The sequence below is a fragment of the Thermobia domestica genome, chromosome 4 (assembly GCF_964235325.1).
Source record: "Thermobia domestica chromosome 4, izTheDome1.hap1.1, whole genome shotgun sequence".
NCBI classification, from domain to species: Eukaryota; Metazoa; Arthropoda; class Insecta; order Zygentoma; family Lepismatidae; genus Thermobia; species Thermobia domestica.
Genome location: NC_137457.1, coordinates 76988972 through 77061060, shown reverse-complemented (window position 1 = coordinate 77061060; position 72089 = coordinate 76988972).

Below are 72089 nucleotides of genomic sequence, written 5' to 3'. Positions count from 1 at the left end.
TTACGAAAACAAAAAAATCACTAAATCTAGTTACAAAAATCACTAAATTTAGTAAAAATAAAATTACAAAAACACTTTTATGATTTTACCATAAAAGTTAACTAAATTCTACATAATTACATAATAGTTACAAATTAGTATATTGATAGTTACAAATTAGGATATTGATAATGGAATCTTATGCTAACCTCGTTCTCAATAGGAAACAATGACATCTTAAACTCTGTCCACTGATCATAATTCAAGCTGAATAGACAACCGTTAATACCAAAAACAACTTGAACTTCGGTCTGCACATTTTTAACAATTACACTGAAGTTATTAGTAAGTATAAATTTCTTTTGAGGATCCATTCTATTCACTCCATTTTTTTTACTTCTGACGACATATTTTTGATCATTCTTATTATTTTTTGGATTTACATACAGAACTCAACAGTAGGATAATTATCTTTTAAACCAGTGTATTTGATTTTTATTCCATCTTTAACGATCTCATCAATCATTTTATCTGTTAAGTGTTTTGTAAATCTAGGTGGAAGAAATATCTTAAACTCTTCACATTCAACTAAAATGCTCTTTCCAAACTTAGTTTTAATCTTTTCCATTTTCACAATCTTATATTCTGTATTTAATTCTAATCTCTTAATCCAATAACCTGTTTTTGTTCAAGACTTCCAAGTTTATTTAAAAGTTCAATATGACTCGCCATCGTATTTATTATATATAATTTTTTTCTAATAATCTCGAATTTCGTTAAGTATGTCATTGATTCTGTTAACAATATCTCTTACATTTTCATCTGTTAATTCACCATTCATGAGCTTAATTACATTAAGCTCATCTTTAAACAACCCAATTCGATTCACCATATTTTTATAATATTCTTTCTTTGAAGCTATATTAAATCGTGTTGATAGACCAGTGATAACAGCAGAAGCCGAAGCAAATGCAGTTGTAATAATTGAATACACTGTAACAGGAATAAATACATTGATGAACCCTGTAGAAGCTGATAATAGAATTGATAACGTAATAAGAGTAGTATAAACACATTTTATTCTCTTAAACTTCCTTTTGTTTTTCATTAATAATTTCTCAAGATTTAATATAGTATCTTCAATTAAGACAACTAAATTCTCACGTGGAATGTTATCTGGAATAGTCATTTTATTAAATAAGTTTTTATGATATCATAAAAACACTTACAAACTAAACAAATCTAATAAAGATATAATTGGTTTATATCTTCTCAATTATTTTTTCTTTCTCAACGTCATACTCTAAATTGTTCTTACCAATCATAACAACACAGCAAATCGTTTTATCTGGTACATCGCTTTCAAAATTTACAGTCAGTTTCAAATTAGTTCTATCACTTGCAGTTACTGATTTATGCTTGCTTGTGTTAATTACGAACATCGGCCTATTTTCTAAAAACTCTTTAGGATAATAAAACATCTCAGTATTTCCAATTGTAGCTCGCTTATATACCGTATACATTTCATAAACTTTCAAATACTTATGTTTTGCAAAATCTAAGTTTAAAGATTCTAATGGGAAAGATTCATTTCTAGAATTACGAAAATGAATATTCTGAACTTTACAATGATCAAAATAGCTTGAATCTCTTTCTTGATTATCATTTCTATCAGTTTGGAAAAAGGCAATTACAAAATTAGGCATATCAAATTCACTTGAGTTAAACTGTGTGGTTAAATCGAATTCTAAATATTTGCCTGTAACTGATTTCTGTAAACATTGATACGTGTTAAATGAAATAGGAATCTTACCTTCTTTTAACATATTAGATCTTAACAAGGTGGCATAGTTAGGTTCATAATTAACAATAGGCATTCTTAATTCCATATTTGTAATCTTAATTTTACCTGGATGCGGTTGATCATTCTCATATGTCCCATCCTGCTTTTTTGTTTTCCAAATAGCAAATGCATTATCATCAGAACCACTTCTTTTAAATGTATATTTCAATCCTCCTTTCCACATAATATCTTTAAAATCTGAACAAAATCCTGGCAAATGTCTGAGCAAAAACATTATTTCTTCATCTGTTCTTGCCCACGTAATTCCTTCCCATCCACATTCATCATAGTGATTTGCCTCTGGATTTGAAATCGTACATGTGTTTACAGCTGTTGAAGTTAAACCAGGATAATCTATAATATCTAATATCTGTCCATGCTTACTAACTTGAATTTGAGAAAACAATTGTGGGAAGAAATTATTAATAAGTCTAATATTTTGACCAGTAGTATATTCTCCATCAGCATCTCTACCTCTAATTTCATAAGTTACATAAATATCAGCATAATAAGGATGTATGAAGCCATCACCCACGTCAATATCAAATTCAATAGACCTGTTTGGCTTATTTAAATTCTCGATTGTTTTTTGATTAGTTTAAAGGATTGCAATTCATATGATTCTATCTTATCCATATTTATTATAAAAAATATTTGTTATCGTTTTATGAATTAAGTCCATAAAATAAACCCATAAAACTTAAATATAAATTCTCCAAATATCCTTATTCCTATTCACCTGACTAATAGTTTCTGAAAAACTATACCCATCTGTAAACATTTTTAACACTAATGCATAAATGTCCACAAATTACCTCGTTAAAATGTTGTATACGGCTGCTATTGTACTCTATATTATGTACAATATATATATTTTACGAGTGTTTTTGGCGGATTACCTCCAAATGAATCAAACACATACTTTCTATTTCCTTTTTTCCAATAACAAATCCAATGCGTTCCTATATTTTTAGACGTATCAAAATTAACAATACCACACTCATTCTTCCTTGGATGTTTAGGCAATTCATCATTCATAAATACACCTCTAAAGTTTCTTATCTTAAGTTTTTTAACACGTTGTATTAGGTCTAAATTACTTAAAGGTTTAATTTCTTCTTTTTCTTTACTGTTTTGGAGTTTACGTTTTTTGAAAGCCTACCACCTTGTTTTTCTTCCATTGCTAAGTTATGTCGCTTTTGTTCCTCTAATTCCATTTTATTCTTTTTTGCATCATCTACAGTCTTAGCAATAGCAGCCGCACCTCCAGCAACAGAACCTAGAGCACCTATTAAAGCTAAAATCGTTGGAATAGTAAATATAAAACCACCATAATGAACTTTATTATCATTTGGCTTCATTTCTTTGTTGATATTCTTAAGTTGTGGTATAGAAAGAGATAGAGACATACATTGTCCTTTACTTGGTTTTGCTTCCTTTTGTTTAAGTTGTTTGTTAGTTAAAATGTGATCTATATTTAATTGTTTAAGTTCCTGATTAGAAATCGTAAATGTAAAACCTTTTAGCTGCATATTTATTATATAATTAAAAGCTTTTTATGAAAAATTTCCATATAAAGTACATATAAACCTAAATCTAAAAAATACTTATAAACCTAATCTTACTTTCATTACTTATAAACCTAAACCAAATCTTACTTTTGTATTTATCACTAAAGCAGTTCCAAGAGCAGGTAGTTTTTCAGTTATTAAATTAGCATCTTTAGCAAAAACTCTTTCCCAAGCTTTATTTTCTAATTCCTTATCTGCAATATGTCTTGATTCTGTATCTTTATTATCCCTATAGTATATATCATGTTCTTTACAAGCTTCGTCTAATGCATTTATACCTTTATCACCTCTTTCTAGTCTTTCTTGAAGTTTTGTACCCGGACCACAATATTGAAATCCTGGAATATGCAACTCAAATGGAAGTTTATTAATCAAATCATTTACTAATCCATTCCATACTTTTCAATATTCCAAAATTTTGGTGGTAGCGTATTCAATATCTTTATCAAATAACCTATACCTTTTGGATCATTAGGTATAAATTGTATAAGTTTAGAATTAATCATATCCATAATACCTACTTTCTCATTATAAAAGTTATCATTTCCAGATTTTTCTTCCCCATCAATAACAATCAAGCGATCAATCAGTTTTCTCACATCATCCATCCATATGTATTCTTTTGATAATTCGTTGTATACCTTTATTCCTTCTCCAGATTTTGGTGTCTTTTTTGAAGGTGTTGTTGGTTTTATATATTCATCCCAAATAGGCTTGATAATTTCTTTATATTTTTTACCTTTACTAGATTTTTGTTTTCTTGTATTCGGATCATTATTATGAAATGCAACACTAGAATCAAGTACTATTTGTTTATATTTTTCTAGATCATCATCATTATAATTTGTTGGATTATGTTTTGTCAATTATTCCCATAAACCGTCTGTTCCTGTGTAATGTCGATTATTAATAACTAAATCATCACCATGAATTTTAACTTCCGCATTTCCTATCATATGTATAATTTTCCCATCCTCCTCATATGGTTGTATTCCAAAACTTTTATCATCTCTAGTTGCATAATATCTTGAGGCAATCTTACCAAAATGAGTTGTTGCTAAAGATTCTATTCCTTCTACTTTATATTTAATTTGTTTATTCATGTGTTTTATTTCTTCTGTTATAGGCGTATCACTTTCATTTATAGAACTATCATACATAGGTGGTGTTTCTAATAAGCTTGAATCCACTCTCGCACTTTTATACACAACTCAAACTAACTCTTGAATTAGATTTTTATTTTCTTATGCTACTTTTGATATATCTTGCCATAAATCTTTAATTGCATCAATAACAGGCTGATCTTGCTCTTTAAATTTTTCATACTTACTTCGATTACTTTGTTTAATTTCCTTAAATCTTTTAATAAGTTCTTCTTTTAACTTAATATACTTCTTAGCTTTATTAACATCCATTTATTATATAAAAAAATAAAAACATAACATAACATAACATAACATAACATAACATAACATATACGTTTTGTTTACACTTTTAGAAATTCTTTAATTTTATTTCTATATTTACCATTATTCACCTTCCTACTCATATCTATTGTTAAGAAACCATGTTCTTCACTCCAACATTTATTACATAATGATTGTAATTTTTTAAACGACATATCAGATGCAACAAATTCATCATATATATGTTTTAAATTTACATTGTCCTGTCTAAATATACAAAGAAAGTTTAAGTTGTCCCTAATTAATTGTTTTGGCACTTTAGAATATGTTTGTCCAAGATAGAAACAGTTGAAACCCTTATGACGACCTCGAGTAAAATATTCTCTAACGTGGTTTTGTTCCTCTAAAATGAAATCATCAAATACTACCACAGAATAGTCCTCACATTCATCTAATGGAATAATCTCTTCATTGTTTCCCTTTATTATTGCTACTGTATCTTTAATATTACGTTCTATATCTCGAAAAAGTTGTATTAAGTGTTGGTATTTAGGTTGATTTAAACTTTTAGAATAGATATAATCATTTGCATATTTTAACCATTTAGGTGCTAACAAAAAAATATCAATCATTAACGTTGTTTTACCACATCCACTAGGCCCAACTATTAAACATCTTATATCATCAGGCAACAACTCACCATTCCTCTTTCTCTTCGCTGTTTCTTCTGCTAACCTTACTTTAAAATCCCAATTATCCATATTAGTTATTTATTATATAATAAATAAAAGTATTTAATTTAAATGGTTATTCATCTGTATTAAACCTGTATTTGCATTACCCATTTGAAAACGATTTAGAAGTAGCTGTTGCTGGATTTTACACAACATACTAAACTCCAAACATTACAGAAAAGAACAATAAATTAACGTTTTGCACTGAAGAACCTGAAGTTACAAGACAAGCCATAGTTCAACCTTGTCAATATAGTTTAAAAGAATTAGAAGAATATATTAAATCAAACCTTCCATTCTACACTGATGAATTTAAAGATACTTTTGAAATTACAGAAGACAGGAAAAGAAATAGAGTTAAAATATTTAGTGAGGTTTGTGATATAACCTTAGATACCATTAATACTGTATTAGGTTTTAGTGAGAAAAAGTTAGCTAATAATATAGAAGATGTTGGAGATAAGCCACCAAAGTTTCATCCGTTTGATACTATAAATATCCACTGTGATTTAGCAGAAGGTATGATTTTAAAACACAATGACACAACACACAAAAAACGGACTTAATTGCGACATTTAGAACAAATGCAGAGTTTAGAGAACCAATTATATTTGAACCTAATGAAACGATATTTTTCCCAATACATCACAATAAATTTAATAGTTTGAAAGTTTCAATTAAAGATGAGAATGGTGATTTGATTGATTTTGGTGGAGCTCGTATAACTGTTTTACTTGCTGTTAAATAATTTGAATTGTTATATAATAAATATGGACATCTTTGGTAATACTAAAAGGAGGACTACAAACCTCAATCATGTAAGTGAAGTTTTTACATCAAATATAACATGGGTTGATTCCAAAAACAAAAGACTTGTTAATGTAAGTGATGCAATTGACCAACATGATGTAGTAACTTTACAACAGCTAGATTTAATAAATAGTAATGTTATTAGTCAATTGGAAGGTGATAGAAACAAATTTCAAGATGTATTAAAAACATTACAAGACACATATATAAAGAAAGAAGATTTTCAAAAGGTTAGGATGGATACTACTAAATTGATTATGCAGAAGGAAACTATAATCTTAATATGTCGATTGAGAGCTAAAAATGTTAAGGAACCAATCTTTAGAATATTTAATCTCTCTAATGGTTACAAATTTCTCTATAATGGGAAAATAATGCATATGGAATTAAGTTTGGATAAATACTTTTTAGAGATATATTTAGGTGATACTTTGATTGAAAATTTACCTGTAAACATTAAAAAGCATGATATAATTACGTTTCAAGGAAATAGGAATTCAGCTATGGAAGAAGGGCAACCATTGCAAGTTATTATGTATATAGAAAGAGAGCTTAAATGATTTTCTATAAAATAAATAGGATGTATTGTGTTAAGTGTAAGAAATCAACGGATACAGAGAAAGATACCATTAGAATAGAACAGACAAAGAATGGAAGATATGTTAAGAAAGGTATATGTGTTGTTTGTGATACTAATAAATCCCAATTCATTAAAAACTCGATTGACTATATGAAGGTGAAGGTATTAGAGAAGATATTATAGAAGAAATTCATAAACCATCTAGAAAAAAAAATCCTAGGTTAAGTGTTATTGTTAAAGGTATAGATGATTTATGGCAAGCAGATCTTGTGGAAATGGATAGCGGTGTGTTAAAAGGTGTTTCAAAATTAAATAAAGGGTATAAGTATTTGCTAACGATTATAGATGTGTTTTCAAAATATGCGTTTGCTGTTCCTGTTAAAGATAAGAGTGGTAAGAATGTTACAGAAGCATTTGAATCAGTTTTAAAAGTAAGAAAACCTAGTAACTTACAAACTGATCAAGGTAAAGAGTTTTACAATAAAGAATTTGAATATTTGTTGAGAAAAAAACAATATCAATCATTACTCAACATATAGTGGTAAAAAAGCTTCTGTTGTTGAAAGATTTAACAAAACACTTAAACAAAATATGTGGAAGAGATTTACTGTTCAAGGTAATTATAAGTGGTTAAAAATATTGCAAGGTTCGGTTGATGAATATAATTACAAAGTACATAGAACAATTGGCATGAAACCTGTAGAAGTGAATAAGAAAAATGAACATGTGGTATTGAAAAAAGTGTATAAGAAAGAATATAAGTCTGTTAAGTTAAAGTATAAGATTGGTGATTATGTTCGTATAAGTAAAATTAAAGGTTTGTTTGAAAAAGGTTATACACCAAATTGGTCAACAGAAGTTTGTTATTAATGAGGTTATACCATCTAATCCACCAACATATAAAATTAAAGATTTAAACAATGAAGAAGTTAGAGGAAGATTTTGTGAACCAGAATTATTGAAAACTAAATATAAGGATGAGTATTTGGTTGAAAAAAATATTGAGAAAGAAAGGTAATAAAGTGTTTGTTAAATGGTTAGGGTTTGATGATTCACATAATAGTTGGATAGATAAGAGTAATGTAATATTATAAATGTTATATTTTATGATTATTTCATAAAATGTATAAATTGTTTATTAAATGGTTAGGGTCTATTAAATGGTTAGGGTTTTAATAATTTGCATAATAATTAAATAAATAAAAGTAATGTAATATTATAAATGTTATATTTTATGATTATTTCATAAAAGGTATAAATTGTTTATTAAATGGTTAGGGTTTATTAAATGGTTAGGGTTTAATAATTGCATAATAATTAAATAAATAAAAGTAATATAATATTATAAATGTTATTTCATTAAAGGTATAAATTGTTTATTAAATGGTTAGGGTTTAATAAATGGTTAGGGTTTTAATAATTTGCATAATAATTAAATAAATAAAAGTAATATAATATTATAAATGTTATATTTTATGATTATTTCATAAAAGGTATAAATTGTTTATTAAATGGTTAGGGTTTATTAAATGGTTAGCGTTTAATAATTGCATAATAATTAAATAAATAAAAGTAATATAATATTATAAATGTTATATTTTATAGTTATTTCATTAAAGGTAAATAGGATAAGGTAAATGATAATTATGATGATGAGTGAGTTTATTAAAATGATTCAGTTTTTGTCATATTAATAATGACTTTGATGCGGTGATCCCATAAAAGCCCTATACTAACACAACACACTAATATATGTAGACAATGGCAGGAGTGTACAAGTATTAGCAGTTGTGTTAGGAAAAATATGTATGCTAATGTTGGTATATATAACATGAAAAAAATATTATGAAAATGAACTTAAAAATTTGGTAAATATATAAATAAACGATACAGTATTTTTTCATATAAGATGAGTATAAATAATGTTAATTTTACTGGTGAGGAGATGAAGGAGATGTAAATTACAAAACTAAAACTAATATGTAAAGTCAAGAAAATCCGTAACTATAGTTCTTTAAATAAGAGTGAATTAATCAAAAAAATCGAACAATAGCAAAATGAACCAGATGAATTGAAAGTTATATACACAATGAAAGTTGATGAATTAAAAAACCATTGTAAATGGAAAGGAATAAAAGGTTATTCTAAATTAAGAAAGGCTTAACTTATTGACCGTATTAAAAAAATATGAAGATGAACAAAACAGTTCACAAATTAGAAACATATTTCCATTTAAACAAGATGTTTTTGAAGAATCGAAACCACAACGAATACCAATTAAAGTAGAAACAAAGGAAACAGCAATAAAGAAACGATTACAAACTATCACAATTGAAAACATAGGAGGATATAAAGATCCAGTGAAGTTTTTAAATATAAGTGGGAAAGTAGTTATTAACAAAATCAAGGAAGAATTAAATCACCACCCATTAAAAGTCAACCTTGTATTCATTTGTGATTATATTAAAGATAAAGAAGTACAAGATCGCAATTTTAAAACTATGAATGAAAGAATATTACAATCAACTGACTTAGATGAATACATAACCCATGCTATACAAAAACTATGTAGAGAGATGGAGGAATTTCAAGGTAGAGGATCAGGATTGACATTACATCAAATTAAACATTTAGAAATCAGACTAAATAAATATGTACCATTACGAGCTTCTTCATATATTGACCTTCCTAAACCAATTAAAGATAAGAAAGCAGTAATCAATATTAAAAATCAAGATAATAAATGTTTCTTATATTCAATTGCAAGTTATTTAAAACCTATTGATAGATGTTCTCGATATCAACGACCTTCACACTATACAGAAATTGTGAATGAGTTACAAGGTAAACATTGTAATGGTATTGAATTTCCTGTATAATTAAAAGATATAGTAAAGTTTGAAAAGAGAAGTAACATATCCATTAACGTGTATAGTTATGATGATGAATATAATATATACCCACTTCAAATCACAAAAAATAAGCAGGACAAACACGTTAATTTATTATATTTAAAAGATGAAAATAATAGTCATTTTTGTTGGATAAAGGATTTATCGAGATTAATAAGAAGTCAAGTAAAAAACATAAGAAAAAATTGTACTTTTGTGATAGATGTTTGGTAAGACATTTTAGAAATGAGGAGCAATTACAACAACATGAGCATGAATCTGTTAGAATAGAACTTCCAAAACCATATGACAATCAAATACAGTTCCAAAATTATAATAGATCATTAAGAGTACCATTTGCGATATATGCCGATTTTGAATGTTTGTTATGTAAAATGGAAGTAGACCATAATTGCTCTAAAACTGTGAAGTATCAAAAGCATTTACCAATGAGTTTCTGTTATTATATTAAATACTCAAATGGTGTGTATATAAGTCCTTTTAGTTATATTGGTTTAGATGCTGCAAAGGTGTTTGCGGAGAAGTTAAAACAAGAAGCAATAGAAATAAAGAAAATATATAACAAAAAAGTTGAAATGAATAACCTAACTAAAGATGAGAACGAGATATATAATAATTCTAATAGTTGTCATATATGTGAGAGAAACTTGAATGATTTACCACCAGCAATTGAAAAACAAATAAATATGTTAAATAAGAAAATACAATTCGCTAAAGATAATGAAAGCATGATTGAAAAGTTAGAACAATGGAAATATGAATTAGGAAAATGTTTAAAGGATATAAATAAAAATAAAGCAAAAGTAAGAGATCATGATCACTTAACTGGGAAGTTTAGAGGTGCAGCTCACAGTTATTGTAACTTAAGCTATCGAAATCCTAATTTTATTCCAGTATTTATTCACAACTTAAGAGGTTATGATACTCACTTGTTTGTTAAAGAACTTGCTTATGATAAGAATGAAATAAAACTAATTGCAAATAATGAGGAAAAATATATAACATACTCAAAATATGTGAAGGTTGATAAAAAGAATGGAATTAATTTACGATTTCTAGATTCATTTAGGTTTATGTCAAAGAGTTTAGCAGAACTAGCAAATAACCTTACAAAAGAACAATATAGAGAAACGTCAAAGTATTTCCCTAATGATTTATTAGATTTAGTAATTAAAAAAGGTGTGTACCCATATGATTATATTGACTCAATTGAAAGATTAGAAGAAACAGAACTACCCTCAAAAGAAATGTTCTTTAATAAACTTACTAAAACCCACATCAGTGATGAAGATTATGAGCATGCGAAAAATGTTTGGAAGTCATTCAATATTAAAGGTCTAGGTGAATATACAGAACGTTATAACAAGACAGATGTATTAATATTAGCTGATGTATTTCAAAGTTTTAGAGATGTGTGTTTAAAAGCATATGGTTTAGATCCTGCTTGGTATTTCACTGCTCCTGGTTTATCGTGGGATTCAATGTTAAAGATGACTAAGATCAAACTAGAAATGTTAACTGACTATGACAAAATATTAATGATAGAAAAAGGTATAAGGGGTGGAATTTCACAATGTAGTAAGATATATATAAAAGCAAATAATAAGTATATGAAAAATTATAACAAAGATGAACCTTCAAAGTATTTAGCTTATCTAGATGCAAATAATTTATATGGATGGGCTATGAGTCAATACATGCCTTACAAAGACTTTAAATGGGTCCAACCTTACATAAACGTAATGAATATTCCAGATGATTCAGAAACTGGCTACATATTAGAAGTTGATTTAGAATATCCAGAATACTTACATGATAAACATACAGATCTGCCATTAGCTCCGGAAAATATGTGTCCACCAGCATCGAAATTTTCAAAATTATTAGCAACGCTTTACAATAATGAAATATATGTTATTCACTACAGAAACTTAAAATTGTATATGTCACTTGGGATGATATTAAAGAAAATTCATAGAGTATTAGAGTTCAAGCAATCAAACTGGTTAAAGGAATATATTGATCTAAATACAAATATGAGAACAAAAGCTAAGAATGATTTCGAGAAAGATTTTTACAAGTTAATGAATAATAGCGTATTTGGTAAAACAATGGAAAACATTAGAAAGAGGCCATCTATTACCTTAGAATGTGATCCAGTCAGGGTGGAAAAGTTAATAGCGAAACCGAACTTCGATTATAGAACAATATTTACTGAAGATTTGTGTGCGATACATATGAGAAAAGAAAAATTGACCTTCAAGAAACCTATATATGTTGGTATGAGTGTGCTAGATTTGTCAAAACTATTAATGTATGACTTCCATTACAACATTATGAAACCAAAATATGATATTGATATAGGGTTATGTTATATGGATACTGATAGTTTTATATATGAAATTGAGACAGATGACTTCTACAAAGACTTAAGGGAAATGGTTGATTTATTTGATACAAGTGAATATGGAAAGGATAATCAATATGGAATACCATTAGTAAACAAAAAAGTATTAGGAAAGATGAAGGATGAAAACAATGGTAAAATAATGACAGAATTTATTGGGTTAAGATCAAAGATGTATGCATTTAAAGTTGAAAATAAAGAGAAGAAAAAAGCAAAAGGAATAACAAAATGTGTAGTAGCAAAAGAGTTACAATTTGATGATTATAAGCAAACTCTATTCAATGATGTGAAAACATACAAAAATATAAATGTAATTCGAAGTTGTAAGCATGATGTATATACTATAGCTGAAAATAAATTAGCATTAGATTCGAATGATGACAAAAGATATATATTAGAGGGTTGTATAAGTACATTAGCTTGGGGGCATTATAAGATATAGTTAAAATGTATTTATGTGTAGTTTAGTTTTAGGTCATATTTAATTAACTTTTATGTATAGTTTAGTTTTAGGTGAAATTTAATTAACTTTTATGTGTAGTTTAGTTTTAGGTCATATTTAATTAACTTTTATGTGTGGTGTAGTTTAGTTTTAGGTCATATTTAATTAACTTTTATGTGTAGTTTAGTTTTAGGTCATATATAATTAACTTTTATGTGTAGTTTAGTTTTAGGTCATATATAATTAACTTTTATGTATAGTCTTGTTTTAGGTAAAATTTAGTTAACTTTTATGTGTGGTGTAGTTGATAGGTGTTAGTGAGTAATTATGTATAGTTTAGTTTTAGGTAAAATTTATATTTTTAAGTCATAAAAGTTATTTTGGTAATTTTATCCTTAGACATAGGTAACTAGTAACGTGTTAGAAAAAAATATAAGAAAATAGAAACTATTTACCGTTTGAATTTTGAAAATCGGTTAATATTTGATGAAGTTACAGCAAACTCGAAATTTCGGGAATTTTTTACGGGTTTATTTTTGAGTTTTCGGGAAAATGTTATTCTTTAAAAAAGTGTTAGAATTTTATTTTAATTATGGTAGTACTTTTATTTTTTCGATTTGTTGAAATTTTGTAGAGATATTGAAAAAGGGAAACAAATCCTGAGTGTTATGCAACCATTTATGCATTTTAGAAAATTGGCTATGTTATTAGTATACATTTGCCGTTTGAATTTTTGAAATCGGTTAATTAGGGGCCGAGCTATTGAATATTAACGTTATTTGGGGGTGTAACTAATCAGTGTTGCCATTTTATTTTTTAACAATTATCATATTTATTAGTAATGGGGTGAATTCATCCCGATATGTTTTAAAGCGATATCTTGAAAAATTAAAATCCTGGAACATTCCGAAAAAAATATTGAGTTGGCAACCCTGACTTTTTTCTTTTTTGTCTTGCAACTTAGGATTTAGTTCTGATATTCTGGTATTGCTGAGTGTTAATGGGAAGGAAAGAAAGAAAGACACTCGAGAGATACTTTGTCACTGATTCGATGACGTCATGTATGATGTATTCTCCCCGAAGGAGACTACGTCAATTACAGCGCCATCTCGACTGCTAGCTAGAAGTTGTGTTGAAGGAAGAGGCTGATGTGTATATATGTATGTTGATGTGAGGAGAAGGAAAGAGAATTGGATTGGAAGGTCCTGTAATGGTACTGGAATCGTTCAAAATGAATCAGTGACAGATCACCTATTCCAGTAAATGCTATGTTATTATACATTCCTTCTCATCAACTTTTTAAAGTTAATTTTTGACGGATTTTAATGTTTCAAGTGTCAAATGAAAGCTTAGAAACTGGAGAATAAGATGAAGTAAATATATTTTGTGGAGGATTCCATTGTAATATTTTAGATGTAAGTTTTAGATGTAAATTGTTTATAGTTAAATGCTATAAAGTTCTATTTGATTCTTATGTAAATCCTTTTGTAACTAGATTTAATGATTTTTTGTAACTTTTGTATCTAGATTTGGTGATTTTTTTAATTTTTGTAACTAGATTTAGTGATTTTTTGTAATTTTGTAACTAGATTTAGTGATTTTTGTAACCAGATTTAGTGATTTTTTGAAGTCAAAACCGGTTATAACCAGATTTAGTGATTTTTGTAACCAGATTTAGTGATTTTTTAAAGTCAAAACCGGTTATAACCAGATTTTTGTAACCAGATTTGATGATTTTTTTGTTTTTGTAACTAGCTTTAGTGATTTTTTGTAACCAGATTTAGTGATTTTTTATAACTAGATTTAGTGATAGAATGCATTAGAAGTTATTATGAGTAAGATAGAAGTTATTTGAGATGTGATAGAAGTTATTTGGGATAGGGAGTGCGCTGCAAATTATTAGGGGGGTAGATTAGAAGTTATTAGAGATTATAGGGTGACATATAGTTAAAATGGGCTAATATTGAATTTGTCTGCAGAATCCCCATTATCTATCTACTCACTTTGTATTCACATAAAAGTTCCTTCACAATATTTTCTCGGTGTACAATCCAATGTTCGACTTGATACTCGCTCTCTGGGATATGACCATATCGAAGGATTGAGCAAATAGCGACGCTTCATTCTCTATAATTTACGGAGTATTTTTATTATGTGTACCTGTATAAAGATAAACATTCACGCGAACAATAGCCTTTTAAATATCCCACCACAATACAACACTTTCATCTGTTATACAGTTTTTTTTTTCAAATACTTAGCTCAAAGCTGCCCGGAGAAAATGTCATTTAAATGATGGTAGAATTTTGGATTCGTCTGAAAAGACGATCTATTGCTACTTTTCTTTTGACCAGCCGTGGTGTTCAATAAAAACCACGGTGTTCAATAAAAACCCTCAAAGGGGTGTTCATATTTTAACTGATACAACTGAAGTAAAAAGTTAATAGATAATAAAGTGGGAGATGAAGAGACGACATGCATTTTTCTTATATGTGGGAGTTAGTTTTGAGTATTATAGTAACGCGACTGAATATCAATATATCATGCATCTAGGATTGCATTGTTGGCTCAGAGATTAGCTGACTATGATCTGTATTGCACTCTGTAATGAGTTCCGGCTGATTTTGTAAAGTTTACATTGGGAAAGTATTCCTGGATTTCGGTCGTGGAAGGAAATGATTGGTTACATGCCACTTAAGCAACTACAACATTCATTTCTGCTAGGTTCCGTGCACTCTTCATAAACAAAACTGACCGTTGATTAGAACAAAGCAAAAATGCTCCACATATAATAGGGTTAACCATGTTGAGATTCGAAGACAATGATAAATTTTGCCACTTGGTCGCATCCATTCTTTCGTAAATGGTTGATGCGATAATGTAGTGATACCCATTCAAAATACACGTCTCACCAGCTACAAATATTAACAAATAACCGCAAGGAACATATGTGTAGTTTATGCCTCTTTGTTTATACTTAGTAGATCATTTATCTTGATACCCTTTGATAAATTTAAGCTAATGGACCAATATTCTTAAATGTATAAAGCTCAGACGTACTCTAAGAAAATAACAGATCAATAATGTTACACAAAAATTAACTTTTTTAAATTGCATTTTGTGAAATGAATACAAATTTCAAATGCGCATATCAAACTTTAACTTACACTATTTCATGTATTAATGTCTCACTAGTGACGCAGACGTAGCAATCCATGTCGAAACTACTGAACTGTCTATAACTATGATCATAATAGGATTAATAACAAATGCACACGAATAGATATACATTGTACCTAATGAGTGACTTTATTTCTAAGCCTCCATTTCTAAAAATATCATAAATAACAACCTCTTCCATTTCAATAACTGATTCCTTAATATACATTTTAGATCCCAATACAATCTTCAGCAATTTCACATTGCAAAATGCTTTGGAGACTGCTACGTTTTCAACATTGCAGAAGTTACTTAGCTCTAAAAGTGATTGTAATTATACGTAACGATATGTATTTTTTATGACACTATGATGAAAGGTAAACAAGAACAAAACATTTCAACAAGTTACATATATACAGGATCCCGCTATATTTCTATGGTGTGCATATAAGAATGTAAATTTAAAGTGAAAACAAAATTAACATTTTCACTTCACTATTTTGTAACGTTTCACTATTTTGTAGATTATTAATAAAGTTATTATTAAAGGATTTTATTATTAGATTATTATTAAAGCTTATATTTTCTATATACTGATTTGTAATAGAACAACATTGCATACTTACATGTACATTCAACTGTAGAAAGTAGGAAATTAAACACATATAAGTATTTCGATTCTGTAGGTCGATAATATGTAATAAGTAATGTTTAATTTGTAAATAAATAGTTTCCAATATTATGTAATTTCTACATAATATTTCACGCAAATCATACTCATTGCCGGTGCATACACAGAAGGATTGTTTTCACATATTTAAATGTAGACTGTGACATATAATTACGAAAAAACTGTCTTAGAAGATAATGTTTGTCTAATATTAATGTTTCTACATTAAATTAAGAGGAGGGATTTTCTGCTAAGTCCTAAGTATTGGTAGAACAAACAGAAACAAATTGATGTAAGTAAATTTATTCATTTCTAGTGACGAGATAAGCCATCTCTCATTACTTTTCGTTTTAATTCTGAACTTCCGCATCAGGATTGCAATCTCAAAGACTGGCTACTTTCAGATTAAGCAGCCATGTTACTATAACAAAAAAAAACACAACGAACAAGACTATTATCTTATATAATTTAGACTTCAATACTTTAGAAGATATTGCAAGTAATACGTTTTAAACACAGCAGCAACAAATGATAAACGTATTCGTTCGGCATCTAAGTTATTAGTGAAAATCTCTTGGTATGCAATATTGATATTCTACATTTGAATCCTTCTATGCATTTAGAATGAAGAATTATTTTTTTATTTTATTTAGCTTACTCCAGAACAACGTGTAACGATAATAAAGTACAACAAATTTATATACTGCGTCAAACATGGTGCGATATATATCTAAACATGTAGCATGTCAAATTTTGAAAACTAATAATGATACGAATATAAGTCGGTAAAGATAATAATTTCCACAATTTTAATCCCAAAATTAGTAATTCTATGTTAATTTCATAGTGAGACATAAACTGATTGCGGACTTCATGCAGAACGTTGAAGAATAGAAATAAATAGCTGGCAAATATAGAAGCGTAAGTACATCTGCTACAAAGGTAGTAGATATTCATAATTGATTATTAGTATTAAGGTGATTAAATTTCTGTTAACCTTTTGTCACATATAAAATATATAGGGGAACAAGACCTCCTCAAATACTGCAAAGATTTCAAACTTTTACATTAACTAACTCGATTAGGATTTTGTCTAGATCAAAGTAAGCATTTATCGTCACTATTTTATATATTCAGTAAATTCTTTTATTTACAATCCTAATATACCTTCTGATTTTTTGATCCTCATTTCGTATTACATTTATTTCTGAAGAACATTTTCGACAGTGGTAAGGTATTTGGACTCTGTGCCTGGGAGTTGAATGCACGTGCATAAATGGCAGGGAAGTTCTAAGCCTATGTGCTCGGTTTACAGACAAATCTCAGGTTGTAGAGAGATTTATATGTGGTGCCCCTGTGACTTCTACGAAGACTGAAGTTATAAAAGATGTAATTGTTAGAGAAATCAAGAAATTTGGTTTACTTTTTAAAGCAAATTGATGGTGCTTCAAATTTTATTTGAAAGTATAAGGGAGTCCACTCTTTTAAAATAAAATTGTCCCTATATAATATTTCTGCATTGTAGATTATATTTACTTTAATTCGGTAAGAGTTTGCGAATCCACTCCACCCGTTAAGAAAGTCGGAAATGCTGTTGGTTATATTTTTGTTGTTTCATGCCAGTAATAAAATACTGGCCATCTTGGAGCCAGTTGAAGTTGTAATGGGTCAGTTCAGGATTGGTTCAGTCAGCCTTTTTGCCTTCTGACGCTAAAGTGGCTGTGATCTGTAGGCACTTCACCACTATATGTCACCGTCATTTTTGAAACATATATATATAATGAAGGTAAAGACTACAGGTGTTTAACAGGTGGATTATTGCTTCTGTTTAGGCAACCTTCAACAGCATGTTTTTTGCAAGTATACTCACATTTGTTGGAATCCCATAGAAAAATTAAGGAATTTCATAATACTAGCGGTACAAATTGCAATATATTTTGTCTCTAAACACCGTGCAAGAACTTGTTATTATAAAAGTAAATGATATTTTTGATCTGTCAGCCAAAAATGATCAAGTCTGCAGGAGAAGTTGGTTTTGTTGTCGACAGTGATGTTCATCAAGCTAAAATGTTGCGTGTTTCTGAGAAATACCGGAAGACAGTTGTGGAAAATGTTAGGTTGAGTTTTAGCGATGATTTTCACGTGTGTTTGGTGACACAAACTGCAAGCGTGATAACGTATGCGAATAAAAAGTCATTTATTTTAACCTTAAATTATATATGGTTAAACTGCAAGCGAACAGTGGTGATTAGTGTTGTCTTTGTCAGTTGTCTTTTGCGAATAATGTGAAGCAATTATGTTTTTGATATAAATGTGTTTTTATGGACTTATATTAATTAGAGGGATGGTTGAAAATCGAATTCTGCTTCTAGAGGTCGTACGCGCTAGGTTTGTAAGAGTCACAATAGTTGAAAGCTTACGGTGAGTGAGTATTAGTAATGTTACTCGAAAAGTACGCTACGCAATTATCAAGAGGGTCATAGATTACATTCATTTAGCTAGGTATATTTGCTCTTAAATACGTATAAACATTAAGAGTGTATATGGCAAAATATATAATAGAAGCCTATTATACAGAGGTTGAGAAACCCCCGAGGAAAAATCTACACTCTTTCAATTAGAATCCTTGGAAAATCCCTGCTTATAGGTGATTAAATACAAATTAAATGAAAGTTTAAAGTCAAAGTTTTTCGAGAAAGTTTAAAATATAAGACGTGAATTGAAATCCAAGGCCATCAGACCGTCGCTTTAAACAATAATCTCTCATATGTATACGTGGCTGATGGCGTTATTATTGTCTATTCTATAAACTGCAATAGAGTACACGGATGTATATTGCAACTCAGAGTTCGGTCGCAATATCACCTTATAGGATGGACAAGTTTGAGATACAGAAACAAATGAATGAAACCTCCAAAGTTTCAATTAGTGAATGACCTACGCCAGTTCCTCGAAATATTGCAAATGAAAACAAAAATTAAATATGCCATTAGCAGCATTCAGTCAAATATCGAAGATTCTGCCCTAAAATCCAAAGCCATGTTGTAAAATATTCCAAGATCGTTTATATTAGAAGTAACTAAATCTTAAGGCAAAAATGAAGATATTTTTATGTAGATAATGACAAAGAAGGTGCAACGAGTCGTCGCGTTCAACTCTTTTAAGTTTCAAATTGTGTCTTTTGTCTTGCAAATAAATCATGCCCCTTAAACGATGACGTCCCTTGGCAAATACGCTTCGAAACCTAAACGTTCCATCACACTCCCTGATGTCTTACGAGCAAAATGCGATTCACAACAATATCTCGATCACTTTTTGGTTCGTTAGAGATTAATCAAGTTTCTTGCATCTTATGTCATAATATATAAATGAATATTCTATTAAAATACAAAAAATATAGCTCACAATCGTTGTTGCTTCTCAGCATTGTAAGACTCAAAGTATTGTTAGTTATATAATAGCGTTAATCGATATTAATAAACAGTTGTAATTATATGAAAAATAATAAATAATGACAAACAAACTGTATATCTACTTTATAGTTCTTGTAAATCCCAGCAAAATGGAAAACAATATTTCTAGAAATTTTAGTCACGTGAAAAGGATGGAAATTAGTAGAATAAATCTGAGGGGCATAGTGAATATTGTAGTTTTGTGTCGCAGGTGTTAGTCAGGACTGGATTAACTTATCTGGGGGTCCCTAGCTAGAAACAAATATGTGGCCCCTGTTGACTTCACTTAATAAATTTCTGTCAACGTACAGTTACATTCTCTAGTTAAAAATTCGAGAGGTTGAAAAATTTCGTATCCGATTCTCTGAAACCTATCGTCTATTTATGTTCATCCCGAGAGTTGCCTAAAGTCATGTTAATTATTTATTTTCTTCACTCATACTGTGATTTCGTATTTTTTTTACAGATGCGGTAGAGGGAAGTCTGCATTTATTTTTTCGATTGTACTGATTTGATTGCACTTACCAACTGGTCAATATTTGTTCTCATTTCATTCTTCCTTGTACGATTTTGTAAGATTACTACATCGAAATTGTCGAACAGTGTCGAACAGTCTTTCAGAAAATAGCTGACTGTTTTTTTTATTAAAATGCTGGACTTTTTACATGTAAATTTGAAAACATTTTACCTTATAATTGTGTTGATGATGTTGAATCTGCATTAGTTCTTGAATCAGAATTGTAGTTGCCCCGGCCAGCATTTTTTGGTCGAAGTAATGCAAGACAAGTATTTGAAAAATTCTTTATAATTCATGTTCATGAAACTACGTACATTTTAGTTCAATGATCGATCCCGTAACTGACTATATTAACGAGCTTTTTTTCTTACATTAAGCAATGACTAAAGAAAACACTCTTTACTCGATGCATTAACGTACTGCTAAAATCGCAAAATAAATTTGAAAGCTGGAAATTTCAATTCTATTGTTACTTCTGAATAATACTTATCACTACTTTTCAGCAACAGTTAAATTTTCATTCTACACTAAGAACTCATATAAGATATGAGACACATAATGAGTTATTAGGCCTAAGCTATATGCTATATGCCTATGCTTATATAACTACTTACATAACTTTCGTCATTTATAGTTTCGTCTGTCATTGATTATTTTCTGAAAGATAAAAGGCAGTTACAGAGTACAAATTCAACCAAACTCATTGATCTGAATCAGAATTGACAAGGTGTAAATCTTGACGTTGCACTTATATGAAATAAATATGATGTGCAGGCTTTTAGTTCCCGAGTTAAATGAGATCAAATTTAAAGTTTGGACTTCGACATATTTTAGAGAATCAATTTTAATACAGAGTTGATTAAAAACCAATGAAGGACAGTTTTCTAACGCAATTGAGAAACATACTAATTTTTCAAGCAAAATATTGAACAAATGCAAATAAGATTAAATGTCAGACTATTCAAAAATAATTGAAATGATGTCTCGACATTGAAAAATCGCAAATTGTCGGGCATGCTCGGCAAACGCCGAAAGGATGGCAACCCTAATTTCACTGAAATTATCTGTGAAGAAATATAAATTTTCTATTTCGCTATCTTACCAATACTTTTCACTTACTAATATTGATATGATTGAAATGCCAGAAAGAGATGGGGTACTCTATCTCCCAGATTAGATTCAATTTCAGATCTCGGATACAAATTCAAAAAAGTTTTAGACTGTGATTCTGATCAGGCAATAAACCTCACAAGTTGGCAATTTTTCTTACATAGTAGGCATATGCGCGTTCGGCACAAGACGCCGATTTGATTCCAGGCGGGGGGACGTGTGGTTCTATAGCAACGTTAATCAGTAGGTCCACGTCTCATATAGCCTAGCTGGAGAAAGAGACGCTCAACTGAAATCAACAACATTCCGAGTGGAAACTGAAGGGATTAGGACATAACGATAAGGCGGAAGTTCGCGTCAGATGATTCAGTGCTCATAAGGCTTGCTCAAATCCGAACCAATCAAACAATCAAGGTGCAGAGGCAAATGAGATGTGCATGTACGTTCCGTTCCGCACGACAAAAGATTACGATAAACTACTTATTTTTTTCCAGGGCACGAGAGCGATAGTGAATATTGAGAAAAGCATTATATTATCAAACATTATATAAAATGCATGTTTTAGATAAATGCTATTCTAAAAAGTTAATTTCAGAGACAGATTAAACGTTTATGGATAAGATGTTTATCTCACAAGCAGACTTACGAAAGTGAAACTCACCGATTTGAATAAATTTTGTAGAGATGTAAAACGTCGAAAAATAATCGACATGTATTTTTTATTTCGGCATTAGTGCGGGTTTAAGAGTAGAAACAAACTTTGAACGTTAGAGGTGATCTTGAAGCAGAGACAGAAAACAATTATTTAATGTAGAAAGAAAACATACTGCCATGGTAATTTCAGGACAGCTGATTCAGAATCTCACGTCAAAATTAGAAAATGCAAAACTGTGGATCCAATATGGTGATTACAATTACAAAAGGCTTCTGGTTTGAAATGATCTGCAGTTAGCCAAGAGCAATTAAATACTACCGCAGGCAAGCGTTACTGCGAAACACCTTTCTCTACTTATTTTAAGGAGATTGATTAAAGTTCATATCTATCCCTCTCATATTCGGGGCGCTTGTTTATAGTGAGTCTCCTTGCTTGTCAATATGTCCGAGTTTCATATATCCTCAGTTGTTATAATTATAAACTTATTGAAACACGTTTTACAGTAATGATATTCCGTAAAAAGATGTGTGATGCATAAACATAGTTTACAAACGCACACCTTATTACAACAATAACTGCGCACAAATTGCAAAATGATGCACAATCTTTGAAATCAAATATTATGGGATTGTCAAACGTAGGAGGTTTTTATTACAAATAACCGCTTTCGTATCACAGACACCTAATAATATTTGCAAGTGTGGTAGAAAAACCTATTTATGAATCAAAGATTGGATCTTAATTATATTATTACGGAGATGTTAATTTATGTTATATAGAAGGACAATGCCAGAAAAATGTTTTTCCAGGAACTAAAGAAGAGTACATCAAGATGCTATATCTTGCAGGAATGGTTTCTACTTTAGGATACTCTTTTGAGGTTTAACTCGGAACTTAAATATAATATAAATCACTTAAATACACACCTCAGTAGTGAGAGGCGATGGGACTCACTTTCAATAAGCATCACAAACAGTGAGAGGTGAGGAGCCTCAATTTAAATAAGCACCCCGAATAGTGATAAGTGCAAAAACTCACTTTAATCAAACATTAAGGTTTCAAATCGGTTTGCAACCTTCTCGCAATAACTCCTGCCACCTATCATTATTCTTGGCTAACTGCAAACAATTTCGAAACAGAAGACGTTTGTTAATTATAATCAACATTTTGGATCCGCAATTTTGAATTTTCTAATTTTGACATCCGATTTTGAATCAGCTGTTCTAAAACCTCCCTTGATTCTTTAATATTAAATGATTGTTTTCTGTCTATGTTTCAAAATCTTCCCTAACGTTCAAAGGGTCATCGGGAGACCTTAAACCCGCACCATTGCCGAAATTAGAAAAAATACGTGACGATTATTTTTCGATGTTGTACAAATCTGCAAAGTTTCATTCAAATCGGTGAGTTACACTTCCTTTTTAGAGACGGATTCAGTATTACAATAATGATGGCCAAGAGAATTATTTTTCACAGTGACCAGGACTATTAAAAAATATTTTTAATTCTAGAAATTACATACAAACTTTGGAAACAAAGTTGTCAGTCATTTCTAATGTGCAATATTTGTACTGAGTGCTCTTGTTTCAATGTAATTAAGTTGTTGCTTAAAGTGTCAAATGTGGAATACATTTAAATTCATGTAATCAATACAGGAGTAACATCAAAAGTACTGTTCATCTATCCGAAAAGCAATTCCAAATGTCCCATATTGAACGTCTAAGTACTTAGCAAGAAAATGCAACAATTAGTTACGCGTTAAAATTCTCAGCATATCCTATTCCTATTTATGTTTCTATATTAACATTTTTCTTTCAAAACAGCTCAAATCTTATACTTTTCCTATCTATCGACAAAAGTGATATAAAAAGAGTCTTACGGTCGTGAGAATGTTACTACGGGATCGTCACGCAGAAATACGGGAAAAGGAAAAAAGGAACTGTCTGAATGGCGGGAGAGTAAATTGAAAAGGAAATTGATATTTCCTTCTGAGCGTTTATTACTTATGCAAGTATATGGGGGGCACCTGACACCCGGTAGCTGAAAAATCGCATTTTTTTCCAGGGTCTCCAGAGATCAAGGACTCAATTTTCCACTGTCTCACGATACGCTATGACCCACGCACCGTCCACCCACGATCTTTTACGACCTCCATGTTAGGGGTGTATTTGTTCCCTTTTATGAGCACTTTTTAAGGGGGTGTACTCGTTCTCTTTTATGAGCACATTTTAAGGGGTGAACTCGTTCCCTTTTATGACCACTTTTTCCACCCCCTATTTTAACATAACATAGATTACATAAGACTACGAACATATATAAGAGCATATAACACATAGCACTATTTTAACATAGTAGATAACACATAAGATTACGAACACATAGAAGAGCAGAAGACTACGTAACATAGCAAGCGTGTACTCGTACCCTTTTATGAGCATATTTTCCAACCCCTATTTGAACATAGCAGATAACACATAAGATTACGAACACATAGAAGAGGAGATAACACATAGCACAATTTAACATAGAAGAGCAGAAGACCACATAACATAGCAAGGATGTATTCGTCTCAATCCCTTAGCATAAAACTATGTAACATAAGAGAGCTAATACAAGAGTATGGATTATTTTCCAACCCTTATTTTAACATAGCAGAGAATAAATAATATTCATTCCCTTTAATGATCACTTTTTCAACCCTTATTTAAACGTAGCAGATAACACATAAGACTCGTACCCTTTTATGAGTATATTTTCCAACTCCTATTTGAACATAGCAGATAACACATAAGACTACGAAAAATTTAGCATAGCAGATAATACATAACATAACAAGGGTATACTCATTGTTTTTTATGAGCATATTTTCCAATCCCTATTTGAACATAGCAGATAACACATAAGACTACGAAACATATAGCATAGAAGATAATACATAACATAACAATGGAATACTCATTGTCTTTTATGAGCATATTTTCCAACCCCTATTTTAACATAGCAGTTAACACATAAGATTACGAACACATAGAAGAGCAGATAACACATAAGACTACGTAACACACAGCAGATCAGATAACACATAACATAACAACGGTATACTCGTTCTCTTTTATGATCACTTTTTCAACCCCTATTTGAACATAGCAGTGGCTTATTTTCCAAAACCCTTTTTTAACATAGTCCATTTTTAGGGAGGGATTCATACCCTTTTATGAGCATTTTTATAACCCCTATTTTAGAGGAAAATGACTACCTATGTAACATCGCAGGGATGTACTCATTTTCATTTTATGAGCATATGGATGAAACTCGGCATATGGGGGATTTCGACCATGCTGATTACGAATATCATACTTATTTTTACCTGGGTCTTATGGTACATGTGGGATACGCCCTTCCTTTGATAATTTTAACCGATTTGGATGAAACTCGGCATATAGGGGTTTTCGGACATGCTGATTACGAATATCATATTTATTTTTACCTGGGTCTTCTAGTTTGTGGGATACGCCCTTTGTATGACACTTAAAACCAAATCACTCGTAAACGAAGCAACATATTGAGGTGGTGTTTCCACATTTAGCGATTGGTCATCAACTACTACAAGTTCCGAAAATAATGACCATCGAGGTCAAAGGTCAAAATACTTAAAACCTATTAGCTCGGAAACGGATCCACATATTGAGGTGGTTTTTCCACATTTAGTAATTGGACATCAGCTACTACAAGTACCATAATAATGACCATCGAGGTCACAGGTCAAAATACTTAAAACCTAATAACTCAAAAATGGATCCACATATTGAGGTGGTGTTTCCACATTTAGTAATTGGTCATCAGATACCACAAGTTCCAAAATAATGATCATCGAGGTCAAAGGTCAAAAACTCGAAAATGGATCCACATAAAGAGGAGGTGTTTCCACATTTAGTAATTGGTCATCCACTATTACAAGTTCCAAAAATAATGACCATGGAGGTCAAAGGTCAAATTACTTAAAACCTATTATTTCGGAAAGGGATCCACATATTGAGGTGGTGTTTCCACATTTAGTAATTGGTCATCAACTAGGCCTACTACAAGTTAAAAAAAATAATGACCATCGAGGTCAAAGGTCAAAACACTTAAAACCTAAAAACTCGAAAATGGATCCACATATTGAGGTGGTGTTTCCAGATTTAGTAATTGGTCATCAGATACCACAAGTTCCAAACAATGACCATCGAGGTCTAAGGTCAAAAACTTGAAAATGGATCCACATAAAGAGTTGGTGTTTCCACATTTAGTAATTGGTCATCAACTACTACAAGTTCCGAAAGTAATGACCATCGAGGTCAAATGTCAAAATACTTAAAACCTAATAACTCGAAAACGGAGCCAAATATTGAGGTGGTTTGTCCACATTTAGTAATTGGTCATCAACTAGGCCTACTACAAGTTCCAAAAATAATGACCATCGAGGTCAAAGGTCAAAATACTTAAAACCTAATAACTCGAAACCGAGCCACATATTGAGGTGGTGTTTTCACATTTAGTAATTGATCATCAGGTACCACATGTCCTAAAATAATGACCACCGAGGTCAAAGGTCAAAATACTTAAAACCTAATAACTCGAAAACCGAGCCAAATACTCAGGTGCTGTTTCCACATTTAGTAATTGGTCATCAGGTACCACATGTCCCAAAATAATGACCAGCGAGATCAAAGGTCAATATACTTAAAACCTAATAACTCGAAAACCAAGCCACATATTGAGGTGCTGTTGCCACATTCAGTAATTGGTCATCAACTACTACAAGTTCCAAAAATAATGACCACCGAGGTCAAAGGTCAAAATACTTAAAATCTAATAACTCGAAAATAGTTCCACATACCCAGGTGCTGTTTCCACATTTAGTAATTGGTCATCAGGTACCACATGCCCGAAAATAATGACCATCGAGGTCAAAGGTCAAAATACTTAAAAACTAATAACTCGAAAACCGAGCCACATGTTGAGGTGCTGTTTTCTCATTTAGTAATTGGTCATCAGGTACTACATGTCCCAAAATAATGACCACCGAGGTCAAAGGTCAAAATACTTAAAACCTAATAACTCGAAAATGGTTTCATATACTCAGGTGCTGTTTGCACATTTAATAATTGGTCATCAGTTACTACATGTCCCCAATTAATGATCACCGAGGTCAAAGGTCAATATACTTAAAACCTAATAACTCGAAAATGGATTCACATATTGAGGTGCAGTTTACAAACCTAGTAATAGGACATCAACTAGTACATGTTAAAAAAGTACTGACTTTTGAGGTCAAAGGTTAAATATTTAAGCCTAATATCTCGTAAACGGAGCCAGCAAGAGATTTATGTGACCTATTCAATTTTTTGTTCCAATCAGAAAAAGTGAAGAATGAATAAATTTTAGTTACTTATTTGCTATTGTACTAACGAGAAAAAATAAAAAAAACGCCATTTTTAACTAGCTCCTCAGAATTTCTGTACACTTTTGGGTTATTCAAAATAATCGAAAAAAATAATTTGGATGGACTAACAAAAAAGAAAGCAAAGATATGCCATTCTAGCTAGCTGAGAATTTAAAGAAACAAAGAGAACCTACTCAATTTTCTATCAACGAGAAATGTCATTTCAACTACCTCAGAATTTATGCGCCTTTTTGTGCTAAGGTGCCAAAAAAAATGGAGCACCAGCGACAGAAAAGAAACCGAAGGAGGAATAAATTTGGGTGACCTAATCAGTTTTGTACTAAGCAGAAGAAAACGAAGAAGGTAAAATGTAGCTCAGTATTTATGTACATTTTTGTACTACTAAAATAAACGAAGGAATAAATTTGGGTGTTCTACAGAAGAAATCGGGGAAGGACCATTTTATTTAATTTTGTAGTACTCAAAATATACAAAGATATAAATTTGTATGACCCATTCAGTTTTGTACTAAGCAGAAAATTTGTTGGCATTTTTAGAAAGACCATTTTATTTTTTTTATTCAGATTTTCCGGCTACTTTTTGTGCTCTACAAATAAACGGAGGAAAAGCAAAGAGAGAAAAATTTTAACTAGCTTAGAATTTATGTGCCTTATGTAACGAAGAAACAAATTTGAAGGAGGTTCATTTTAACTAATCCTGCTGCGAGTAGATCAATTAGTACATAGTAGAATAAAAATAAAACAATACGGCATTATTGCGACTTTCATTTTCGAATACATACGGATTAAGCCACTATGCCAAAAAAATACTACTCTCTCCTTATGCTTATTTGGAGCAAACTTAAGAGGACCAAGCATTAAAAACCCGCTAGTAGGGCGTCGATTCAGTAAACTCGTAATGCTTTAGAAAACAAAATCCATATTGGAGTTTACCTTTTATACAACAAACAAGCTTCTTAGCCCCATTCCAGAAATTAGAAAACAAATACTTTCTTCTACGGTCTTCAGCATGCATTTTAGACCAAGGGCAGCAAGATTAATATTAAATAACACTTCTGCTGGATAGAAATTCGATTCTCTCGATCTTCTATTTTATTCGGCAAATTTACTTGGTAATTATCCACATCTTAGAATTTATCAGGTTACATCAAGTAAAAGAAACGAATAGATAATTTTGAGACAGTTCCATATGGGTAAATACAGTATTAGTAGAAACTATAGTTTTTAATTAAGTAGAGATAAAGAGAGAGTGTGTGAAAATTGGATAATTATATTTTAAATTATTATTATTATTATTTTAGAGGTCAAAAGGAAGAATAAATGAATTTGATTAGCACATGTACAAACAAGATATGCCAATTTAATACACTTTTTTATTATTACATTATCGTGTGCTGTTTAAAGAAATGCAGTGAAATGCACTACTCAAATAAACCACTGTAACAAACAGAGTATTTTGTACTATTTAGTACCACCGAAATATATATAATATTTAGTTTTGTACCAAGCAGAAATTTGTTGGGTTCTTTACTTTTGTATTAATGACTATAAACTTTAAAACATACTTGGTTGTGTGCATTACTGTTTTAAATTTTATAGTATAAGTACAAATTGTTTGATATTATTTTACAATGGCCGAAGTTTTTCATTTTTCTGTGGTACAACGTAATGGTCGCCCCGCTTATTCTAGGTCTACAGTTAGATATTTTCGGTTGGAAAATAGTATACAGCCATGTTTTGTTGAACACAACGCCCACTATAATGATGTGGTAGACAATTATTCGATGGATAGATAATAGTCGCTATAACATATGGTATATGGTAGAATTTGTTAAGCATTTATCGCAGGTAGATATTAAGATTTTTTGTCGTTGGTTACTCGTTTAACTGCGCACAGTTCTCTTTTCCAATCAGCTACCTTTTTTGTAATGAAAACTAAGGGTAATCGTTATACTGTGACAGCTTTCTTTCGCTATGGGGGAACACAGGACACTTTGGATGAGCTACTACAGTTTTGGAATTATGGGTGCGAGTTCAGGCCAAGTATTCAGATTGCAGATTTACTTGGTTGCTTTACACGATGTGGTAAAACTGGCCTTTTTGCGGTATCTCCTGATAATTATCTGTTAGACCTCGCAGTATTTGAATACTTAGTGAAAAAGAATAACAAATGGTTTTTCTCACAATAAAGCTATACATACAAAATAATACATTATGGCAAAAAAATACTACTTTCACCTTATGCTTAGTTGGAGTAGACTTCGATAACAATAACGATAAATTGTATAAGAATTTCCAGTTTATAGCGGTATTACACAATACTTATAATAGCCTGTAATAGTGCAGTTTATTTTTCGAGTGAGAGTAGGTTTTAAGGGGTATTGTAGTGTACATTTTCTAGTCTACCAGCAATAATGATATCTGAGAGAGTTATTAGGTAAAGATAACAATTTGTTAGTGGCGAACCAATTACACCACCATTCTGCGAACACATTTATACGATCCAATTTCTCAGATTTAAGGCTAAATTAAATGGGCAAGAGGTGTACAGTATTTGGGAGATATAACTAAGAACAGCTACAAACAGAATATTACACAAGAATTTGCAGGTATTTTAATTTTGGTATGCAAGGAGAAGCCAATTAACACTATTTGTAACTACGATGATTCCTTGGGTGTAGATTGTCTTAGATGGAATACAAGTAATTCTTCCATTAAAATTTACAACTATCTAATTGATTTTGTTCATTGTTCAGATAAGCGTTTACAGGGTATTACGAGATTAGAAGCAATTATCTTTAACTACTATACTGATGAGTGGACCCAATACAAGACTGTTTAGAGCTAATTTTACACACCAAAGAATAGTTTACAGATGCATATTGGGGTTGCCCAATAAAATAGTAGATCGAGAGAATCGAATTTCTATCCAGCAGAAGTGTTATTTAATATTAATCTTGCTGCCCTTGGTCTAAATTGCATGTTGAAGACCGTAGAAGAAAGTATTTGTTTTCTAATTTCTGGAGTGGGGCTAAGAAGCTTGTTTGTTGTATAAAAGGTATACTCCAATATGGATTTTGTTTCGTAAAGCATAACGAGTTTACTGAATCGACGCCCTACTAGCGGGTTTTTAATGCTTGGTCCTCTTAAGTTTGCTCCAAATAAGCATAAGGAGAGAGTAGTATTTTTTTTGCATAATGGCTTAATCCGTATGTATTGTTAAAATGAAGGTCGCAATAATGCCGTATTGTTTTATTTTTATTTTACTATGTACTAATTGATCTACTCGCAGCAGGATTACTTAAAATGAACCACCTTCAAATTTGTTTCTTCGTTACAAAAGGCACATAAATTCTAAGCTAGTTAAAATTTTTCTCTCTTTGCTTTTCCTCCGTTTATTTGTAGAGCACAAAATGTAGGCGGAAAATCTGAATACAAAAGATAAAATGGTCCTTCTAAAAATGCCAACAAATTTTCTGCTTAGTACAAAACTGAATGGGTCACACAAATTTATATCTTTGTATATTTTGAGTACTGCAAAATTAAATAAAATGGCCCTTCCCCGTTTTCTTCTGTAGAACACCCAAATTTATTCCTTCGTTTATTTTAGTAGTACTAAAATGTACATAAGTACCGAGCTATTTAAATTTTACATTCTTCGCTTTTTTTCTGCTTAGTGCAAAACTGATTAGGTCACCCAAATGTATTCCTCCTTCGGTTTCCTTTTTGTCGTTGGTGCTCCATTTTTTTTGTTGGTACATGAAAAAATAGGCAATCAAAATTTTATTCGTTCTTCACTTCTTATTTTGCTTGGTACAAAAATGAATAGGTCACACACGTTTATCTATTCGTTCGTTTAAATAGTACAACATTGTCTAGAAATTGATTGCTTTGTTTATTTGTGTAGCTCTTTTCTGTTTGGTACAAATTCTAAGTCGGTTAAAAATAGTCTCGTTGGCACAAAAAGAAATAGTACACCCCGAATAAATGGCAGAAAAAAGTATAGAATGCTGATCATTCTTCATCTTTTTTCTGCTTAGTACAAACTGAATAGGTCACCCAAATTTATTCCTGCTTCGGTTTCTTTTTTGTCGCTGGTGCTCCATTTTTTGTTGGTACATAACAAAATAGTCCATCCAAATTTTATTCGTTCTTCGCTTCTTTTTCTTATTTTGCTAGGCACAAAACTAAATATTCTACCCAAATTTATTCCTTCATTTATTTGATTAATTGCCCTTCACTTTTTCCAGTTGGTACATAAGGAAATAATCCAATCAAATTTTTCTGGTTCGAACAAAACTAAACACTCCATCCAAATTTGAGTATTACAAAATGAAATGAAATTCTGAGTTAGTTAGAAAATAGTCCTTCTTGCTACAAAATTGGAAATCTCACTCAAGAGACCTTCGTTTGTTTAAATACTACACTTCTGAGCCGATAAAATTTATCCGATTGTTTGTTTATTTAAATAGTACAAAATGATTTAAAATACGCCGTTATTTTTCATTGGTGCAAAATTGAATAGGTCACCCAAATTCACCCCTTCGTTTGTTTAAATATTATAACATGGTCTAGAAAAAATGGCATTTCTCTTTGGTACAATATTCCGTCGTTTATTTAATTAGTCAAGAAGAGTTAAAATAAACCTTAGCACAAAAAGGCACATAAATTCTGAGGTAGCTGAAATGGCATTTCTCGTTGATAGAAAATTTAGTAGGTTCCCTTTGTTTCTATAAATTCTCAGCTAGCTAAAATGACATATCTTTGCTTTCTTTTTCGTTAGTCCATCAAAATTATTTTTTTCGTTTATTTTGAATAACCCAAATATGTACAGAAATTCTGAGGAGCTAGTTAAAAATGGCGTTTTGTGATTTTTTTCTCGTTAGTACAATAGCAAAACAGTCACTAAAATTTATTCATTCTTCACTTTTTCTGCTTGGAACAAAAGATTGAATAGGTCACATAAATCTCTTGCTGGCTCCGTTTACGAGATATTAAGGCTTAAATATTTGACCTTTGACCTCGAAAGTCAGTAATTTTTTAACATGTACTACTTGATGACCTATTACTAGGTTTGTAAACCGCACCTCAATATGTGAATCCATTTTCGAGTTATTAGGCTTTAAGTATTTTGAACTTTGACCTCGGTGGTCATTATTTTGAGACATGTGGTACCTGATGACCAATTACTAAATGTGAAAACATTACCTCAATATATGGCTCGGTTTTCGAGTTATTAGGTTTTCAGTACTTTGACCTTTGACCTCAATGATCATTATTTTGGAACTTGTAGTACTTGATGACCAATTAATAAATGTGAAAACAGCACCTCAATATGTGGCTCGGTTTTCGAGTTATTAGGTTTTAAATATGTTGACCTTTGACGTCGGTGGTCATTATTTTGGGACATGTGGTACCTGATGACCAATTACTAAATGTGGAAACAGCACCTGAGTATGTGGAACCATTTTCGAGTTATTAGGTTTTAAGTATTTTGACCTTTGACCTGGTTGGTCATTATTTTGGGACATGTGGTACCTGATGACCAATTACTAAATGTGAAAACACCACCTCAAAATGTGGCTCAGTTTTCGAGTTATTAGGTATTAAGTATGTTGTCGTTTGACCTCGATGGTCATTATTTTGGAACTTGTAGTAGTTGATGACCAATTAGTAAATGTGGAAACAGCACCTGAGTATGTGGATCCGTTTTCGAGTTATTAGGTGTTAATTATTTTGACCTTTGACCTCGGTGGTCATTATTTTGGGACATGTGGTACCTGATGACCAATTACTAACTGTGAAAACACCACCTCAAAATGTGGCTCAGTTTTCGAGTTATTAGGTATTAAGTATGTTGTCGTTTGACCTCGCTGGTCATTATTTTGGAACTTGTAGTAGTTGATGACCAATTAGTAAATGTGGAAACAGCACCTGAGTATGTGGATCCGTTTTCGAGTTATTAGGTTTTAATTATTTTGACCTTTGACCTCGGTGGTCATTATTTTGGGACATGTGGTACCTGATGACCAATTACTAACTGTGAAAACACCACCTCAATATGTGGCTCGGTTTTCGAGTTATTAGGTTTTAAGTATTTTGACCATTGACCTCGATGGTCATTATTTTGGAACTTGTGGCACCTGGTGACCAATTACTAAGTGTGGTAGCTGCACCTGAGTATGTGGATCCATTTTCAAGTTATTAGGTTTTAAGTATTTTGACCTTTGACCTCGGTGGTCATTTTTTGGGACATGTGGTACCTGATGACCAATTACTAAATGTGGAAACACCACCTCAATATGTGGCTCCGTTTTCGAGTTATTAGGTCTAAGTATTTTGACCTTTGACCTCGATGGTCATTATTTTTGGAACTTGTAGTAGGCCTAGTTGATGACCAATTACTAAATGTGGAAACACCACCTCAATATGTGGATCTGTTACCGAGTTAATAGGTTTTAAGTATTTTGACCTTTGACCTCGATGGTCATTATTTTCGGAACTTGTAGTAGTTGATGACCAATCGCTAAATGTGGAAACACCACCTCAATATGTTGCTTCGTTTACGAGTGATTTGGTTTTAAGTGTCATACAAGGGCGTATCCCACAAACTATAAGACCCAGGCAAAAATAAATATGATATTCGTAATCAGCATGTCCGAAAACCTCCATATGCCGAGTTTCATCCAAATCGGTTAAAATTATCATAGGAAGGGCTTATCCCACATGAACCATAAGACCCAGGTAAAAATAAGTATGATATTCGTAATCAGCATGGTCGAAAACCCCCATATGAAGAGTTTCGTCCATATGTTTATAAAAGGAAATGAGTACATCCCTGCGATGTTACATAGGTATTCATTTTCCTCTAAAATAGGGGTTGAAAAAAATGCTCATAAAAGGGTATGAATCCCTCTCTAAAAATGGACTATGTTAAAAAAGGGTTTTGGAAAATAAGCCACTGCTATGTTCAAATAGGGGTTGAAAAAGTGATCTTAAAAGAGAACGAGTATACCCTTGTTATGTTATGTGTTATCTGATCTGCTGTGTGTTACGTAGTCTTATGTGTTATCTGCTCTTCTATGTGTTCGTAATCTTATGTGTTTTCTGCTATGCTAAAATAGGTGATGGAAAATATGCTCATAAAAGACAATGACTATACCCTTGTTATATTATGTATTATCTGCTATGATATATGTTTCGTAGTCTTATGTGTTATCTGCTAAGTTCAAATAGGGGTTGGAAAATATGCTCATAAAAGGGTACGAGTCTTATGTGTTATCTGCTATGTTTAAATAAGGGTTGAAAAAGTGATCATAAAAGGGAATGAATATTATGTATTCTCTGCTATGTTAAGATAAGGGTTGGAAATTATTCCATACTCTTGTATTAGCTCTGTTATGTTACATAGTCTTATGCTAAGGGGTTCAAACGAATACAACCTTGCTATGTTATGTGGTCTTCTGCTCTTCTATGTGAAAATAGTGCTATGTGTTATCTCCTCTTCTATGTGTTCGTAATCTTATGTGTTATCTGCTATGTTCAAATAGGGGTTGGAAAATATGCTCATAAAAGGGTACGAGTACACGCTTGCTATTTTACGTAGTCTTCTGCTCTTCTATGTGTTCGTAATCTTATGTGTTACCTGGTATGTTAAAATAGTGCTATGTGTTATCTACTCTTATATATGTTCGTAGTCTTATGTAATCTATGTTATGTTAAAATAGGGGGTGGAAAAAGTGATCATAAAAGGGAACGAGTTCACCCCTTAAAATGTGCTCATAAAAGAGAACGAGTACACCCCCTTAAAAAGTGCTCATAAAAGGGAACAAATACACCCCTAACATGGAGGCCGTAAAAGATCGTGGGTGGACGGTGCGTGGGTCATAGCGTATCGTGAGACAGTGGAAAATTTAGTCCTTGATCTCAGGGGACCCTGGAAAAAAACTCGATTTTTCCGCTACCGGGTGTCAGGTGCCCCCCAGCTACTTATGCAGCAAACAGTAGTGATCATGGCAAACCTCAAACGACCTCTCGCCTGTTTACGAACGAGTTGTTTCTTTCCCGGTTTCTTTCTCGCCAGTTTCTTTCCCCTTCGTCGGTTTCCCAACTCGGAGCTAACAAGTATGCAAATACTCGTATTGGTGTGTGTGTGTGTGTGTGTGTGTGTACTTTTATTGAAGGAAGGGTAAGGAAAAGAGATTTTATCGAGGTAAATAATGAATACTAATAATAATAGTTACATTTATAATATATATTTATTGTTATTATCATTAACTGCTAGAATGAGACGTGGACCCACTGATTAACGTGTAATCGGAAACACATGAGATCACACCCGGAATTGAACAATTTGCTCCCACGTGAAAACCGAGTACGGTTACCGCTTAAGCACCAAAAGAGCTGTAGTACTTGTGTGTATATAATAATTATATCACATTAAATAGTATGATAGAAGGATAAGGATTATAACGAATACTGATATAATATTGTGATTACATGATTTGTGTTTACTAGAATGACATTAGAAAAAATATTATTTCGTTGGTAGAAATAACAGTAAAAAATTGGAGGGAGAATACATACGTGTGTTGTTTTTATTTCAGAGAACAGATCGAGTTTCATCATGTCCGAAAATGTTTTAAAGTGCATAAGAAGAGACAAAACATTGCATATGAGAAGGGACAAGTCTTATTTCAAAGGTGTTATAATTTGTTACACACAGGAATATGAAAAATGTGAATATGTTGTTCAAACGGAAGTAATGAACATAAGAAAAGATAATAATAAGTAATAGTTCCTTGTTAGTTTTATTAATATTGTACTAGCACCCCATACTATCGTTTGGTTTAGTGATTATTACGCTTGCCTTGTTTGCCAGTTGTTCCACATTCGTGTTATGTTCATCAGAAACTTTACTTGCGCGAACTGACATCCAGTGTAGGACCTCTTTCTAGGAATAGAAGTAAACGCTTTAACAGTGAATCACTGTTCCCCCCTTAAACGGTGATTGAATTAAGTGTAGTTAGTGGAGTTCGTGTAGTTAGAATAGCACTTGAAGCGTAAGCCAACTCTTAGGCCATGATGATGAAGAGGATGGTAAAATAATAATATGCCTTTACATGACGAGAAACAAATACCGTAGACGCGTGTGTTGCAAGAGTCTGATGTCGGGAAACCCCAGAGATAATCCACGCATATCGTGTGTTGTTCATGAGAAAGTTATCTTGGCGTGATCTGGGATAGAAAGAGGTACCCCTTACCTCAGAAAGAAACTCAATCAAGCTCACGCACAGTGCCACAGTCTGTTTTGAGCACCGGAAAGGTCACTTTGCTTAAGGTGGGTTGAAACCAAGGACTCGCAGTAGCACAGGCCAACACTTTATCTCTGAGCCAACTCGAACCGTAAACGGTGATATTGTGTAGGGTTCATGTACTTTGGAACGCATTTAAAATGTGTGTTTACCTTTTGAGAGTGAGACACATACACATATACACGCTCTTTAGTTTGCTGTAAGACAAATGCACATTGAAAAGTTTTTTAAAAAAATATCAACACAAGAGAGGTGATTGGAAGGAGAGATTTAATACAAACTTCATTACGGAGTTCTGAGTTCACGTTTCAAACTTCTGCGAAGTAAACATCTATTGTTAGTTGATCATCTACAACCGATGATAGCTTGTTGACTTGATATGTAAGGTTAGGAGGGCGAGGAGGGAATATAGGTAAAGATCCTATATCCTAAGTGGGAAAATAATAATAAATGGTAACTGAATATCTTACGGAAGACATTTGCAATGTAGTTGATTTTCTAAAAACATCCGCTGACAGATAAAGATAATTCATAATTTGGAAAGCTATAACTTATGTAGTGTTATATCTTCATAAGTATATTAGCCAATAGAATATTTTGATTTTACTCAAAGCGTTTTACCTTTGTCACTGCTGGGCTCTATTTGTTTGATTCCTGATAAATAGGAATATGTCTATTATCACAAAGGAAGAAAATGTTTGTTATTTTTGTTGGCTAGTTTCTAGTTCAATTACTGGTGAAGAACATCGCGATTAGGGTACCTTGAATATCTCGCTCGTTCTCTTTACATATGTGATAAAAGGTTCATCTTGCAGAAGCAATAAAATTGCCTCAGATGTGAGGGGAATCTAACAGAGTTTAACCAGGGTATATTATTGATGCACACGCCATCTCATTTTGTGATGAAGGATAAAAGAAAATGATTCAAAAATTAAATGTTTTGGGATGTGAAGTTCACAAAATATGTGAATGTGAATTAAAAATAGCAGAAACTAGTGATGAAGAAATATGTTATGAATCATTCACACACAAACGAAGCATCACTGAATATTCGTGCATTTCTTAAGGAGAACGCGTGCATGCCATACAATATTTTTATAAATATCTGCGACTAAAGCAAAAGTGACATATTTAGACTTTTGTAGCCTGTATCCATTCATGACCCAAGTACGATCCAACCATGGAAAATCGAACACCATGAAAATTAATTCCCTTCTATGACCTCATATAATCGTTCTTTTTACGACCACTTTTTAGGGGTCTACTCGTTCCCTTTTATGAGCACTTTTTCAGCCTCTATTTAACGTAGCAGAAATTAAATAAGACTACAAACATAGCAGAGGTAATAAAATACTATGATTAAATTTTCCAACCCCATTTTAATATAGCAAGAGTTACATAAGACTATGAGTACATTTTCCAACTCCTATGGAACATAGCACAAACTACGAGTATTCCAAAGATGCAAATCCTATCTAAATATGTTCCTTCCTTTACGTGTTATTCGGATTTATTAATTTTACCTTTGACCTACGGTCAGTACTTTTGAGGCATGCAGTATTGCCTAGATGCCCTATTGCTAAATGTGGAAACAGCACCTTAATATATTGCTTTGTTTACGAGTTATTAGAGTTTAATCATATGAACTTTAACATCGATAGTCAGTACCTCGGTGACATGTGCTAGTTTATAGTCTGTTACTAAATGTGGAAACAGGACGTCAATATGCTGCTTCGTTTACGATGTATTCGGGTTTAAACATTTGACCCTTTGAACTGGAGGTCAAAATGTTTGGACAAAATATATTGGTTGTGTTATTGCTAAAAGAATGGAAACCTCTTTTCAATATATTGATTCGTTCTCCACTAATCGAAAATATTACAAGGCCGTTAAAAGTTACTAAATCTAGTTACAAACAATATACTAGATCTAGTAACTTTTTGAGAAACTTGACACTCACCTATGTTTGCTTATTTTTTAAAATATACAGTGTTGGTCACGTTCATGAAAACCAAAGCTGGCTACTACAAAAATAATCGTGATATTGATTTTTAAAGAATTAAGTATTTTTGAAATTTGTCAAAAAATGTGGTGGCGGTTTTTCAGTGTTCCTCATAACCTCATCTGGTTGATTATCTTTTATATATATGATGTGTTAATTACGTATACCAGAGCTCGGTATGATAAAAATAAATTATAAACGGTGAGACGTATTGAGAGCAGTTGCCTTACCCATGCCCTAGTATTTGCTGAATTACTGATTGATAATTAAGGAGATAAAAATGCATCACAACCCTCGAATTCGTTCTACAGTAATCGAAAATATTACAAGGCCGTTAAAAGTTACTAAATCTAGTTACAAACAATATACTAGATGTAGTAACTTTTTGAGAAACTTGACACTCACCTATGTTTGCTTATTTTTTTTAAATATACAGTTTTGGTCACGTTCATGAAAACCAAAGCTGGCTACTACAAAAATAATCGTGATATTAATTTTTAAAGAATTAAGTATTTTTGAAATTTGTCAAAAATGTGGTGGCGGTTTTTCAGTGTTCCTCATAACCTCACCTGTTTGATTATCTTTTATATATACTACGTGTTAATTACGTATACCAGAGCTCGGTATGATAAAAATAAATTATAAACGGTGAGACGTATTGAGAGCAGTTGCCTTACCCATGCCCTAGTATTTGCTGAATTACTGATTGATAATTAAGGAGATAAAAATGCATCACAACCATATTATAATCAATCAAACAACTTTATGTTTTTAAAAGCCAAATCATTATGTAAGAATGCTGGCTTTAATTGGACGAATGTTGATGGCATATCAAAATTTAATCTAATTCAAAAATATTTATCTGATTATACAATTACAGTCTTCTATGATTTTACAGGGGGAACATTTTTCGAAGGCGTGGGTGGTGACAGGAAAATAAATCTACTGTTAATCTTTGAGAAGTCGCGAGTAGTCGCGCGCGGTCCAAACTACCGCACGAATACAATGTGTTGCAAGTATTGTTTTAAATTTTTTTTCTTGTATCAGAAACGTAATTTTGTATATTTTCTGATTAAGAGGGAATATTTTTTATTATTATAATACGTTTAACACGAATAACTATTTAACGAACCTACTATTAGACATGTTTTTTTTATTTCTTAATTGGAATATAATGTTTTTATTTGTTAATATTTCTTTAGATAGTTAACTAGGTCTTACGTTTCTCAATAATTCTAAAATTGATGAGGATCTATTGTTTTTGTCAACTCTTTGATTCCCTCTAAATTAGAAATGCAATAGTAAATTATTAAAATAAATACTATATATGCATAACAATAAAAAAGCTGCACAGCGCATTTTACATTCAATTTGGGCTCACTCGTAACTAAGCGGTTAGCATACGCCCCTTTTGGGTGGAACTTCCGGGGTCGATTCCCAGTGGGAGCTCATGTGGTTCGGATCCCACGTTAAACATTAGGTCCACGTCTTACATAGCCTTGATGCTGAAAGGGGCGCTAAATTGAAATAAAATCAAATAAAATCAAATTTACATTGAATTATTAACGGTTCTGTTATTTGGAACTTCACCTATACAGAACCACATTAAATTATTTTAGGTTATCTTCAAATTTACACTGTTCTACACTTCGTCGTTGCTTATTTCGTCCTCTCCTGCCCTGACTACATTCGGGGAATCGATGGTCATTTCTGGGTTTAAGATCTTGAGAGTTGCTCGCAGACTCCTCACTTCACTCTTCGTATTGACTCACTTCAACATTGTTTTGTCATGATCTTCCTCAGACAAAGCTTCCATGAGATTATCTCGGCTAATTTATCCAAATAGTCAGTTCCTAACATTTCCTTCAGTTCTTTTAAGCTGTTCGTTTCTAATTTCCTCTTTTTTCACTCTAGACATCAGTATGTTAACTCTGTTGAACTCTGTTCCGTCGATTAAAATAATATTTATGGTTATAAAGCTTAAAACATCTCCAAAGCAAAGGTCACGTGCTGAACGAAACACTGAGAAAAAAACATTACACGCTTAGTCGCGCGCTGCCGAAAGCACCGATGAGTCACTAAACAAGTCACTAGTCTATCACTAGTACTTAAACTAAACAACGGATAACGGGGATTGAACAGGAATGTTCGGGAAGGTGAGGGATAATTTTAGCTAGACGGTGGAGTCTGTCGGACAAACAGAGTGGGCACACGATAAAAGATAATTTCAATGTGGTGCTTTCGACCGCGGCGCGACTACTCGAAGGTTCATAGATAATCACTATAATATTATTAAAAATGTATCTTCCGCACTTGGCTGTTCGTACTTTTGCGACACGGGTCATAAGAAATATGATCATAAAGAAAAGCATATAGGTTATTGTCAGGCATTATGTCCAGAATGCCAGAAAAAATACTCCGTGTAGAAAAATAGATGAAGTACTGAATTGTGATAAGCGTTACAGGTGATTTTACAGTAAAGAATGTATGTCGTATCATTTAAAATAGGATTTCTGTTCGAAATTGAAAGAGTGTATAATATGCCTTAAAGAATATGCTATTAAGAGGGATAGAAATTCTCATAGCTGTCGGGAAACGTACTGCATAAACTGTCAAAATATGATGCCGTCCCGTCATCTATGTTACATTCGCGCTCGAATATATTCAGGCACAGAAAAATGGATGTAGGGCTTCAATCACATAGAATGTAGGCAGGACGAAATATTACATGAACATGTGCCTAACTTACTTATTACGCATGAGGTATGATACCAGTGTTTCAAGAAGAGTGAGGGTATTACATGTAGCATTTGCAATAGACATGAAAATATTTTTATGGAAAAGATTATGTTACTGCCTTTCTTGAATACATAAGCAGTAAACGTGTCGATATCAATACAGTAATTTTCATAGAACATAATGCAATAGGCTACGATACACATTTTATTCTTCATATAACGATTCGCTCCATGTGTTATTATGAAGGAGGTAAAATATTGGGTATTGATGGCAAATACTTGAAGTTGATTGATAGTCTGATTTTTTTCCTTATAGCGCTAGCAAAACTATCTGAAGCATTTGGTATTGACGAGGTAAAAGATTATTTTCCCCACTTTTTAGCACAAAAGATAATCAAAGATATTGAGGGCTCTAAATTTTATGGTTATCAATAAACGAATAACAAAGCAAAAAGAGTTTATGAGATGGTGTGAAAATTTTTCAAAACAAACATTTAATTTTAAAGAAGAATTGATATTTTGATGTCGACTGGACGTTCAACTTCTACGTAAGGCATGCATTAAATTTTTAATAGAATTTGAACAAATATCCAATGCCAATCCACTGGTCGAGGCAATTAGTGTAGCCTCCACATCCAATCTGTAATCAATATAGACTGATATTACATTCAAGCATGCAGCAAATTGTAGGGAAATAATTTTGATGGTAGTTTTTAAAGTAGATGAATACGCCTTTGTAGATGATCATGTACATATATGGGAATATGAAAGGTGTTTTCACCGTGGTTTTATTAAATGCTATAATACAGGAAGTAATAAACCTATATATATCGAAGCACATATCACTCTTGAAGTGCGTTTTGGAAAGACCACTAAAGAATTGATCACTTAAAAAATTGAATTTTGTAGCACACGAGATCTGGAGATGTGAATGGAAAAATGAACTACGTTAAAAATAGCATATCGGGGAACTTGTGCAGTTTTACCCTGTGTAGAAAGGATCCTATTAAACCGAGAGATGATCTATAGGGGTGACGCTGTTCTGTTGTGAACTGTTATTATAAAATTGCACCCTGGGAGGTGGTGCACTATATAGATATCATATCGTTATACCCTTACTGTTGTAACAAAAAAACACATAGGTCACAAAAAATTTATGTGGCTGCTGAATGTCCAGCAATCGACAAATTCGAGGGTATCGTAAAATGTATAGTACTCCTTCCCGATGATTTGTATAATCCTGTTTTACGGTGCCGTAATAAGGACAATCTTTTATTCCCTCTGTGTTGCAGATGTGCCGAAACTTTAAATATAGGAGAATTTGAACATAGTGAAGAGGTGAGGACCCTCACTAGGAAGTGAGTTTTTCACAAAGTACGTAAAGCTCAAGAGAAAGGTTACAAGTAATTAGAAATGCATGAGGTATGGGAGTATAAAGTAGTGCAGTATGATCTTGTTAAAAAAAGAAAAGAACATTTTACAGAAAATACAAACATGTTTATGAAATTGAAAACAGAGGCTAATGGTTGGCCTAACTGATCCAAAAATGAGGAGCAGAGAAATAAATATACTAAGGAGTATTTCGAGACAGTGTACTGACAGACACTACAAAAGTCGGTAAGAAAAACTAAGCACGGAAAACTGGAAAATGTTTATGGTACAAGCTTGCCCAAAATGAAAAGATCAATCATAATGAAATTATTCGAGAGCCGGCAAAATTCTATGACAGATTAACTGACAGGGATGTAGAGGAAACACATGTAATTCCGATTGACAAGGATGTGTTATTATTAAATTATGATATTATTAAAATATTGGATGACGCAAATGTTCATCTGAAAAATACAAATGTAATCATTGCAACATATACCAACAACAATGTACGATTAAAGTTATACAATTATTTAGAACAGGTAGATCAAGATGTCATATATGAGGATACCGATGATCTTATTTATGTAGTCAGACCTGGAGGAATAATATTACATCTTGGTGATTATTTTGGTGACTTAAAAAACGAATTGAGAACTTTGAGGCAAGAAGAGGTCAAGTCCAAAAAATGAAAAGATAAATGAGGTAGCTTCGCAACGGTTTTCTCTCATCCAATTTTCTTCAAACTTGGCACATATGTAGTAAAGAGAAAATAAATCGATACGTATTTTTTGCTTCTTTCGGAAAATAGCTCAAGGGGTCAAAGCTCAGGTTTTCAAAAATGGACCTCTTTATAAAAAGGGCCACACTAAAGAAACGAAACTCAGCCGGTGCAAAGATGCGAAACGAAAGTCTGCCGATGTCTTCGAAGTAGGAAAAAATGGTTTTATCGTCTTTGAGAGAAAACAGTTTTAGGGTGCAATGACTCCCATCGTAATGTCAAAGGAACCGCACAATATTTAATGAAATTAGATGTCAGTGGAATTGTTTGAAATCGTGATAAGTTGTAGATATTGTGTAACTGAGAAAAAGTATCAATGGGCACAACCAAAAATCAGTGACCGTTTGGCCACTACAGAGCCACTTTTTTGAAAACAGTCGAAAATTGCGATATTCTGGATTTCAGTAAATTCTTAACGGACGTAACCACCAAATCACTGACCGTTTGGCAACTACAGGGCCATATTTTTGTAAACAGTTTAACTTATCTGTTTCCTGGATCTCGTTAAAATGAATGAAACCGCGATGTATTGTAGTTATTGTGATCACGAGTAAACGTCTCAATTTGTACCCTAATTGGCGCAGATAAAAGCCATACGTCATTTGGAAGCTTGTGAGACACACATTTCAACAAGGTAACTTCTCTGCCCCACGTGCCAATCCCGTAAGAGGAGTTGAAAAATAAATAAAATATACATTTTCCCGAAATTGGCAAATAGTCTACTGTTATGTCGTTCGCAAGATTTATATGTATTATATTTATATTTAACACTAAGATTTATATAAAGCGAACGTTTTGTAAAGAAGTTAACTATATTATTGTTCACTTGGCATGTAGGATCGTCAATAGGTATACATTCAAGTTTAAAAAGTATTTTTTGAGTTAATTGTTCAGTAAATTGTCATTTCGCTTAATTTTCCAAATTTGACTTCGCTACTTTCCATAGTACCAACAAATCTAACGAAATAGTCGCACTTGCCCAACTTGGCCAAACGTTTTCCTTGCTTGTGGCATGGCGCCCGCCACCGTTATGAAACTTTTGCCCCACGGAAGATTTCGCAAATTTTCGGGTCACATAGCATGACGTCTTAGTGTCACGTGACTTCAGGCCACGCCTCTTTGGGTCACGTGATGTTAAGTGACGCCTTTTTGGTGAACGTGGTGTTAGGCCACACCTTTATGGGTGTAGTTTTACCAAGGTATTAATTTTGCTTCTTTTATGCCACAAAGTTTTGGAGATTGTACGTTTTGATGGAATACAGGGGTATGTATAATTTACCTTGCGGTATCTAATTTCAAATTTTTGCGCCTTCGGTGTCCCTAGGCCACACACCATCCACCTTTATGGGGTAGTCTCACCTATGGCATATTTTGTTTATTTTTATGGCATAATATTTGGGAATTGTTACCTTATGATGGAGTACAGGTGTATGTATAGATTATTTTGTGCTACCTGATTTTGTCTTTTGTGTCTTCTGATGTGTGACCCCCGCCGAAATTTTGCGACCTCACCCTCTGTAGTTTGCATAGTTTTACGCTCCGCTTTTATGAGATAGTACCACTAAAGGGGTTTATTTTATTCCCTTTTATGGATATAAATATGATGAATGTTATTGTGTTCCTTATCTTATAGGGTGTATATATAGCCTACCTTATTGTTGTTCCTATTGTACGCCCATGCGCCTAACTTACCATCGCTTTTAGGATCACGGCAAGGCATGACGTGGGGTTAGGCCATGCTCTGTCTTTATGGGGTAGACCTACCGAAGGGGTCGATTTTATTATCTTTTACGGGTATAAAATTTTGGAGATTCTTATATTAATTTCTTACTTTAATGGGTGTATGCATAGGCCGTTTCCTTTGATGAGTATAAATTATTGATTATGGAGCCTTATTACGTTATATGATTATTTGGAGTTGTACTTAACATTATTTATTTAAATTCGATATATACTTCGTAATCCATTCGTTCTACCTCAGGGATCAACATGGATATCTTACACATGTTAATTATTATGTTATAGACATTGCAATCGTCCAAGTTCGATCCTTGGTGCTAGTTTCAGGAAATGCTGAGTTTAATGTCCCTCTTGAGGCTAAGCAAAATGATGATGAGAAATTATGAAATGAAGAAACATCATAAACTTACTTGGTTGTGGATTGAAGCAGAAACCTCACATGTCAGAAATAAGCGCTGAGCCACCGTGCCCATTCAGTGCTAGGAGTTTTACAATAATTTTATTTTCATATAGAAAGATAGAAGGTCTCTGTTATCTTCTTCTCTTACTTCGTGTGCGACTTTGATCTTGAAGCAAACCTTCCCGACTCAGTGCTAAGCATTGGCATTGAAAAATGTAAGCATAAACTTATTGTTTAGTTGGCTGTGTTTAGAGATGAATCAGATTTTTAGGATTGGTCGTTCGAGTCTAGTTCTGTTTGCTGTAACAACAATGAATCAGTAACAATGGTTGCGCGATTTTCACTGTTGCCAACACTATCAGAATGAATCGATTCATTTAGTCGAAGCAGTTTCGCGAGGAAAATTGACGTTAAAGTATTTCGTATCACAATTTTTTTTTCTGAAACAGAATTTTATTTTGTGCACAAAACCTTTCTAGTAGTAGCAAATGGATCGATCTGGGCCAACATAGAACAACTCAGGAGCCCCTGGGCAATTGAGCACCTTACACCGTGAACCACGGCCTCTTACGACCTCCATTTTAGGGGTGAATTTATTCCCTTTCATGAGCACTTTTAGGGGGTGTACTCGTTATCTTTATGAGCACTTTTTAGGGGGCGTATCGTTCCCTTTTATGAGCATATTTTTCAACCCCTATTTTAACATAGTAGATAACACAAGATTACGAACACATAGAAGAGCAGATAACACATAGCACTATTTTAACATAGTAGGTGACATAAGATTACGATCACATATAAGAGCAGAAGACTACATAACATAGCAGGGTGAACACGTTCCCTTTTATGACCTCCATTTTAGGGGTGAACTCAATCACTTTTATGAGCATATTTTTAAACCCCTATGTTAACATAACAGAAATGACATAAGACTATGTAACATAGCAGGGGTGTACTCATTTCAACCCTTATTTTAACATAACAGAAATAGCAGACAATGAGCAAGGATTACAATCGAACACCCATGGTCTACTGATAGTCATTTTAGAGGGTGTATTCATTCATTCTCTTTGATGACCATTTTTCCACCCCTAATTGAAATTACATATCAGAGCAGATAATACATAAGATTCGTTTCCTTTTTTGAGCACTTTTAGGGTTGTAATCATTTCCTTTTATGATTACTTTTTCAACCCCTATTTGAACATTTTAACATAGCAGAAATTTATGAACACATTCTCCACCCCAATTTTAACGTAGTACTGATTTCGTTCCCAACCCTTAATTTAACACAGCAGAAATGACAGAAGCATGTCCCCAAACTACTGACCATCGTGAAGAAAAGTCAAACTCAAAAAGCGAAACAATATATCGAGGTGGTGTTTCCATATTTAGCAATTGGTCATCAACTAGTACATGTTAAGAAAGTACTGACCATAGAGGTCAAAGATCAAAATACTTAAAACCTAATTACTCGAAAACGGAGCAACATATTGAGATGGTGTTTCCACATTTAGTAATTGGTCAGCAGCAACTACATGTTCCAAAAATAATGACCATCGAGGTCAAAGGTCAAAATACTTAAAATCTATTAACTCGGAAACGAAGCAACGTATTGAAGTAGTGTTACCACATTTAGTAATTAGTCATCAACTAGTACATGTTAAAAAATAATGACCATCGAGATCAAAGGTCAAAATACTTAAAACCTAATAACTCGGAAACGGATCCACATTTTGAGATGGTGTTACCACATTTAGTAATTGGTCATCAAATACTACAAGTTCCAAAATAATGATCATCGAGGTCAAAGGTCAAAGTACTTAAAACCTAATAACTCGAAAATGGATCCACATATTGAGGTGCTGTTTCCACATTTAGTAATTGGTCATCAACTACTACAAGTTCCAAAAAATTGTGGCCATAGAGGTCAAATGTCAAAATACTTAAAACCAAATAACTCTTAAATGGATCAATATACTGAGGTGCTGTTTCCACATTTAGCAAGAGGTCATCAACTAGTACAAGTTCCAAAATAATGACCATTAAGGTCAAGGTCAAAATACTTAAAACCTAATAACTCGAAAACGGAGCCAAATATTAAGGTGCTTTTTCCAAATCTAGAAATTGGTCATCAACTACTACAAGTTTCAAAAATAATGGTCATCGAGGTCAAAGGTCAATCTCGTAAATGAAATCACATATTGAGATAACGTTTCTTCATTTAGTAAATTTGTGTGATCTATTGAACTTTGTACAAAGCAGAAAAAAGTGAAGAAGGAATAAATTTGAGTGGCTTATTTACTTTTGTATTAATGAGAAAGAAATCAAAGGAACACAATTTTAACTAGGGCAGAATTTCTTACCTTTTTGGGCTATTCAAATGGATTAACAAGAATGAAAGCAAAAATATGATATATTAACTAGCTGAGAATTATATGTCACCTTGTATTATTTAAGCAAAACGAAGGGCTAAATTTGAGAAAGCGAACATGGACCATTTTACTCAAATTTGGATGGTGTATTTATGTTTGTATGAACCAGAAAAAATGAAGAAGATCCGTTTTAACTAGTTCAATATTTCTGCACAATTTTGTACTACCCAAATAAACGAAATTTTATTTTTGTACCTATCACAAGAAAATCAAAGAAGGGTCATTTTAACTAGCTCAGCATTTTACACCTTTTCGTGCTATTCAAATAATAGAAATAACAAATTTTTGTGGTCTATTTTATTTTTGTACCAATCAGAAGAAAAGCAAAGATATGCCATTTTAACTATTTAAGCAAACGAAAAGAAAAAATTTCAATGACCTTTTCAATTTTGTACCAACGACAAATGCCATTTTGTACTAATCAAATAAACAAAAAAGCGAAGGAGGATCATTTTAACTAACTCAGACTTTTATACCATTTTGTACTACTCCAATAAACTAAGGAATACCAACCAGAAAAAAAAAGAAGTGAAGATTAGGTGGACTATTTTCTTTTTACCAACTAGAAAATAGAAGAAGAGCTACTTTAACTAGCTCAGAATTTAGGTAACTTTTGAACTACTGAAATGTTCTATTTTCGTATCAATTAGAAAAAAAGCGAAAAAAGACCATTTTTACAAGCTCAGAATTTGTATACATTTTGTACTAATCAAATATACGAAAGAATAAATTTAAATGACCTATTCAGTTTTGTACCAATGAGAAATGTCATTTTAACTGGCTCAGAATTTTACTACTCAAATAAACAATGGAGTGTTTAGTTTTGTACCACCGAGAAAAACAAAAAAAATGCAACATTGTGGAGTATTCAAATAAACAAAGGAATAAATTTGAGTGACTTATAATTTGTGTCAACACAAAATCAATTAAACGAAGTAATGCATTTGAGTGATCTATTTAATTTGAAAAACCGAAGCAGGATTATCTCAACTAGCTGAGTATTTTATATCATTTTGTATTATTTCAACAAAGAAAGAAAGAAATTTATGTTAACCAGAAAAAGCAAAAAATAACCATTTTAACCAGCTGCGAATTTTATATCATTTTAAACTAGTCTACTAAACAGAGGCATAAATATGAGTGAGCTATTTATCTTTGTACGAACCAGAAAAAAGTGAAGATTCATTTTATACCTTTTGGTGCTACTCAAATAATCGAGGAAATAAATTTGGGTGGTCTATTTTATTTCTGTTCTCATTCGAAAAAAAGCGAAGAAGGACCATTTTATACATTTTTGCCATTCCTATTTCCTTTTGTTCCAACGAGAACCATTTCTAACAGGCTTAGATTTTTATGCCTTTTTTGTAATATTTTTACCAAACAGAAAAAAGCTACACAAATAAACAAAGGAATAAATTTGTAATTACCACAAAAAATCGAAGAAATGCCATTTTTAACAGCTCAGAATTTCTAGATCATGTTGTACTATTTAAACAAACAAAGGTACAAATTTGAGTGGTTATTCAATTTTGTAGCAAGAAGAAGAAAAGGAAAGAACTAACATTTTGTACTAATCAAATAAATGAAGGAATAAATTTGTTTAGAATATTTAGTTTTGTACCAAGCAAATTAAGAAAAAGCAGTGAAGAACGAATAAAATGTGGATGGACTATTTTCTTTTGTATAAACAAATAAAAGAAACCTAAGGAGGAATAAATTTGGGTGACATATTCAGTTTTGTACTACTAAAATAAACGAAGGAATAAAATTGAATGTTCTACAGAAGAAAACGGTGAAGGGCCATTTTATTTAATTTTGTAGTACTCAAGTATACAAAGGTATAAATCTGTGTAATCCATTCAGTTTTGTACTAAGCAGAAAATTTGTTGGCTTTTTTTTTAGAAAGACCATTTTATCTTTTGTATTCAGATTTTCCGGCTTATTAAAAAGCGAATAACTTTCTATGTTCTACTTTTTGCGCTCTACAAATAAACGAAGGAAAAGCAAAGAGAGATCGTTTTATGTCCCTTTTGTAACGAAGGAACAAATTTGAAGGAGGCTCATTTTAACTAATCCTACTTCGAGTAGATCAATTAGTACATAGATTAAAAAATAAAACAATGTGGCATTATTGCGACTTTCGTTTTCTGAATACATACGGATTAAACCACTATGGCAAAAAATATTACTCTCTTCTTATGCTCATTTGGAGCAGACTTAAGAGGACCAACAATTAGAAACCCACTAGTAGGGCGTCGATTCAGTAAAACCCGTTATGCTTTAGAAAACAAATTCTTTCTTCTACGGTCTTCGGCATGCATTTTAGACCAAGAGCAGAAACATTAATATTTGTATTCCCCTGTTGGATAGAAATTCGATGCTTGGAAATTGACCCAATAAGCATCTGTTTACTTTATCCATATCCGTAAAATATTCTTTGGTGTGTAATCCAGTCATCAGTATAGTAGTTAAAGATAATTGCTTCCAATCTCATAATACCCTTTAAATTCTTGTCTGAACATTGAACAAAATTTGGCAAATAAATTTGTTGTAAATTTTAATGGAAGAATTACCTGTATTCCATCTAAGACAATCTACACCCACGGAATCATCGTTGTTACAAATAGTGTTAATATTTTTGCCCTTCCATTCAAAAATTATAATACCTGCAAAATCTTGTGTAATATTCTGTTTGTAGATGTTCTGAAATTTTTCTATTGGCATATCTGCTAATTCCATCCTAGTACTTCTTACTTATATTTCCCAAATACTTTTGCACAATTTGTGGTACACCTCTTCCCCATTTAATTTAGCCTTAAATCTGAGAAATTAGATCGTATAAATGTTTTCGAAACATAATTCCCAAGTACATTGTCACAGAATTGTGTTGTAATTGTTATCGGGTAAGTTATTTCTTTACCTAATAACTCTCTCAGAGATCATTATTGCTGGTAGACTAGAAAATGTACACTACAATACACCTTTAAAACTCTTGTGCAATGTAACCTATTTAAAAAGTTTTAATGTTCTTGTAAAACCTACTCTCATTCGAAAAATAAACTGCACTATTACAGATTATTATTATTTTATAAGCACAGTGCAATACCGCTATTAATTTGAAATTCTTACACAATGTATCGTTTTTAGAAAAAACCTACTACAGATCGGGGAATTATTGTTATCGAAGTATAATGTAATACCACCTTAATTCTCTGAAGTCTAATCCAAATAAGCATAAGGAGAAAGTAGTATTTTTTGCCATAATGGATTATTCTGTATGTATAGCTTTATTGTGAGAAAAAAAACATTTGTTATTCTTTTTCACCAAGTTTCCAAATACTGCGAGGTCCAACAGATAGGAATCAGGTGATACCGCAAGAAGGCCAGTTTTATCACATCGTGTAAAGCAACCAAGTAAATCTGCAATCTGGATACTTGGCCTGAACTTCCACCCATGATTCAAAAACTGTAGTAGCTCATCCAAAGTGTCATGTGTTCTCCCATAGCGAAAGAAGCGATAATAGCGACTATTAAACAAATATCTATCCATCAAATAATTGTCTACCACATCATTATAGTGGGCATTGTGTTTAACAAAACATGGCTGTATACCATTATCCAACCGAAAATATCTAAACTACAATACTAAGCCTTGGTACAAAACTAAATATTCTATCCCAATTTATACCTTCATTTATTTGAATGTTTTTTCTCGGTGGTACAAATAGTAGAAAATACTTAGTTTGTTAGAATGGTACAAAACTAAATTCCTTCACTTTTCCCAGCTGGTACAAAAGAAAATATTCCATTCAAATGGTATTCTTTCTTCACTCTTTTTTGCCCGGTACAAAACTAAATTCCTTCGTTTGTTTGAGTAGTGCATTTCCCTACATTTTTTAAACAGCACGCGATAATATAATAAAATGCTAATCTTGTTCGTACATATGCCACTCAAATTAATTTATTCTTCCCTTTGATCTCTAAAATAATAAAAATAATGATTTAAAATTTAATTATCCATTTTTTCACACTCTCTCTTTATCTCTACTTAATTAAAAAAAACTTCGTTTCTACTACTACAGTATTTACCCATATGGAACTGTCTCAAAATTATCTATTCGTTTTCTTTTACTAGCTGTAACCTCATAAATTTTAAGATATGGATAAAGTTAACACATGCTTATTGGGTCAATTTCCAAGTATCGAATTTCTATCCAACAGGGGAATACAAATATTAATCTTGCTGCTCTTGGTCTAAAATGCATGCCGAAGACCGTAGAAGAAAGAATTTGTTTTCTAAAGCATAACGGGTTTTACTGAATCGACGCCCTACTAGTGGGTTTCTAATTGTTGGTCCTCTTAAGTCTGCTCCAAATGAGCATAAGAAGAGAGTAATATTTTTTGCCATAGTGGTTTAATCCGTATGTATTCGAAAATGAAAGTCGCAATAATGCCACATTGTTTTATTTTTTTTTAATCTATGTACTAATTGATCTACTCGCAGTAGGATTAGTTAAAATGAGCCTCCTTCAAATTTGTTCCATCGTTACAAAAGGCACATAAAATGATCACTCTTTGCTTTTCCTTCGTTTATTTGTAGAGCGCAAAAAGTAGAACATAGAAATTTATTCGCTTTTTAATAAGCCGGAAAATCTGAATACAAAAGATAAAATGGTCTTTCTAAAAAAAGCAAACACATTTTCTGCTTACAAGGAAAGGTCACGCAGTGGCTCCACTGAGATCCGAATGAGAAAAATGTGTTTTCATTTGATATGTTATAACTAAATGGATCCCAAAGTTATACGTGCCACCGAGCGGAATATCGTGAGTTACAACATATTTTGTAATGTAAGAACTACAAAGCTGGCAGAATATTTTGACCGAATCATTTGTTCGGAAACGGTTGGGTAAATGGAAAACTCGGATAATATGTATCCCGTCATTTTCAAGAACACACTTTTGCGGATAAAAAAGTTTGCCCAGGATCCTCGCAGGGTCCCACATGGGGTCCAACTCAAAATTTTCAAATGGCGAGAGGGATTAAGTAGCACATCGTTTGAAAGCTGTTGCAAAATGAAAGAAGATGCAGCAAGTCTCGACTCTCTACGACAACCCTGTGCAAAATGGCGGAGGATCAAAATGTAAACAAAAACTTAATTGAAAAGTCAATGGTCACCCCTATAAATCGGAAACGGTGAGAAATGTGAAAATAGGAAAGGAAGTGTGGCATTATTTTCAAAGTACAACAATTTAAGGTAAAACGTCTTGTCCCAGGGTCCCCACATGGTCCCAGGTGGGGTCCAACTAAAAAGTTTCAAATGGCAAGAGGGGTTAAGTAGCTCATCGTTTGCAAGATCTTGTTAAATTAAAGTAGATGGATCAAGTCTCTACTCTCTACGACAACTCTGTCCAAAATTGCGGCGGGTCAAAAAGTAATCAAAAGCTTATTTGATAAACTATGGCCACCTCGTATCCAAGATGGCCGGTTAAAACTTATGTCGTTCATAACAGTACAAATTTAAATCTCTATTTTTCTCTATTATATATTTAGAAACAATAGGAAGATTAAAGAACAGTTGAGTTTCGATTCACCTCAACTATAATTTCATTCGGTAACAACACATATATCTCCTGTTTGGTTCCCACGCCATCATTTACTTTAATATAACGAATATGCGATGAACACACAACTCTGACTTCCTCTAATTTTCTCATACGTAGTTCATGCATAAAGGACTTGCTGCACCAGTAGGTGGGTGGCTCTATTGTAATTCGTAACTGCGTATTCGTGGCGGTTACATTTGTATGTCATTCGTTGGTTTGATCGCAATACTCCAAGCAATACCAAATATACAAAAAAAAAAATCATTTGCAAGATTGGCGAGTAGTAATAAACCATGTGTAAGTCATTTCAGTACTTCGAGTTGCGCCAAACTTTGTTGGTTTAATTACAGTATTCCAAGAAATAACATATTTATATACAAACTCATTTTTCACGCTGGCAGCCATATTGGATTACCTCCAACACCAGTGGTTTGAGCTGGACATGCGTTCGATACATACTACGGCATTTTGAACTCAAGACGTTTCGTTTTTGAACATTTCGCATCTTTTCGTCATCCACTGATCAACATTCATGCCAAATTTGGTTTTCCTAGCTTCAGCAGTTTGGTATGCCTATCCTTTCGATATAGGTTTTACGCTGTCTCTTGGATTCAAGGTGGCCATAGATTTTCAATGAAGCTTTTGCTTATATTTTGACTCGCCGCAATTTTGGACAGGGTTGTCGTAGAAAGTCGAGACGTGCTCCATTTTCTTTCACTTAACAAGAGCTTTCAAACGATGTCCTACCTCTCTTGCCATTTGAAACTTATTAGTTGGACTCCACCTGGGACCATGTGGGGACTCTGGAACAAGACATTTTCACGTTGTGCTTTGAAAATAATGCCACGCTTTCTTTCCTGTTTCCACATTTGTCTTACCGTTTCCGATTTATAGGGGTAGTCATGGACTTTCCAATTAAGTTTTTGTTTACACTTTCACGTGTCGCCCTTTTGCACACGGTTGTTGTAGAGAGTCGAGACTTGCTGCATTTTCTTTCATTTTCAACAGATTTCAAATGATGTGCCACTTAACCCCCCTTGCCATTTGAAAATTTTGAGTTGGACCCCATCTGGGACCCCGCGGGGGACCATGGGGATTTTTTTCTTACCACAAAAAGTTTCTCCTTCAAAATGGTGGGATAAGTGTTGGCAGAGTTTGTCACTTACTCAACCATTTCCGAACAAATGACGGTTCAAACTATTCTGCATGGTAATTTTTTGTAGTTCTTACATTACAAAATATGTCGTAACTCACGATATTCCGCCCGGTGGCACATATAACTTTGGGATCCATCTAGTTATAACATATAAAATGCAAACACAATGGTCTCGTTCCGATCTCAGTGGAGCCACTGCGTGACCCTTCCTTGTTAGTACAAAACTGAATGTGTTACACAGATTTATACCTTTGTATACTTGAGTACTACAAAATTAAATAAAATGGCCCTTCTCCGTTTTCTTCTGTAGAACATTCAATTTTATTCCTTCGTTTATTTTAGTAGTACAAAACTGAATAGCTCACCCAAATTTATTCCTCCTTAGGTTTATTTTATTTGTTGGTACAAAAGAAAATAGTCCATCCACATTTTATTCGTTCTTCACTGCTTTTTCTTATTTTGCTTGGTACAAAACTAAATATTCCACCCAAATTTATTCCTTCATTTATTTGATTAGTACAAAATGTTAGTTCTTTCCTTTTCTTCTTCTTGCTACAAAATTGAATAATCACTCAAATTTATCCCTTTGTTTGTTTAAATAGTACAACATGGTCTAGAAATTCTGAGCTAGTTAAAAATGACATTTCTTCGCTTTTTGTGGTAATTACAAATTTATTCCTTTGTTTATTTGTGTAGCTTTTTTCTGTTTGGTAGAAATATTACAAAAAAGGCAAAAAATCTAAGCCTGTTAGAAATGGTTCTCGTTGGAACAATAGGAAATAGGAATGGCAAAAAAAAGTATAAAATGGTCCTTCTTGGCTTTTTTTCGAATGGGTACAAAAATAAAATAGACCACCTAAATTTATTCCTCGATTATTTGAATAGCACCAAAAGGTATAAAATGAATCTTCACTTTTTTCTGGTTCGTACAAAGATAAATAGCTCACTCATATTTATGCCTTCGTTTTGTACACTAGTTTAAAACGATATAAAATTAGCAGCTAGTTAAATGATCTTTTTTTTTTGCTTTTTCTGGCTAATATAAATTTATTCCTTTGTTTGTTGAAATAATACAAAATGATATAAAATACTCAGCTAGTTGAGATGATCCTGCTTCGGTTTTTCAAATTAAATAGATCACTCAAATGCATTACTTCGTTTAATTGATTTTGTGTTGACACAAATTATAAGTCACTCAAATTTATTCCTTTGTTTATTTGAATACTCCACAATGGTGCAATTTCTTTGTTTTTCTCGGTGGTACAAAACTAAACACTCCATTGTTTATTTGAGTAGTAAAATTCTGAGCCAGTTAAAATGACATTTCTCATTAGTACAAAACTGAATAGGTCATTTAAATTTATTCTTTCGTATATTTGATTAGTACAAAATGTATACAAATTCTGAGCTTATAAAAATGGTCTTTTTTCGCTTTTTTTCTAATTGATACGAAAATAGCACATTTCAGTAGTTCAAAAGTTACATAAATTCTGAGCTAGTTAAAGTAGCTCTTCTTCTATTTTCTAGTTGGTAAAAAGAAAATAATCCACCTAATCTTCACTTCTTTTTTTTTCTGGTTGGTATTCCTTAGTTTATTGGAGTAGTACAAAATGGTATAAAAGTCTGAGTTAGTTAAAATGATCCTCCTTCGCTTTTTTGTTTATTTGATTAGTACAAAATGGCATTTGTCGTTGCTACAAAATTGAATAGGTCATTCAAATTTATCTTTTCGTTTGTTTAAATAGTTAAAATGGCATATCTTTGCTTTTCTTCTGATTGGTACAAAAATAAAATAGACCACTGAAATTTGTGATATAATGCTTATGGTATATAAGGCTTATGATATAAAGTACTGTCCAACTACCTATATAAAAATTGTTGGGTGAGTACCTTAGGATTCTAAACTATGTATATTTGGATAGAACACATGCTAGTTCATAAGTAAAGTCTTGTCCCGACTACAGTAGATCCATAGTTTTGGAGCTATGGATCTTTAAATTTCAATTTTTCATGTTTTTGGTAGCTTATAACACGTAAACGACGGGGTTTTCGCCCTATGTTTATTGGAACTTTTTTGTTTGTTTTACTCTCTGGAATCACTCCTCTGCTTTTGTACAACGAATTTAGGGCCATTATATATATATAACTTGATAGGGTAACTGCATGAACCCAATAAAGATCATTTATCAATATTTAAAGATACGCAACTCATTACACAAGTGTATCTCGAAGCATAGGCGCCGGAACCTGGGGGCTCAGTCCTCTTCAGCCCCCCAATGTTACCGATGGGAGGGCTGAGCCCACCAATGTTTCAGTCCAGTCTTCGTCGTTTTTCACCTTTGTTGAATTAAGTAAAGACAAAGTAAACGTCCAAAATAGCTAATCTTATCTTAGTCAAACTTGGAAAACAATTCAGTTGATGTTCGACTCTGGAAAATCGAAGTTTCGGATACACGACGCAACAACAAACAATAATAAAAGAACATAATGCCAGCTTCAGCAAATGTTTAAAGAACATGCAAAATGGGCCGCTAATGGATCTATATATCACAGTTTACAAATTTTAAATTTTTCAAAATTTCAGAACAGAAAATACAAAGTAATATAAATTGTTATAATGCAGTAAGTGTTTTACATTGATTTTCTACTATTCATAACATTATAGGAAACAACAAGCAAAAATTTTTTCAAACATTTACTTCCAGTGTTATATACAGGGTGCGGTACGTAAAACCGGCCCTTAAAGTGAACACATAAAATGAAATGTAATGTATTGAATATGATTAACTACAACACATAAATGAAATGCAATGTATTGAATATGACTACTCACCTTCACAGCAGGTGCTGAAAGTGTCCTCCGCCCACTTCAACACACATGTGAGCACGATTGAGGAGATTCATATATACCCTTGTCAGTTCTTGTGTTGTAATGCCATTGGTGACATCCTTGATCCTGGTCTTGAGTTCTTCAATTGTGTGTGGATTTGTTACGTACACTCTTCCCTTTAACAGTCCCCATAAGGAAAAGTCACACCTGGACAAGTCTGGTGACCGAGGAGGCCACAAGCCTTTGCTGATTGTCCTCTCTGATGTAAACATCTCATGCACAAAATGACAATGATGCAGCTGATGTGTGGCATGTTGCACCGTCCTGTGGAAGTAACATAACTGACGCTCCTCTTCGGTCAAGTGTGTATAAAACTCCTCCAGGATTCCCATATACACGTCACTGTTCACTGTCGTCTCAAAAAGAGTATGGGCCCAATAACGCGTGTGGGGGAAATGGCACAACCAAACACCAATCTTCACATCATGCAAGGGTACCTGGTGGATTGCGTGTGGATTTTCTGTCGACCAATACCTGTTGTTTTGTGAATTTACGTACCCAGACAGGTGGAAGCACGCCTCGTCACTCATGATGTGCATTAGTGGATCCAAGAAACCCCTGGCAACATTGCTCAAGAGCCATGAACAGAAATGCACCCTCTTCTGCAGGTCAGGCTACTTCAGTTCTCTCAAAACACTTATCCGGTACGGTTTTAACTTCAGTCGCCTTAAAACACGTCTGCAACTTCTCTCACTCGCATGAACCTCTTGACTCAATCTCCTGGTTGACTTTCGAGGACTTCTTGTCATTATCTCCTCCACCTGCATCTTTAATTCAGGTGTGCAGACAGATGGTCGTCTGTTCCTGGGAGAATTTTGAACCGATCCTTTACGGCACCATTTTTAAGTCAATTCCTGAATGGTGCTTTTTGCTGGCACAGAACGTCCTGGAAATTTCTCCCGAAGCAAATTCTTTGTTTTCACAAAAGATCCAGTGAGAATGAAACCTTCAACAATGGCAATACGCTCGGGTATCGAATACGGCATTATCACACACTGACACTCTCCCGGCTTAACACAACGAGGCCTTTTTCTCAACTGGTTTCGACAAATTTCACTGGCTGCGGCTGCACGTGACTGCTGCAGGTCACGTAAGTCGACCCGACCTCGACACGCCATCTCTTGGTAGGAAGGTAGATTATTTAAGTGTTAACAAAAACACAATATACCAGAATATTACGACGGGCCGGTATTACGTGCCGCGCCCTGTTTTATGCACGAAGAGTGGAACCGTTTCTGCAAAATCTGAAACACGCTTCTAGTTTTCTTTTTTGGTGGTTGACCCACAGCATCTTGATGTTGCAAAGTTGAAGCTATTTCTTCAACTAGTTGAATTAAGTACTATCAAAATAGTCCAGAAGTTCCAGCTCTTCCTCCGAAACCCCTTCTACTCCTGATAAATATCTGCTGCGGAAAAAATGCCAATCTGTTCATTTTCTCGCATAATAGACGAAACTGTTCATTGCTCTTGTACCATACTGTGAATCTGATCTCTTGGACCTTTCTCCACGTTGAGTGAGCCAGTTGAAAACAGCAAAGCTGTACAAGAGTTCTGTTTCCGAAAGTTGCTTTTACAGTCTGCATTTCCGCTATCTCGAAATCCATAAAGGGTAAGGGTATTCACTAAATTCGCTGAACTGATGCACCACCGCACGAAACAGTTCTTCATTTGAATTTTGTGTCTTGCTGTGCATTAGGGCATACACCTAGTAAAGGAAGTCTCACCTCAAATAGCATATAGGGCCTGCGTGATTTCTTTTTTTAAAGGAGCCGTTGAAAAGTTTCCGTCCACCATCCATGTTTTACTTCTCAATAGTTCCATAAGGCAATATTTAAAGGAAACGTTAGAAATATTTATGTTTTCTTCCTTTATATACATTTATTTTCTTCACATATATATTAAAGAACATTTGTCAATGCTTAATCAGAGTTGAAATATAACATTCTTTTTTCAATAGCTCCTATAAAAGATCACTCTTTTCACATGACTCAGTTAACGTAAAGGAAGGTCCAACAGTTTGGGCTCGGAGAACGGTACAAGAACGATGCAAATTTTGGTCTAATTTGCGGGGAAATGCGGGTATTGTCAAAATTTTCCCATACTTGTTTGCAATTTTCTGTTCTGAAATTTTGATATTGACGAAACTTAATATTTGTAAATAGTGATATTATAACCCATTAGTTCCCCACGTTTTTTGCTTTTAACATTTGCTGAAACTGGCACTATTTTCTTGTACTGATGCTTGCTCCTGTGTTGAATACCGGAAACTTAAATTTTCCAGAGTTCAACATCAACCGAATTATTTTCCAAGTTTGATTAAAATAACGTAAGCTGTTTAGGTCATTTACTCTGCCTCTACTTAGATCAACAAAGGTGAAAATAACCGTGACAAAATTTCCTATATGATATGTATTTCTGTTATAGAATTACTGGAAACTTTTATCTCTTATCTCAAATACAATATCTAAAATATCTAACTATTTAATAATAATAATAAATATAATAATAATAATAATAATAATAATAATAATAATAATAATAATAATAATAATAAACAATCTTCGAATTGCTTCAGTTGAAAATTAAAGTAAGCAATTTCAAAAGCTTTTTCGATTCAGCCATTGTATTATGTTCTAAAAGACACTGGTGATGAAATTATTGTGAGAAAATTTTCGGTGACGAAATTACCTATATGGTAATATTTTGGTGACTAAATTACCGGTGACGAACTTTCCGGTGACAAAATTACCGCCTCCCGTCGGACATAAGCTCACCGGCAAAAAGCTCACGGGACATAAGCTCACCTGTAGTCTTATATTACAGGCGCGGACTAAAGCTCATCGATAGCAAACATGAGCTCCCTTCAGGGACTTTTAATAAAATTCACCGAAAATTGAAATTTAGGCGTTGGCTTTTCTAAGCGGGAAATGGAACTAGTTTCTTATATCACTTATCAATTGAAATAAAAACCGTTGGCGAGTTTCGGTGTATTAAACGTGGACAGACCGTGGGGAACTTGTAACAAAATACCCTGGATATTAAAATCTAGACATTGACCACAATTACAAATAGGCCTAATAATTCAATAGAAAGCCGAGCTACTAATGTTGTATAGCAGTTATCAGAATAAAATAGGGATGTTGCAAGGTTAATATGTTAAGCATGGGCGACAGTAGACGTAATTTTTGCCCTGGAAGTTTTGTGACCAAATTTTTCTTATAGGTCGCACAATGCATCACTGCGTTAAAATATTTTCATGATTAGGCATGCGTACTTACATAATAGAATCTGGTTACTTAACGGGATTCATGATTCTGGTTTGTGATTTTTTTAATACAAATTCATCATACTCAGATGTATTTAGGCCTTTCTTCTTAGTGCTGTCGTCGTGTTTGCAGCCTAACACTCAATGAAATCTCTTCCTTATTTACTAACACAAAGGGTTTTTTTGGTTAATAAATTATTGTTTTGTTCTTAATAAATAAAATAAGTAAGAGATTCATTTGATGACCATTGGTCTACAAGTATAATAACAGCCTTGCACTCTGCAACATTTTTAATATTTCATTTTGATGTCTGATAACTCCTATATGGCATTAGTTATATAGCCTACGTTCTATTGAGAAGGTGGACCTACAAGTAGTCAAAGCCCAGATTTAAATATCTGGAGCATTTTGTTACAACCTCCTCAAAGTCAACTCACGTTTAACACATTAAACCCTGCAACATCCTTATTATTTTATCCTATCTGACAACTGATATAGAGCATTAGTAGCTCTATTTTCTACTGAATTAGGCCTACTACTAGTCAAAATCTAGATTTTAATACCTCTTCATACCCATCATACGTTTTGCTATAAAGGGGGAGAGCGGTAGCACAGTGGTAGATTTTTCACCTTTGGTGCTTGGGTCCCGGGTTTCATCCCAGTCCCCGCCAAGTAAATCTTGTGGTGGGCAATTATCTTGTGCGGGGGTATCCTCGGGGTTCTCCCACTTTCTTCATTCCACCATTTCATTCGTTATTCTTCCGTTTTCTTTAGCCTAACTGGCATAATCGTGGGACGTAAAAAAACTTACAAGGTTTCTTTTCATTTCTTTCTAAAGAAAAATAAAATATTTCTGAGTTGATTTGAGCCATAGTAAAAAAATATTAAGAGACACCCTTTCACCAAAATTTGGTTTACCAATATTTCTGTGCTGAAAAATTTCCTGCACCGAAAGTTTTAGCATAGAAGAGGGGATTCGATTACTTTCTTCAGTAAAAGGAAGAAGTACTCTTTTATTGTCGAAATCCGTTCTCAATTTATATTTTAATATTCAAGATCTACTTCATATATACATTCAAAATCTGGTTTTCATTTTTGTCATATTTCCTTTTTGCCACTTTTCAGTTGCTTTTTTAAAATATTTTATGTTTCAGGTTTATTTTCCTTTGCAATTAAATTAGTTATCCTATTTATTATTTAATTATCAGTATTTAGTATTTAGTATCAGTATTTATTATTAGTATTTAGTTATCATTATTGTATTCTTTATTGCATGAATTATCTTATAATCTAATTATATTATTAGTAGTGAGCTTATATCCAGTGAGCTTATGTCCGCGACCCTTTGATATTCTTTCTTCTCTTGGTGAACCCGAGCGCGAGCAATCCCAGTACAAAATGGCCATCTATAATATATATATATATACACACACACACACACACATATATATATATATATATATATATATATATATATATTTCAAAATATATATACAAATATATGAAATATAAATTATAGTATACCGTACATATAATGTATATCTACGTATATTTCAATATATAAATTTCAATCATTTGAACGAGAATCATATTAACCCTTACTCATTGTTTATTTAGTACATGAAAGAAACTGTGTGAGGGAGTTGATAGAGGGTGTCTGAGGGTGAGGAAGTCGAGTGAGGGTGAGGGAATCGATTGATGGTGAGGGTGGCTGAGGGAGTCGAATGAGAGTGAGGATGGCTGAGGGTGAGGACGAGGGAGTCAATTGAGGGTGAGGGTGAGTGAGGGTTAGGAAAAATGCCCATCTCTGCTTCGGATGTACTACTAATTTTTTAAAAAGAAAAAAATTATAGCATTTTATGGAATTTATTTTTAACACAGATATCCTTCATACAGTATTCAAAAACAGAAAAAAAATATATGAAGTGATTACAATGTTAAAAAAAGCACTATATTATTATCAATAATTTCTGCTATCCATCTTTAAGTGTCTTGAATATATCCGCCATTTTCTTTTCCAGCCCATTGATATACAGAAGGAAATCCTATTTCTTTGAGATTTTAAGGGTTTTATTTTTATTTTTTCTTTAGGTCAATTTAAACGTCTCTTACTTTGTGGAAATTAAATTCTGTGTGGTATATGTTTTACATTCATAAATGACATCTAATTTAAATAATAATATATTAATATATACTAAAATATCATTCTGGCAAAGCAAGAGATATTTAAATAGATATCCAGAATAAATCAGTAAAATCAAAACATAAAAAATTGTATCCATTTCAAAGAAGAGTCAGAATACTTCCCCTACAAAACAATGGCAAACAAAAGAAAGGAGGCGATGGTATTGAACCTCACCGTTAAGGAGCTTGTACTCTGAGAAATTTAATTACAATTTTTCTCTTACATGATTCCACGCAAAAAAAAAAAAAAAAAAAACATGTTAAGACCAATGTCAAACAACAGTTGTCTATATAATTGACGAAAACTATGAAATAGTATTGTAGAATTTAAGTAACTCAGAATCAGGATTGTGATAATATAGAGAAGTACAGAACATTTTACAACACTGCATAGAAAAGATGAAGTAATAATAAAAACGAATTAGGGGGACTGCAGTAATATTGGCAAAAAATCAATTTCAAAGCCGAAAATCCCATCCCCCAGAATTATAGAATCGGACAAGTGTAGCTGACAATTAGATTACATGGAATGGAGCACGATAAGGCTGTTATGTAAAAAAGTAGTTTACCTAACTTAAATGAGAATAACAATTAGGAAAGAAACCTTATTACTTTTGAATGGACTTACTCAGTAAGTGGAAAGTAGTATGTTATGAAGTAAGTGGAAAGAAACGAGAGAACCCCGAGGAAACCCACACAAAAGGTGTTTGTCCACCACAAGGTTTCTTGGCAAAGGCTGTGATTAAACCCGGGACACCAAGCACCAGAGATAAACGCTCTACAACTGAGCTAAAGCAGCCCCTACCATTGTAATCGAATTTTTAATATATCTTAGGGCAGCCCTGGCCACGGCGAGCAGATAGTGGAAACTCTCCTCGTGAACGCTCACGAGCATTCTACGAGCAAATACCGTTCTTCGTGCTTCGTGAATCTTCGGGTTTTGTCCTTAGAGGAGCGGAAGTGTTGTCAACCTTGGCGGTAATCACTAGCTTACCAAATAAAAAAAAGTATGTATGGTAACTGATTGCCATTTAGTGTATAGTGTTTTCTACAATGTGGTAACCGTTAACTATAGACAACACAAACTGGTAACAGCAATCAAATGATAAACTATGTACGTTCCTTTTCTTCTTTTTTCTTTCCTTTTGTTAAAGAAGGATGTGGTGGAACCAAACCATCGCTTACATTTATAAAAATTTGTCAGTTTGCCCAATGGAAAACCAGTTTTCAATATATATATATATATATATATATATATATATATATATATATATATATATATATATATATATATATATTATCAAGTTCTTAATCCGAGTGTGGGTATGTTGTTTCGCTTTATAGGAAAAGAGATAATCTGTTGATACGAAAAAAAATACTGTAGCACTTGTTTGTAATTATCTAAGTATTATCTCCAGAAAATTAGCTTATGCATGTATGTGTGTACGAATAGGCTTAGCAAGGGGTTGGTTGTGGAGATTAGAAGCCACTATTACACTATCAATAGGAAGAATAGTTTTTCTTACTCCACTTTTAAAGTGGGGCCGCGGTGGCTCAGTGGTAGAACGTTCATATCTGGTGCTTGGGGTCCCAGGTTCGATCCCAGCCCCCGCCAAGTGAACTTTGCGGTGGACAAACACCGTGTGCGTGGGTTTTCTCGGGGTTCTCCCATTTCCTCCCACTTTCTTTATTCTATCATTTCATTCATTACTCATCATCACCGTCTCCTTTAGCCTAACCGGTAAAAGCGTGGGACGTAAAACCCAAAGATTCATTTCATTTTTTCCACTTTTAATGTTACTTTGATCGCAAAGAATCAAACAAAATATTAAGAGAGAAGAAGAGATTTTCCATTTTTAAGAGTGACCATTCGTGGGTACCACTAGTTTTTTTTTTTTTAACAAGGAGTGTCTTTTTAATAAGGAAAAATATATTGTCCCTGGCTGGTTGCTTGCCGGTAGCTTGTTAAAAGTGAAAAAGAATGTTAAATCATATCAACGACTGAAGCTACACGCTTTTCTTCGATAGTTACTGACTGGTTTTGAAAGTCACGATGTTGTAGGCCTACTGTAACAGCGTAAACTTGGAAGGGAAGGTTCCAACTGAATGATACGAACAATTATTCCCAATGTCTTGAACATGAAACGTGGATTGCACGGATAACGCTTAAAGTGGGCTGGACTGCACTGGAATTTCCTTCCGGCAAATTAGTGTTTGGTCGGAACTCAGTTCTTCTTTGTAATTGTCTCTTAACAACATTTGAACATTTCTTTTAGATAATAATATCTAACTAACTCTATGGTCTATGGAACCCGAAGGTTCAATGCGGAGTTTACAACATATTTCCACTAACTTCTGTCCTTAGCCAACTGGATCCAGTTTCTACTCTGTACTCTTATTTCTGCAAGATCCATCTTAATATTGTCTTCCCATCTACGTCTAGGTCTTCCTAGTGGTCTTCTTCCAATTGGGTTTTCAGTTAAAATTATGAAAGCGTTTCTAATTTCTTCCATTCTGGCTACACAGAATGGCCACCTGAGCCTTCTACACTTAATGACCCTAACAATGTTAAGTGAGCGGTATAAACTATGCAATTCCTCGTTATGAATTTCCTCCAATCCCCATTTTCATCCGTCTTTGGTCCGAATACTACTACTACTACTACTACTAGTACTACTACTACTACTACTACTACTAATAATAATAATAATAATACGCATTATTATTATTATTATTATTATTATTATTATTATTATTATTATTATTATTATTATTATTATTATTATTATTATTATTATTATTATTTTCAACCTCCTTTCGTTCTGCTATCAATGTAGCAACGAAAGGCGTTCACAACTTAGCAAACGTGAAGCGAGTGACAAGTTACAGACCGAGTGCTAATGTAATACAATGTCACTAATTGTGTAAGCAAGCTAAAAAAGGCCTGAAACAATTCGTTTCCGATTTTTGCAGTTGTTTTTACGTTGTAAGCTGACATGTTTAATATTAGTTTCTTTCTTTCTTTCTTTCTTTTTCATTTGTTAGTTACTTCAACGCTAACTGTAACCTCTATCATGCGTCTTCCTCGATCAAAAAACGTACCAATTTTATTTCCTGCAGTGTTTTCGCGTCACTGCTTTCGAAATGGGGAGGGGGAGAGCACACCTGCACATTTCACGCTTGCGTCTGCTCAATGCTTCAACATCGTGCGAAATTGTGACCAGGCTTGGCCGTAGGTTTTTTACCATCATGTGTGGTTGGCAACACTTATCGGATGCAGTGGAAGGGGCGGAGCTACCAACACCTGTGCTCACCTGTTCTTATCTCAGCTCGTTGTCGCTCACGCTTCGGCTCCGGGAGCCAATTCATGGGCAGGCCTGTCTTAGGGGGTCCGTGAAGGTAAGCAGAAAAGAAACAAATAGAATCGAAGTTGACAAACAGGTTGGGCTAGGTAGTACCATTTAAATTATTTTCTTTCTTGCAAATTTTCACGCAGAGACGCCAGTGTGTGGGAACATACTATAAACGAATCTTTTTCATGCTCAGCAAGATTAACATATGTTACACAACATAAACAATTTATTACAATTTGAAAAGTATATGCATAATATTACATTAACTCCCAATTGTATAGAGCTGTTCAACTTCGTACTAATACCACAATACATGGAATGCTATTACCCGGTTAATATTTAGCTTATTCGTCCTCTTCCCCACCAGAAGCACTTACACATAACTTGGTAAAGTTGCCAATGAATGAAGTTTTTTATTCACTGAAGCAGTTCCAATTTTGCCACAGTAATAGCTCTGAAGTGGACTTAAAAATGGTACCAAATTTAAACAAAAAGGGCTGAATTCAATTTTTTTCAAAAAGTATTTTTTTTGCCACGTATGATCATCCCTGATCTAGCTTTAGGCCTATACATGAAGTTTGTTACAACGCGTCGATATAGATCTCTAAAAGGCCGAAATGTTCGGGTATTTCCATATACGTCAATATGACGCCACAAGTAAACAACTTAGCCCGGTAAGCCGACAATTGCGTCAGTGTACTTCTTGTGCTATACGATGCCATTCGGAAGGAAAATGTATATAAATAATATATATATATATATATATATATATATATGTGTGTGTGTGTGTGTGTGTGTTTGTGTATATAAAATGAAGGAGAAAGTAGGAAAATTCTCAAAATCAAGGAAGTTTGATCAAGGAAAACAGGAATCACTGCTGCCTGTAACACATGAAATTGTTCCATAATGATTGATTAGTAATATGACGTATATGGGATTCTTAATGGTAGTATATTGTGGTGGACAAACGTCGTGTGCGTCGGTTTTCTCGGGGTTCTCCCGTTTCCTCCCACTTTCTTCATTCCACCTTTTCATTCATTACCCATCGTCACGTCACCGGCATAATCGTGTTACGTAAAACTCGGATTTCATTTCATTTCATTTAATGGTAGTATAACAAAATACCTTCAAATTGACAACAAAATAAAAAGTGAAATTTATTTCTCAAATTTTGTAAAATCATAGTGGGTGGGCATTATGGGAACAGTCTACAATAAGAATATACGCAAATAAATATTAACCCTGCAATAGGGGCGCGGATTTTTGTGAGATATTAGGCGCGCGGGCTACTACTGTAGCCCATTTGTTTTTATTTTATTATATTCGCAAGTTTGTTAATATTTTTATCTTTTTTGTAGAGAAATGTATTTATAAACTGTTCTAAGCGTCTTATGCTCAATTTAAGAAATATATTTATTTTGAATGCTATGTATATACAAAGAAGATCAACGCGATTCATTTTTCAAAAGTAATGCACGAATAGGACTATAAATGTTATTTGTGTTAAGCAATAAATGCACGTATCTGGTGCATTTCAAACTTTTCTTCATCGTAAACATATATGTCGGAATTCTTTAAAAAAGTACGCATTATTTTACCAAAAGTTTACAAACCAAGGTTACATATAAACGTATTATCGACAAAACATATACCATTTCATCGAAATACCTTTTATGATTTCCTGGTATCAAAAGTTTGATTACGATTTTGCATAATGATACATATACTATTTACTCTAATCTAATTTTCTTTTTCTGTTTTCAAGATACTCGAGGCATGTCCTGCACACAAGTAATTGAGTGGTCAATGCGCACCTTCCTTCAAGCATTGGCCACCCATCAAAAGCATCAAAACGCCAAGAAGGGCACGAATTTCAGTCTCGTCTGTAAGTTTTGCTTCACAGTCACGTACAAATCTCTTTCCAACTCTGTCAATGTAAAAATTGCTACAATCAACTATAAATATGGACATGTTTGCATCTAAAAGCAATTCTAGACATTCATGTTAAGGCAACGCAGACCTGGCCTCACCTTTAGGTCCAGGAAAACGAAACAAAATATTATGAGCACGAGTACAAATATTACGAGTAGTAGTTTTTTTCATCTGAAATTGTCTTTTGCTACTTAATAATTTACTTCATAAATGTATTTATTATCACTATCATCAACAGGTATCAGTGATTCCAGCCACCCGGAATTCTCAGTAACATCTTCTGAATTTTTACTATTACTGTGTCCGAAAAATGCAGTTCTTCCGTCCCAAAATGCTCTTCAGCTTCGTTATCGCAATCTAGAAAACATTCCTCATCACAATTGGCATTTTGCAAACGCATTGACCATCTGATCAACACTCTAACTATAATGAAAAAACTTTGACGCTTTGGAACTTTCGTGACAGCAATAGTCGCGCGGGCTACAGATGTAGCCCGTGAAACTTTCGAGCAGAATAACAATGAGCTCGTTTCGATTTTACGTTCGATCACACACTAAACATGCAGAATGATAGTTGATAGAAAGGTACACAGACACTCTTTGTGTTAGCATCTCAAATTACCTTGCGGCAAAGAAAACAAAAACGCTGCGTATTGCAGGGTAAATATACTTCACGTATTCCACTGGGTGCAAGAAAGCTTCGAATAGTGTTTGGTTTTATAATCATTAGCTGATGTAATTATACATATATATATATATATATATATATATATATATATATATATATATATATATATATATATATATATATATATATATATATATATGTGTGTGTGTGTGTGTGTGTTTGTGTGTGTGTGAGTGAGTGTGTCTGTGTGTATCAATCCACAAAATATAAATTACAATTCTTTTTCAGGTAAATTTCCAGATTATATTGCTTAACTGTTGTACTATTTCTATAAAATTATTCATTTCATAGATACATTAGGTTTTATTTCTTTAGCCTTCTATTACCTATTTGATTATAGAAGAATAGGTTTCTGTTTTGCTAGTCTGAAATACGCGTTGATACTATAGCATACTAGTCTTGAACATTAAAGACATCTGGCTGAAGACTGTGCTATGAAATGGCATGTTACAGACAGTAGTTATCGAATTTCCAAAACTATAGAAGTAATTGAAATAAGGTACGATGCATCCCTTATAAAAGGGTGCATCCCTTACATAGTTAAGACTATAGGGGGAAAATACAACATAATACATGTACACTTATGTCCAAAATTGTTGTCGCATGTCTTTAGAAATTACATAAAGAGAAATAACTCTCTTTCTTGTGATAGAAAATGTCACATTTCTTCCTGAAAATAAACAGAAAAACAAAATACATATTTCCAAAAAAAAATTCAATAAAAATTAAGAAATAAGCAAGTTATAATTAAAAAAAAGAAATCTCCGAAACTTTCATCGAAAAACTCAAAGTTCCATTTTCGTAAACGTGGCAAACGCGCAGCGAAATTAACAAAGAGGGAGGGAATTTTATGCTTTGTTAGAAATACAACGTAAATCTGCCATAAGGTTAGCTATTATACATGTGGCACAGCTCTAACAATCATCGCTATTAAGCATTTTATATTTAAACAAAGGACTAAAGAGAAATAAGCTACAAAATGTGCGAAGCAATCAGGCATTTTGTGTTAATGGGTTCGTTATATGCATCTGTCAAGGTGCTGTCGTTACCGTGCCTTTGTAGAGTAGTCGGTTAAAGCTTGCTCTTTACACTTTACTTTTCCACGATCATTACTTCGAATCCCATACCCTATAGTAACGTTTTTTTTTCTTTTTAGAAAAGCTTGATTCTGTGGATTCCATAAAGAACAATGTTTTATTCTAATAATGCTCCTTAGTATTATGCTCTTCATTCTAGTTTCTTTGAATATTTCCAAATAATTTAGAATTATGTCTTTAAGAACATTAAAATTGTCAAGAATTTTATAAAAAAGAGGAAGCTTTATTTATAATCATTTTCATAACCGAAATGAAAAACTTACAAATAGTGGAATTTTAATTAACATAGGACTAAACTTTCATACAACAGTAATTAAATAAAACATTTACTGCGCATAGTTTCTGCAAGTAATATGTAGGAAATAGACAGAAATAATGAACGTAAACTATTAGATTCGATTAAACATTAGTAGGGATAGTTCTAAAGCCAAGTAGAAAATTGTCTCTGCTTCATGAAAACAATAAACATTTTACAAAAATAATGGTATTTTTGCTGTATCGGACATTTGTTTAGTAAATAAATAAATAAAATACTATTACATAATTCAATCACTGACTCGATAGCTTGATGGGAAACTCTATCGGCCGCGATCCTTCGGCTTTGTTCGTAGCACACGTTGGGACACGAAGTTGATCCGAACCAGGGGTAAGGGTGTAGAAAGAAATAGTGGCACGCCACAGAACGGCATGATATGTGTGAATGGTCACGCCAGTGACACAGACGGATCATGGCAGGAAAATGACATGGGCATGATACACTATGTGTGAATTGATCTTTAACTACAAACTGGCACATTCAGTGTACGAGGGAGGCAAGTTCACTGTTGATATTTTGACATGTTTTATCTTTAAGACCTCTACTTGAATCTAATTTCAGAGCGCATATGGTTCAAAGATTCATGTTCAGAAGTTGTTAAAAACGCAAAGTATATCTGTCATAATGTTAGTTACTATACATATGGAATAGCTCTAATAATGGTATTAAGCATTTTACACGTAAACAAAGGAATAAATAGTAATAGGCTACAAAATAATGCGAAGCGATCCTGCATTTTGTGTTAGTGGTTTTCTTTAATGCGTCTGCAAGTAGTCCGCTCTTAGCTCACATTTGTAGAATAGTTACTTAATGCTTGCTCTTTATACTTTATTTTTCCATAACCATCAGTACAAATCACATACCCTAGAGCCTTTTTTATTTTAAGAAATGCCTGTTTTCTCTATTCGTTATAGTGTTTTCCAACAAGTAGTAGGGTGATTTGTTAAAGAATGATTTAGTGTCCCCCTTTTTTTTCGATGATCATTAGTTCCAGCTCCGTGCATACAGTATTTTTAAAATTTTGTTCGCGAGATTTCGTTATATAGCTCTCTTCTATTAATAAAAGGTATTTGGTTAGTAATTTAAATATGAGCAAACAATTCAAATTTTTGCCTTTAAACGTGTTAAAAT